Here is a 72,089-nt window from a genome sequence, read left to right as displayed (position 1 = left end):
AGCCCAATGGTAAAGCGCTCGCTCGATTCGCGGTCGGTTTAGGATCGATCCCCGTCGATGGCCCCATTTGGCTATTTCTCTTTCCATTTCCAGCCAGTGTAAACATTTCCTTCCTTCTTCCTAATTCTTAGTCGTGTTATACCAAATATAAGGAGTCACTTAGTGCTAGAAGTCTCACATTCTGTCACATCCATTTCAACGTTAAACATCAAAACCAGTCTACTAGTGAGTGGGGTTTTTTTCTGTTCGGTCTGGCTGAACTCGGCCTTGAACGCAGGTAAAAGGCACGTTAAGGAAGACTAGGTTTTTCTTGCGTCGAACGTCAGATAAATGTGATGTGATAGAAGACTACGGTACCAGTCAAATTGTTCGCGAGCGCTCGGCTTCCTGAACACGCTAATTTGTGATCTAATTGTTTCTCAGTGAAACGTAAAGAGTCAGTCTGAACTGTAGGGTTGGATTCCCAGGAAATGAGGAATCAGCATGGCGCGTTTCGGTGTCGGCAGGTGTGTGTATCTAAAACAGGTCTGTCACTTCCAATAACAACAGACACACTCACCAGCTACAACACCCAATACTGCTGGAATGCTCCATATTCTCTGTGTGTATGTATGTATGTATATGTGTATGTTTACATGTGTATGTGTATGTGTGTGTGTGTGTGTGTGTGTGTGTGTGTGTGTGTGTGTGTGTGTGTATATGTGCGTGATTGCGTGCGTGTGCATGTGCGTGTGTGTGTGCCTACGTGTGTGTGTATATGTGTGTATGTGTCTGTGTCTATGTGTATGCGTGCGTGCTTGCGTGTGTGTGCGTGCGTGTGTGCGTACGTGCGTGCGCGTGCGTGCGTGTGTGTTTGTGTGTGTGTGTGTGTGCCTTCTATATATGCAATTCTTTGGTAGGATATTTGAAATGGGGCTTTTAGAGGGGTGTAAATGAGCACGCTCCCTCCCTGGGGACCCACACCCCACCCCAACCGCATTGAAAGGTTATTTTTAGGATAGACTCGGATGCGATATCCTACCATTTGGAGAACAAAATGGTAATATTTTAGATGATAATCTTCGGCTTTTTCAAGGTTATATTTTTCAAGGTTATATTTTCCCGTTTTTATATATTAGTGTGAGGACAGGACGTAGCCCAGAGGTAAAGCGTTCGCTCGATACGCGGTCGGTCTGGGATCGATCCCCGTCGGTGGGCCCATTAGGCTATTTCTCGTTCCAGCCAGTGCACCACGACTGGTATATCAAAGGCCGTGGTATGTACTACCTTGTCTGTGGGATGGTGCATATATAAGATCCCTTGCTGCTAATCGAAAAGAGTAGCCCATGAAGTGGCGACAGCGGGTTTCCTTTCTCAGTATTTGTGTGGTCATTAACCATATGTCTGACGCCATATAACAGTAAATAAAATGTGTTGAGCGCGTCGTTAAATAAAACATTTCTTTCTTTATATATTAGTGCGACACAAAAGCAAATGATATGGTTTTCAGGTGGTGGACATAGATCTAGACCCATCGCTCAAGCCCCACCTCTGGTCGCTGCAAGTCTGTGGTAGCAGCATGTAGTTGCCTCAATTGTAATACTGACTTGAAAATCTGTAATAATTTATTACAATTCAGGATATGTTCATCTTGGTTGGTGTCGTCTGTCTGAATCAGAGATTACGTGTCAGAGACAATTAAGTAAAACCAGCTGCACCAGTCTGTTAGTAATAATGTGATTGTGGTTGATTGAAGACATATTTTATTGCATATAATGTATATAAGTATACAAAAGGACTGGGCACAAGTTAATCAATTTATGAGGCCCTGTCCTAAGTGGGCTATTTGTTAAAGTAATATTATTATTATCTTTACCCAATAATATCATGTGCATGTATTTTTATTTTGTCCTTGTGTACAAAATGTTAATATTCATGGTACATTGGTACACTACAGGTTTATTGATGGATGGACAGGGGACAATAATTCAAAATCTAAGGTAACCTGAATTTTACCTTGGTAAGCGACTGTTCGATATTTGCGTAACGTAATCAGTGGGATAAACTTGTATCGACCTTACGTTTTAGTCACAGTTGTTCCACACCATTCTTCTTTCTTTATATGTTAACTTGTGCAGACAAGTGTGGGCTGATACAAGTGTGGGCGTATATAACAGTTTCATAAGAGATGTTAACACTATTACTAATGCATGGGTGTGATACCTAATAAAAACAACAACTATGCAATGAGATTTTAAGTGCCGAAAAAAGGATTATATAGCACCATATTTAAAGTGACAGACCCTAGTTTTTAAACTCATTGGCGCATGTTTCACTAGCAGAGCATTTTTCACAATCAAAATCAATCATTACTTAAATTTTATTGCTTAGATTATCCATTTTCGTACATCCAAAGTGTTACTGGTCATCCTGGTTTTTCTAATACCACAAAATGCATCAATTGGGTTTTTAATGCACGTACATCTGAGAAGTAATGCTTATGGACACAGGGATTTAGACTTAATTTAAAGATTCAGCGTCATAGAATCGTGTTTTACTATATTATAACTTTATCCAGGTTTGTAGATTAACCAAAACTAGGGTCTGTGACTATAAATAAAGGTAATTTTCAGCATTTCAATAAAACAATATTTTAAGCAAAAGAAGTTGAAATAAGATTTTTTTTTTTTTAAACAAATCAAAGAAGAAAAAGCACACACTGCTAATGGCAACAGAATTGGTGCACTGCAACCTGCACACACGTGTTGGTGTCACGAATTTCTCCTCGTGCAAAAAAAAAAAAACACTCCCCGATGAAGAGATGTACAGATTACTAGAGCCAGACATGCAGAGAAACATGCGGACATGGCGTGACCGCCAATATCCTTAGTGTGCTTTTCTTATAGATGCACAACGTTCAAAGTATACACAGCCACGGTCTGTGGTGCGAGCGATGGCGTATCTCTTTTCTCCAGAAACAAAGACCAAAGCTTCCTGTGTAAACATCCCTGCGTTTAACGACCACGTGCTACTCCAGAGATATATAAAAGTATCTCCAGGTAATGTGAAAATATCAGCCCGTGATTTGTTATTTTATATATTATATATATTTAGTGATTTCCCTAGAAAGTAGGTAAGGCATGGTAGACCAAATACTTTTGGGGCATTTTCACCATTTTCTGGGCACTTGTTTTTCATTAAAAATACAAAAAAACTAATTGAAATAAACATTAATGTAATGTATGTTAATGCTTTAATAAATGAATGGCAAAAGATATAAATGGCATATTTTATTAATTAATAATACCTTTTTGGGTGTTTTATAAAGACAATTTTAGAATTAATTACTGAAAAAGGTTTTTTTAATCTTAGGGCAGCATGGGGCTGATTAAGGCAAGATGGTGCTAGACTACTGAGGAATGGTGCTGCACCATGCTAAAACAAGCTAGGGAAAACACTAATATTAAAACCTGCACCTGTATTACAAACACGAAAACCAGTCAGTATATGTCCAGCAAATGGCACATCTAACCGAGTACAGATGAAAGGCTGTGTTAATGAACCCTTTCCTTGTCATAAACTCCTCTTGCCCGTGATTTGTTATTTGATATATTATATACATATACTAGTATAGATAGATAGATGGATAGCTAGATAGATAGATAGATAGATGGGGCAGTTTGTGAGGCCAGAAAGGATTTAATTATTCCCTGCAACAGTGCGTTAATATCTATGTATGTAACAGTCAACCTCGACATACATACAATATATAGATATTCATACATCAATACATACATACATATATACATACACACACACACACACACACACACACACACACACACACACACACATATATATATATATATATATATATATATATAACCTTCACCTGTATTACAAACACGAAAACTTGTCTACAGTCGGTATCTATCTAGCAAATGACATATCTAACAGAGTACAGAAAAAAGGCTTTCTTAATTAACTCCTTCCCATGTCATAAACTCCTCTTGCTAAAACATCTTGTCAAAATCTCTCTTGGTCAACATATCTCCCTCCCTTCATACGTATTTACATAATAATATTACATTAATTAATTATTTATTGTCAGTTAATGACTGAACTATTTTTATAAGCACTCTTTACTTTCGACTAATTTAAATATACAAATAATTTAATATAATGAATTTCGTTGCAAGTTATAAAACAAAACACCAGAGGCTGGGTGATATCAAAGGTCATGCCCAGGAAAGATGTGACTGAACGTCCAGTGGACAGAGACGCGTTAATATACTTCTCCCCAAAACCTAAGCACCTTACTTTTAGTTGTTTTCATTAACATTTTGTTTTTGTAAATAATTTTTGCAACTCGACTTAATTTAAGAATATCAATAATGTATCATACACATATGTCTGTGCAGAAATGTTGGTTCCATAAACTGAAATAGAACGGACATATATTCCAATGTAACTTCAATAATATATACATATACATATGCATATGCATATGCATATGCATATGCATATGTATATATATATATATATATATATATATATATATATATGTATATATATATATATGTATATATATATATATATATGTATATGTATATAAATATGCACTAGTTATTTTGATATAAGTACGTCCAAAATTACGTCATTCGAGTTTGACGTCAGTTCCATCCACCGCGCCAGATATTCTTACGTCATTTGAATATCTAGTAATGGCGGACTTAAATAAAACATTGCGTGTACAGTTTACAAAAATACGTTGTAGAGGCTGGCATAATACAATTTTTATTCCTAATATATGAAAAACACTCTGATAAAAACCTCTATTTATATATATATATATATATGTATATATATATATATATATATATATATATGTATATATATATATATATATATATATATATATATATATATATATATATATATATATATATATATATATATATATATATATAAACAAATTAATGTTGGTGATGTTGATGGCTATTTTAAATGGTTAAATAATGCAAATATACCCGAGATGACAGCTTTAAATTTGGCGATGTGTTTTGGATTTTTTATTTACTGTTGAATTTGAATTGAATTGATGTTATAAGATGGCTAAACAAGCAGGCTGTATCAAGATCTGGTGAATTAGTACGGGGGGGGGGGGGGGGGGGGGGTCGAATCCTACCAGTGAAATTTCATTGAGACTTCTCTTTTTTGTGAAGATTCAACATCCAAAGAGAATTTTTCACAGTAATTGCTCGAAATTCACTCTTCGATATGTCGCAATATCGCATTATGTAGCATGGAAAACAGTCACCGATTAGGCATAGATTGTTTTCCTTTGAGAATTCGAATGAATGAATGAATGAATGAATGTTTAACGACACCCCAGCACAAAAAATACATCGGCTATTGGGTGTCAAGCTATGGTAATGGAAACAAACAAGGTGATGATCAACATCAACAAAAAAATTCAAGATATAAATAAAAACAGTATAAAGAACTGTGCAAAAATACAAATACAAATATCACAGATAGATACTGACTTTTACTCTAAACTTCAATTTGTGCTGTATTCGCCATTCTCAATGAGAATTCGAAGCCGTAACACTTTGAATGTAAAGCTAGTTCCGTATTCCTGTCGCAGTTTCGCACTAAAACTGGACCTGCGCCAATAGTCTTGTACTCTGTACCCTACAAAGTCTGGGTGGTTTTAGCGCGTGCGTGCGCGTGAATATGCGTGCTTGCATGAGTTGGTACATATAGGCGAAGCAATTTTTAGAATGTGTGGGTTTTTTTTTGTGTTGATCTTGGTTTGCTTTGGTTTGCTATGGTTTAGGGGTGGTGGTTTGGGTTGGGGGAGTGTTTCTTTGTGTATGGGGGGTGAGGGGAGGGTGTTTTTGTTTTGGGTTTGGGTTTGGGTTTGTTTGGGGGTGGAGGGGGGTTGCGGATTTGTTTTGTCTGTGGATTTTTTTCTTTTTCTTTTCTTTTCTTTTCTTATTATTTTAGTTTTTTTACATGTGCTTAAAATTATAGGCTGGCATGTTGGGTAGTTGTAGCATGATAGATAAAATGCGTGCAAAGTTTTCTTTAAAGCCGTTGACCCTAGTTATTAGGCATGGTAATTTAATATTGTTGGCTATTACAGTTTTTTATTGTTGTTTTTTACCGTCACCTGACACATTACTTGCAACCTTTTCGCTTAAATTATCAAGTTTAACAAATCTAACGTGTTTATAGTCGTCCTGATATTTGAAGTAACTCAAGATTAATTTTATGCAAAATAGAAAGATACGTATCTCTAAATCTATGTCAGCGGCTTTAAAAAATAGTAGTATGTAGCATGTAGTATAATTAATAATATGGTTTGTTTTAATATAATATATTATAATTATGTTTAGTATGTGTACTGTATACTGTATGGAGTTTTATGCGCTCCTATGTACCTGTCTTTAAAATATTGGTGACGCAATTTACTCCTTTTTTATTATTAAAGAGGCAGTATCAAAGTTGCATAAATTAATGTTTATTTATTACAACAACAAAAATCTTGTGAAATGTAAATATTATACCTTCAGTTACATGCCCACACAAACGTGCATCTCCATATTGAAGAAGAACGGACTTCTATTTTAATGGAGACCTTAAGTTTTTGTTAAGGATTCTCGAGAAAAACAAAACAGCGTTTAAACCGATTGGTAATAAATTACAATTTTTATACTTTGGAGTTAATTATGCAACAATTTTAATGTTGACTGGGATCGACTAATCTGTAGTTATTTTATTACAAATACATATTTTAAAATTGCGAAATATGATATTTACACGTTCTTTGAAAATGCGCCTTTAATTTATGTACCGTCACAGTAGACAGATTTTCTCCACCCTCTACACCACACACTTTATAACAAGTTTTAATCGTCAGAAATCTGTGTCATTGTTAGGGCTCTTTCAGAATTGATTACATGGGGGGGGGGGGGGGGGGGGCGGGGGTCTTTTTTCTTATTATTTTTTCTTGTTTTTGTTGCACCGACCACCCACAAAATGAAATTTTATTTAAAACCAAATACACATTATCAAATATTACACATAACTAACTTCGCCCTCGCCGTCGTCTGATCATTTCCAGAACAGCCCTTAGGCTTATCGCGATTTCACTGGAAAAAAACTGTTGCACTCAAACGATTGTTTAAATTGCTAGTGTACGAATCAAAATTGAGGCAAACACTTAATACTGTGTGTAGGCTGATATACTAGCATAATATGTCATGATTAGTGAATACAATTACAGCTGTTAACACGCCTACACATGATGTAGCTTTTAACATTTCAATACATAAATGTTATCATCAGCACTGTTTTTATATACATGTATATAATAATGTTATGTTATGGCTTTGACAATCTATACTGGCCTCTGTGGCGTCGTGTTAGGCCATCGGTCTACAGGCTGGTAGGGATACCGACTTCAAACCCTGAGTGAGTGCTCCGCAAGGCTCAATGGGTAGGTGTAAACCACTTGCACCGACCAGTGATCCATAACTGGTTCAACAAAGGCCATGGTTTGTGCTAGCCTGCCGTGGGAAGCGCAAATAAAAGATCCCTTGCTGCTAATCGGAAAGAGTAGCTCATGTAGTGGCGACAGCGGGTTTCCTCTCCAAATCTGTGTGGTCCTTAACCATATGTCTGACGCCATATAACCGTAAATAAAATGTGTTGAGTGCGTCGTTAAATAAAACATTTCTTTCTTTCTTTGCCACTTTGGTTAGTTGGACGGTGTTATCTATCATTCATTATTTACCGGCCTCGGTGGCGTCGTGGCAGGCCATCGGTCTACAGGCTGGTAGGTACTGGGTTCGGATCCCAGTCGAGGCATGGGATTTTTAATCCAGATACCGACTCCAAACCCTGAGTGAGTGCTCCGCAAGGCTCAATGGGTAGGTGTAAACTCACTTGCACCGACCAGTGATCCATAACTGGTTCAACAAAGGCCATGGTTTGTGCTATCCTGCCTGTGGGAAGCGCAAATAAAAGATCCCTTGCTGCCAATCGGAAGAGTAGCCCATGTAGTGGTGACAGCGGGTTTCCTCTCAAAATCTGTGTGGTCCTGAACCTAAGTCTGACGCCATATAACCGTAAATAAAATGTGTTGAGTGCGTCGTTAAATAAAACACTTCTTTCTTTTTTTCTATCATTCATTAATCCGTGTGTCTTGTTGGTATTCTTTTACTGAGTTATTAGGAATCATCCCATTCACATTACAGCAATGGTTAAAGAAATATATATACGTCCCGCTACTCAACCCACAAAAATATTTTTTATCACTGGTATATTTGTGTGATATCTCCCTTCCTCATTTCTTCCATCCTCGTTTTCATATACATGTACTTACCTTTTGTCACACCCAATAGCCGATGTGTATTTTTGTGCTGGGGTGTCGTTAAACATTCATTCATTCATTTATTCTTACATCCTCTCTCTCTCTCTCTCTCTCTCTCTCTCTCTCTCTCTCTCTCTCTCTCTCTCTCTCTCTCTCTCTCTCTCTCTCTCTCTGCATGTATGTATGTGTGTCTATATACATGTATGTATGTGTGTATATATATACATACACACACACACACACACATCAGACGCACATCAGACACACACACACACACACACACACATCAGACGGCTGATAACAATCGCACAAAATATGCAGTGTCCCCTGAAGCACATTATTTTGGTGTTAAAACTGTATGGCATACACACACCCAAGGTGATGAACCAAGCACTGACATGAGTCGGCTATACGTATTAACACAACACTAGTTAAAATCGATATTACGTCTTTATCTTTAAAAAAGCCACCCATTGCATTTGATATTTTCCAAGGAACACTTAGTGCATAACAATTAACACGATCGTTGAAAGACCAGACTGACTGTGCATGCTACAGGTGTTATTTTCAACAAAATAACATCAATATTGGGTCTTTCATTCAAGAGTATTATTAAAAAGGATGTTTAACTGAATTACTTTATTTTGAAAACATATTTTGTGGGGGAAAAGGCTTGTATTTATTTGATTCTAATTATTACATGTGTATTAAGTGTGTGTGTGTGTGTATATATATATATATATATATATATATATATATATATATATATATATATATATATATATAGCTTTATAGTTATTAGCAGCAAACCATGTATTCATTCAGTTGACAGATCTCATATTCACACGATCTATAATAATGAAATACTTTTGCATACGAAAGAACGGAACCCATAATAAACATTGAAAGTAAGAATATTTAAACCACTACGTACTGTATGCAATTAAAATTAAAGATCAATCATTAGTTATGAAAGCCGTTGAAGATTATTATAACATCAACTTTTAGTTATGAAAGCTGTTGAAGATTGTTATAACATCAACTTTTGATTATGAAAGCCATTGAAGATTGTTATAACATCAACTTTTGGTTATGAAAGCCATTGAAGATTGTTATAGCATCAAAGTTTGGTTATGAAAGCCATTGAAGATTGTTATAATATCAACTTTTGGTTATGAAAACCATTGAAGATTGTTATAGCATCAACTTTTGGTTATGAAAGCCATTGAAGATTGTTATAACATCAACTTTTAGTTATGAAAGTCATTGAAGATTGTTATAACATCAACGTTTGGTTATGAAAGCCATTGAAGATTGTTATAGCATCAACTTTTGGTTATGAAAGCCATTGAAGATTGTTATAACATTAACTTTTAGTTATGAAAGTCATTGAAGATTGTTATATCATCAACTTTTAGTTATGAAAGTCATTGAAGATTGTTATAGCATCAACTTTTAGTTATGAAAGCCATTGAAGATTGTTATAGCATGAATGTTTGGTTATGAAAGCCGTTGAAGATTGTTATGACATCAACTTTTGGTTATGAAAGCCATTGGAGATTGTTATAGCCTGAACGTTTGGTTATGAAAGCCATTGAAGATTGTTATAGATTTTTCTTCTGAATTTTTTGTTAAATGCACTGACACTAGTTATTAGACAGTGTAAAACATTTTCGGCTATTAGAGCTTTTTCTATATACCTTACAGTTGACAACTTCTTGCAAACATTATTAGTTTTGGCAACTCTGATGTGTCTCTGGCAGTCATTGTTTGTAGTAGATCAAAGCAACTTTCACGTGAAACAAAAAAGGAACGCACCTTGGAACTAGGGTCAGTGACTTTAATTTTTTTTTTTTTTTTTTTTTTTTGCTTTATTTTTAAAAATGTTTTATATTAAACAGCTACTAGTAAAGATGAACAGAACTTAAAAAACCTGAGAGAATAACAATAACAATATTTTTCCGTTAGCTGCCAAAAATCGTTTATGTATGTACTTTCCAACATGTAGAAGAGCACATCCTATACGGTATTTGGTATACAAAGTTTGTTTTGTTTAACGACACCACTAGAGTACATTGCTTTATTAGTCATCGGCTATTGAATGTCAAACATTTGATAATTATGACACAAAGGCTTCAGAAAAAACCCTCAAACAAATTTACCATTAGTTATAAGGGATATTTTATGTATACTTTTTGAACATACAAAAGAGCACATACCACGATATTTGGTACCAGTCGCTGTGCAAAATAGAGATAGATACAAGTCAGATACGAAAACAAAAGTACTTACTTCGTTTTATCCTGCCTCCCGCTCTGACGGTCCGCACGAGAAGTTCTATCAAGATTAGCTGGTATGTGACTAGACACCACCACTGCATGGTACATGTTACCCGGAGGGGCAGGCCCGGGGGTGGGGCGGACGGGGGTGGCAGAGGTAGTCAAGTCCCCAACGCCGTCCCACAGCTCTCTGCTGGGATGGAAGCGAAACTCATCGAAATAATAAAAACATAGTTTCCTCGTTCGTCTGTTCATTAACTGGAAACAGAAGATGATGATGATGATGATGATAAGAAAGCACTATGACATCACACACCACTATGACGCATCCTTATTCACAAAACTTTCCATGGTTTAGTTTCGAAAAATCAATTCAGCAATGTTGTCTTCCAATGATTATGATCCTTGAATATTTTTTTTTCTCACCTTTTTCTTCTTTTTTTTTCTTTCTGTAAGATTTCACATTATTACAAAGTTTGAAAAAAAGAGTACGTACTAATTGTCAGAGACAAAAGCACAGGTCGTAGATATACATCATCGAGATAACAAGAATACGTGGAAATAGTGCACTGTACTGAATGGTAAGTACCTTGATGTTTCTTTTAAGCAGCAGTCGGTTCCTGGCTGTAAGAATGTCTCCTATACTAAGTGATTGCGACAGGGCTTGGTAATCGAGACTATCCTATACGTCTTTTCACCTTGTCCTCGCTGAATGGATTTGCAGCCGACTTGCGGGTGTCACACGCAACAAATAAAATCGAGAAATCAAACGGCCCGCCACCGTATGTGGTAAAACTAGGGCTTTAATAGAGACATCACTAAACGGCAGGAAGACACCAACAACAAAAAAAAAAGTGAGAGAAGAGAAAAAGAAAACTTACGACTTACAAGAGGCTCTGGTGCGAAGGCATAGAGTAAATAAAATTGATTTTGTACAGTAGGCGTTGAGAGGTTTTGAAGCTTTGGTGTAGAAAGTACAGCATATGCCCGAACAGTGAAGTCACTAATCGTCTAATAAATATTGCCCTGTATTTGGCGATTATACCCACTTGCCAAGATGCTGTTTGTTTGAGAATTAATGCTCAAGTGTTCTGTGTTTTGCCCGGAGGTTTGAAATCGTCTGCTACGCTCGTCTGCTGCACATACAGGTTGGCGGGAACTCTACCCGCCTCTGGGTGGGACGCAAACATACGAAGACGAACCTCCAGCAGACAAGTAATATATTTAAGATAATTGCCCGTGTGTGTAGACCAGGCGAAGGGGAGGGGAAAGAAAAACATTACAAACTTGGCTTAAAAGAGGTTTTTGTTAAATTTGTCCACCTCCGGCAAAGAAATAATGTCACGATTGGGGGACTTTTCACAAAGCCTTGTGCATAAGCCAGTAAATTATATTCCGCGTGATTTCATGCCGGTAAAGTGCTTGACGAATACACTTTTGGGCTATCTGAATGATTTCAATCAGTTTCTAATTTATCTGTCTCAGACGTTGGTTTTCCTGCACGCCTCGCTGAAGGGGGCGTTGCCCTGGGCGAACCGTAGCCAGTCGGATGATGCGGTCATGTTCCGCTCCACTGTAACTGGCCCTGGTTGTGTGGTGGTTAAGCAACCAGCTTTATTGTTGGTAGTTACTGGGTTCGCATCCCGGTACTGTCTCGCACACAAGAGTGAGCTTTAATTGCCTCGGTGGTGTAGTGGTTAAGTCGCCAGCTTTATAGCTGGTAGTTACTGGGTTCATATCCCGGTACTGGCTCCCACCCAAGTGTGAGTTTTAAGACTGTGGGTACTAGGTTCGTATCGCGGTACTGGCTCTGAACAAGAGTCCGACGCCATATAACCGTAAAGAAAATGTGTTGAGTACGCCGTTAAATAAAACATTTCCTTCATTCCTGAACAAGAGTGAGTTCAACAACTGACTGGGTAGGTGTAAGGCCATTATGCCGATTTTTCTCTCATTAACAACTAACAACTAACCCACTGCCCTGGACAGACGGCCCAAAATAGCCGAGTGTGTGCCCAGGACAACGTACTTGGATAAAAATCATCAAAATAAGTATAAACAAACAACACAGAGTGGTTAAGCCCCCAGCTTCATGGTTGATAGTTATTGGGTTCACGTCCCGGTATCGGCTTCCACTCCAGAATGAGTTTTAACAGCTCAGTGGGGAGGTGTACGCCCACTATACCAGAGGCGTAGCATGGTCTGGATTGGGAGGGGGAGGTGTACGCCCACTATACCAGGGGCGTAGCATGGTCTGGATTGGGAAGGGGAGGTGTCGAATATGAATCTAGCGAACCCTTTTGTCTACATTTGTAAATAGACACCTGTATGAACTGCAAAAATTTGCTTTAGCCTCAGCGGACAACCCCGACCTCCCCCACCCCACCCCAGACTGCGCCCATGTATACTCACTAACCGCTAATAACTAAACATTAACCCATTAATCATCTACAGCAGCCCTGATACAGTTGTGTGTCCTGGAAAGCGTGCTCCAACCTTCAAGTGGAAATGAAATGCTTCACTTTCGAAAAGTGCAACGCTCGCGCGCACGCGCGCACATAAGTACACAATTCGTACTTTAATCCTACATTGCTTCTTATGTTCTCGTTTGATGTACAATAAAAGATGCCGAATGTTTGGTTAATTTTATGGTGCTTGAATAAATTAGCGTCATTTTATCGATTAGCTAGCTAATTCTGTCAGTGAAGGTTTTCTGAATTTGACTGGGAACCTCTACGAATGTAATTAGTAAACAAATAGAAACCATGAGCACAATTAAGAATAAATTTGTTTCACTTAGGTTTCAGTTTAGGGTGTGGGATTTAGCTCAGTCCGTTGAGTGCTCGCTTGAGGTGTTTGCGTCGCAGGATCGAACCCCCTCGGTGGTTACATTCTCGTTACAATCAGTGCACCACAACTGGACAAAGGCTTTCCTGTCTGTGGGAAAGTGCATATAAAAGATCCCTTTTTGTATAAGGAAAAATGAAGCGTGTTTCCTCTTATGACTACGAGTCAGAATTACCAAATGTTTGACATCCAATAGTCGATGATTAATTAATCATCAATGTGCTCAAGTGGTGTTATTAAACAAAACAAACTTTAACTTTCTCAGTTCAGGCTCGTGTGCGGGGGTGGGGTGTTGGGGTTGACCCCCTCCTCCGCTCCAATCGAATATTCAGTTCCTTCCTAACAAATGTTTATTAAAATTTTTATGTCAGGATTAGGTTCCGGTTAGGGGTTTGGGTTATGTAGTTTAATGACACCACTAGAGCACATTAATTTATTAATCATCGACTGTTGGATGTCAAGCATTTGGTAATTGTTTACTCGTAGTCTTAGATGAAACCTGCTAAAAACAATTCTATTAGCAGCAATGAATCTTTTATATGCATTTTCACACAGACAGGGCAGCACATATCGTGGGACACTGATTGGGACAGGAATTGACTGCGTGTATTGCCACTACAAAGGAGAGTTCTAGAAAACAACGATTTTAGTATTTTAATAGCTATGTTAATTTGAGTGGAATTTAAAAACTAATATTGTTTAATAAAATACTAAGTAATTATTGTCTAATTTAAAACTGAATTCAGGAAAGACGTGAAGGACGTTTCGACATGGTCGTGACTTTTTCTTCAAAGGAGTGGAACGTAGCTCGCAGGTGGTAAAGTGCTCGCCTGATGTGTGATCGATCTCAGATCGATCCCTGTCGGTGGGCACTTTGTTCTATTTTTCGTTCCAGCCAGTGCTCCACAACTGCTGAAACAAAGGCCGTGGTATGTACTATCCTGTCTGTGATATGGTACACACAAAATATCCCTTGCTGCCAATCAAAAAGAGTATCCCATAAATTGGCCTCTGAACTGGTTACCATGAACTGGTCGCTGTGAACTGGTTACTATGGACTGGTCGCTTCGAATTGGCCGCTGCCACTCATGGAGTGATGGTTCAGTAAGATTACGGGTCGCTCGTTTTACACGTATTCTTATGTTCTATCTCTATAATTTCACTATAAATACAGATTGCATTTATAAACAGTTAAAGAGTGAAGTTCAAAATTGAACTGTGATAGTGACGAAGAGGGATCTGATGTAATAGTAGGCTATTACTATGTTTCAAATGGCCGTTCTAAAAGTAATGCTGTACAAAGACTTCGTGTGAATCAGAGAGCGGTAGACACTTTGGCAACAGGCAACTGGCAACAGGCTTCAACGTTTAAGAGAAGCTATCACTCTCGCTCCCGATCACTCCCCTGAGACTAATTCAAGGAGAGTAAGTTTTAGCTCCCCTTAGCATGTGAATTTATATGGTGTAATTATGGTAATATATCTTAAATGGCTCCCCATAAACTATAGTTAGGGGTGCAATTAATCACTCCCTTATTTTATTTATTTTTTGTTCATGGTGACGTCTGTGGCAATGATCTTTGTCAAGGGATCAGAACAGATCAAGTTCGGAATTTGGAAAGATAATTATGCCGCTATGTCACTATGTCGTTTATCATGTCATCACGCCAACGCAATGTCCAAGACGTCTATGGGACAAACTGTAGACTGTCGTACAAAAACCCAAGTGAACAACTAAATCATCAGGAATCTATTAAGGGCCAACACTATGCACAGTCGTTTGACCATTGCTGTTACATTGTCCCCAAACAGCTCGTTACGACTGGCCAAGACGTGGGTGTCCAGTATCATTAGTAATCTAGCTCGTTGATGAATCTCAGTTCAATTTAAATTTAATGATGGTTAATACTCGTCTAGGCTCTTGTAAGCTCGCCTACGCTTGCATCAGAGAGAGAGAGAGGGTCTGTTAAAGACAGTCGCACTAAAGTTCAGGCTCGTAGAAACCGGGGAGAGGGGGGGGGGGGGGGGGGAGTCTGTGTCCCTTTACTTGAGAACGAAAAAAATGTACGAGTTTATATGTGTAAAGATAAATAAATATGTCTTGTGTCTCCACCACTCCAGATATCATTTCTACGGGCCTGAAGTTATACTTACTAAATAGTCATACAAAATATGGCCTGGAAATATACTCAATAAAAATTAGCCCAGTAGATATTTCCTGCATATTTCTTTATACATGTATTTGGTACAAAATACATTGTGTTTATGTAGTTTTACAACGTTTAGAAATCATCTGAGATCAAACCTTGATAACGTATTATAACACTGGCTAAAAAACTAACCAAAAAAGGTTTACTAGCATTTAATTAATTTTGTTATTCCACCAGCTGCATATTAGTTATTGATATTTTGGTATATAACTGAATTATGGCTACGCAGCGATAAATGAAAAATAATTCCGTTCATTTTTAGCTGAAAAGTTAAGTTTGTTTTGTTTAACGACACCACTATTACACATTGATTACTTACTCATCGGCTGTTGAATGTCAAACTTTGGTAAATCTGACACGTAGTCTTCAAAGAAAACCAGCTACATTCCCCCCCCCCCCCCCTATTTTATATGCGCTTTTCCGGAGATAGGACAACACATACTAGGGTCTTTGATATACCAGTCGTGTGGCACTAGTTGGGACGGGCAATGTATATGAATACGACTGTCAACCATTTGTTTTTCCGTGTCTGTTGCAGATTGGTGTATGTAGTCATTCACGTTAACGGGCTAAATCTCATTGTCTCATTCATAAAGCTTGCTTAATCTCTCTTAATCAACATCCAATCGTCCTTGTACGAGTGTTTGCAGTATACTGCAGGATCGCAAAGTTGCGAGAGTTTTAATAAATTAGGCCCCAGAACATTAGGAAGGAAGGAAGGAAATGGTTTATTTAACGACGCACTCAACACATTTTATTTACGGTTATATGGCGTCGGGCATATGGTTAAGGACCACACAGATATTGAGGGAGGAAACCCGCTGTCGCTACTTCATGGGCTACTCTTTTCGATTAGCAGCAAGGGGTCTTTTATATACAACATTCCACAGACAGGATAGCCTTTGATGTACCAATCGTGGTGCACTGGCTGGAGCAAAAAATCTGAACATTCGGAGACTTTTTCCGGCGCCCACATGCTGAACGAATAGATTGGCCTGCATATTCTCCTAATTTGTCACCGATAGTGGTTTATGAGGAATAAAACTGAAAATTTAAAGATAACTATATTTCATCTGGACATATTAATTGACTAATTCAATTGAATCTTTTTTTCATGGATGGATATAAAACAATAACTAAATGTCCAAGGGTATGGGTATATTTTAAATTTTTTATGGATAGCCAAAATGATGTTGAAAAACCTTCTTGACCACACATGATGTTTCGTCTTAAATGGGTATTCGATGATAGTCAAATGAAATCTATCAGTGTCGCATTGCAGGACATAGAGACCGCTACCCGCTCACACTGTGTGTTAATGTGTGTACAGCCCCGCCCACTCAGTGTACACATGTATATACAATCTTACAGATCCTCAGACAGACAACCAGTGCAGGTAACAATGTTTGCCCACACGTGCTTGTTTGCAGTTCATACTCCATAAATAAAGCATCGTATTTTCTTACCGTGGACTCGCAAATTCTTTCTTTTCAGAGCAAAATAAAGATTTAGATTTATTAATCATCCGTCTCATTGTATTCACACGGCGGTTTTCAAATAGGTTTTAGTTTTTAAGCTCCGTAAGCCATCTAAAAGCATATATTAGTATTCTAAAGTTTACTGTCAAAACACGAACGAAAAAATATATAAAAATAGAGTTTAGTTAATGACACCTCAGCATATTTTCAACTACAACTATATCGTTGTTTTAACATGGTTATTTCGACACTTGGGGGGGAGAGAGAGAGAGAGAGAGAGAGAGAGAGAGAGAGAGAGAGAGAGAGAGAGAGAGAGAGGGAGAGAGAGAGAGAGAGAGAGAGACAGAGACAGAGACAGAGACAGAGAGACAGACAGACAGAGACGGAGAGAGAGAGAGGGGGGGAGAGGGAGAGATGAGAGAGAGGGATGTGCCACAAGGTGATCAGCCTAGCGATAAAGCATAGCGCTGAGACAGAGAGAGAAACGGAGAAAGAAAGATGGAAAGAGAGAGAGAGAGAGAGAGAGAGACGGAGAGAGAGGGAGGGATACATTTTAAAACAACTCGTTATAAATGGTATCTAACGGCCACTCATTTTTTTTTTTTGGGGGGGGGGTCAATTTTATTTTTTAGCCGGACCGCACGCACGCACCGCATCCTGTCTATATGAGCCTTTAAGGGTACAGTCCTGAGTCTGTTTGGTACGGAAAGACATCCTGTTTAAATGTCATCCACAATAAAGTATTTGAGAGTAATTAGTTTAGTGGGAAGTACCTAGGGATTTGTTGCTGTTGCTTTTTTTTAATATCCATTCTTGTGGCTAGTAATCTGAGAGGTCGACACAGCATGCTGTTATGAGAAGACCAACAACGAATTCATTGATCACGGGACCACGTGTCATTCATCTGGGTACTACAGCTGGGATTCGCGATCTGTCTCCTCAAAACAACCTCGATAATCGTTGAAACCACCTGCAGATCCGGAAACTTCAAAATGCTTTCGGACATAATCATGTCTGCGTTCAGTACGAAAAAGATTTTTGCTAACGCCAGCCGATATTTGACTGGTACTCGGCCATCAACATTTCATTTAAAACAAGCGTCAAAACCAGTCTAGCAGCAATTCTATAAATGTTACCGAGCGCTCGCATTATTTGAACGCGTCAGAGTAGTGTTTGCGTTACAACAGACTCGACTAACAGTGAATCTCGTCTCACAACAATGGCGGCGAGGCACGTGCAGCGCTGGGGTGACGAGGTTATGTTCTTATTGACGGCAAAAAAAACGCAAGTACCTCTCGGTTTTTGTGTCGTCCCAGCGGCAATTGTTACATGTTGTGGCGGGAGAAAGGACCGCTGACTGCGGTAAGACGACACCGTAAGTGGCCAGGTTGTGTTTTGTTTGCTGTATACCTGCGAGGTAACAAAACATTTACTCCACGCCGATGATACCATAAATAACCCACAACTCCCGTATGGACACTTGGCGGATGTTAAGTAAATATATGTACTGGATTGATGTTTGTGGCGATACTGAGGTTTTTGCAGGTACCGTGCTTAAAGATTCATCGGGTTCAGGGGCCTAATTCACTAAATTCTCGCAACTTTGCGATCTCGCAGTGCAGTGCTAAAAGACTTGCAAAGAGGATGCTTTGTTGTCTAGCAGAGCCTAAGAGGCCTTTCTGAATTAGGCTCCAGATCTATTGTCTGGACTATAATGCCATAGTCTGGACTATAAAGTTACTGTTGATTATAAAGCTGTAATATGGACTATAAAGATATAGTTTGGACTCTTAACGCTATGGTCTGTACTGTAAAGCTATGGTTTGGACTATAAAGCTATGGTCTGGACTATAAAATTGTGGTCTGGACTATAAAACTGTGGTCTGGACCATAAAGCTATGGTCTGGACCATAATGCTATGATCTGGACTATAAAGCTATGGTCTGGACTATAAAACTGTGGTCTGGACTATAAAACTGTGGTCTGGACCATAAAGCTATGGTCTGGATCATAATGCTATGATCTGGACTTTAAAGCTATATTTTGACTTATAACGCTGTGGACTGGACTATTATTATATAGCGCTATAGAAATTCAAAACTGTTAATGTGGTAAATACGGCAAATTGTTATAAATGTTCATCGTCAACAAACATTTTTATTGGAGTCGGTACGTGTGTCCAAGCTTGACCGCTCGAATACTGGCATTACTCTCCCTGTAGTTCAGAGATATCATGGAAGAGTCACTCTGTTTTCACTTTTGAAAGAGCTTATAAAATTATTTGTAGAGACACATACACACATACACATAACATTAAAATATTGGCGCTTCTTTTGTTGTTCAGGATATATATGTCTATGGGGTTACGACGGCATTGTACCCAATGATTTGTTTTCCTTAATTCTCTAACACATTTTTTACATTTTAAACTGACTGAAATAAGATCTCCAAGCTCGTTCTGGATATGTCATTGAGTACATATACAAATATAACTGAATCGGTCTTTACTTCAGAAGTAAATTGACCAATACTTTTGGGAATATGAAAAACTATGTTTCTAAATAAATTCTAGGTTGTTATATTTTTCGGAGGGGTATTTTTTCTTCTTGTTGCTGAGGGTTTTTTTCCCTACAACGAATTTCTTATGTAAGTGACTAGGTCTATTACAATATTCTTAAATGAGCCATCGTCTGACATTATGGATCAAATATACGGGGGAATATACCAAGTAGAAAATAGATCTTCCCGAACAGGCGGTTCCGCCCAATTGAAAATGGTCTATTTTTAGAGCAGCCGACATCTCTAAATATTCTTTTTCTTGTTTTGTTGTGGAGTTCATCTAGTTTGAACGACACTGATTAACAGTAGCAGACTGGTGTTTAAATATACGCAAGTGCGTGCATTCGTGCGCGAGTGCGAAATTCATGTGCGTTTTCCCCTTTGACCAGCATTTTTAGACTAATATGAAAGTTGTCCTATGCATTGACAAGTATGAAGCACTGTTTTATTTACTTTGATAAGACAATTTACATGTAGTTTTTAAAAAGTTGGGAGGATATAACTGTTTAAATTGAACGTTTTTCAAATACTTCGTCTGTTAAATAATAATTTTAAAAATTAAAAGATTTTCATCACATCCAACCTGTTAGGTGAAAGTGAACTGCCAAGACGATAATTTACAATTCGAAGATCGAGAGAGAAGTAACAGGGTAGAGGGATGGAATAAAGAAAGTAAAGGACAGATGGGGAGAGAGAGAGAGAGAGAGAGAGAGAGAGAGAGAGAGAGAGAGAGAGAGAGAGAGAGAGAGAGACACAGACACAGAGAGAGACACAGACACAGAGACAGACAGACAGATTGTCTTAACTGTGTTACCATTGTAATACATATCCGGTTTACACATCCTTTGTAACGACTAAAATTATATGTTCTAATGTTCTGTTGTTTACAGTACGGTACCTCGGGCTGAGTAAAATGAAATTCTTGTGAATGTCAAACATGTTTCTAGTTTATTTGCGGGTAATTACAATCTTCTTTACTGGTAATTTTTAAACTTCTTCACTGACTTCCAAAGTTTTTGACTGATAATTTTCTCAGTAGTAATCTAGGTTACTTTTATTTATAATCCTTGGTAGACCTGGGGTTGAGAACAGATTTGTTAACTTGCCCTTGGGAATATGCCTTTAAGATTTGGAATCTTGTAATTTACTATTGGTTTGTCATCTTGTGTAAACCTGAATTACATTTTCAAATTGTAGGGAGAGGCCTTGATATAGACATTGTGCCTGTTGGCCAATCTCCAACCAGCATTATAATTGGGAATAAATATTGTTTAAACCATGATTTTCAACCTTCTTCACTGGCGATTGTCAAACTTCTTTACTGCTATTTTTCAAACCATCTAGGCAGATGACATATCCGAGATGTGGTCTTTCTGTCGTCATACATTACCCGAAAGAACGTGCAATTTGTCAAGCAAGGGTGATAGAAGAACATGGAACCATACATTCTACATTGTTAAAGTAATTTTTCGCGAGACATTTTCCTTCTGTTTGTTGACCCCTAAAGATTAACAGCAGTGTGTAGTCGACCCCTAATGGTAGTTTTTCCGTTCTTTATGTAACCAAATCCTAACATTAAGGATTGCGCCCTTTTTTGTTCACTGATTTTATCACCGACCATTTTGGTTAATCTTGAAAACAGCGACCTACAGAGATAAAAGTGAGCGATTGTCGGCGAAGTGTTTCGTCCAATCACTACAAAACGATGAAATCCGACTAACCCAACACGACATCTTAAACTTGGAGACGGTATCAAGCTAATCTCGGCAATCTTAACTTGTTTCGAGCTATGTCACTCCAATGTATTTTGACCGCGTATGATTAGCCTTCTCGTCAGAATCTAATGTGACACTTTTTCAGCCAATCAGATCAGAGTACGCCACCGATTCTTATTGCTAGTATTCCTACGAGCGAAAGGAGTAAAGGGTGGAAGGAGTTGCAGGGTCGGTAGTTAAAGGGGATGACGTGAATTCCACGTGTTCTTTTTAGAGCAGTCGAAATAAACATATGTTAAGACACCAGAATAGTCGTAATTTACAATATGTTGAGATGTCATTAAATAAATAATATTTTTCATTCGTGTTCTGCCCTCCCTTCCGAGTTATTTGAGACTAGGTGCATCCCGGATTTTTTGTAAAACACACACTACTTCAGTTTGGACAAACACACACACACACACACACACACACACACACACACAATCACTACACACACCAACACTAACACAAACGCACACATAATGCACATTTATGTCTTTATTAATAAAAAAGCATTCGTGTATAGAGTTTCCACGTCACAGGCACGCACAGGCTGCGTGCACGCACGCACGCGAGCGTCTAAAATATAGTAAAATTTAGCGTCCTTAATGCACCGCTGACTTTCTTAAATCATAAAAATAGTCCGTTAATACGTACGATGAAAATTTGTCACTGGGTATTGGGGGCGAGGGGAGGGGGAAGAGGGGCACGAAATACTAGTATTAAGCCATCCGCTATAACGTAGACTCAAATGGTTCGATATCCCCTTGCTTTCTCTAGCGTGTATCTTAACTAACACCTCCGCAACACTTTACATGACCAAGTGGCTTTGATTATCCTATCCTTTGGCAACAGTGTCCTGGCGTGAACACGATCTTGCTCTGTCGAATTCAATCTATTCTGTGTTTTTGTCGGAGCAAATTATAGTATCAAATGTGGCCAATTATGGCGCAATACACAGTATAAAACACGCGGGTGTTTATTTAACCTGGGTCGTGTATTTTACCTACCACATTCAACACAAAGAACTTTCACAAAGAACAGATGAGCAACTTAGCCTGAACAAAATTGGCAAGAAAAAATAAAGGCATTGAAAACATCAAAGTAACTCATTTAAAGTTACACTGTTGTGTTGGGAGGTGTAAGGACTGAATAGATGAAAGTAGCATGCGAGATTTAAAGGGACACTCCTGAGTTTGCTGCATTGTAAGATGTTTCCGACTAATAAAATATTTCTACGATTAAACTTACATATTAAATATATTTTCTTGTTTTGAATATCAATGTGTCTGGTCGTGAAACCCAAACTGGATTTTGCCTTCAAATAATTTTGTACGTACAAAAACATGGGTTTTTTTTAGGAAATAAAATGAAATTTAACCTAGTACAAATATTAGAACGACCAGAAACACGTTTACTATACAGCCACTAATATTTTATGCAGAAAAATATATTTGATATGTAATTACAATCGTTAAAAAGTCTGTTAGTCGATAACATCTTTAAAATTACAACAAACTCAGGAATATCCCTTTAAGGACTGGAACTGAATAAAACTAGGATACAAAAATTAATTAGAGCTTTTGGCCACGAAATATTCTGAAATATATCTGTCGACATTTTAATTAACAGTCAACAGAATTTTGTTTTGTTATTAGTTTATCAGACGATCTAACTAATGATCGACAAAAAGTGAGAGAGAAAAAGTATTTCTAGAAATAAAATTAATCATCGGCTATTAAATATCAAACGTTTGATAATTATGATACACAAATCTTCAGAAGAAATCCGCTACATTTTTTCCATTGGCAGCAATGAGTCTTTTATATTTACTTTCACACACACAGGACAGCACATACCACAGCCTTTGATATACCAGTCGTGGGGTGCTAGTTGGGACGAAAAACAACACAATGGGTTCGATCCAGATCCGGAAGGTTCCATCTTACGACACAAGTACCTCTACCGATTTAATTAAATTCCGTCCCATGCTCTGTGAATCTTCAAGCTCATTTTAATTAAATTCCGTCCCATGCTCTGTGAATCTTCAAGCTCATTTTAATTAAATTCCGTCCCATGCTCTGTGAATCTTCAAGCTCATTTTAATTAAATTCCGTCCCATGCTCTGTGAATCTTCAAGCTCATTTTAATTAAATTCCGTCCCATTCTCTGTGAATCTTCAAGCTCATTTTAATTAAATTCCGTCCCATGCTCTGTGAATCTTCAAGCTCATTTTAATTAAATTCCGTCCCATGCTCTGTGAATCTTCAAGCTCATTTTAATTAAATTCCGTCCCATGCTCTGTGAATCTTCAAGCTCATTTTAAAAATGACCACATTTGGGAAGATGGTGTGCTGAGAAACCTACGCACACTTTGTTTTCTTTATTATTGCAAGGATCCTATGGAATACACGTCATTTAACAATCATTAAACAATTTCGCGTCAGATGGAATACACAATAGCTGAAAATTACGAAACTGTTTAGTGTGATGGGATATACATCGACTGAAAATCATGAATCATTGTGGCGTGAGATGGGATACACATAAGCTGAAAATCACCAAACACTTTGATGTGAGATGGGATACACATAAGCTGAAAATCACTAAACGCTTTGGTGAGACATGGGATATACATGAGCTTAAAATCACAAAACGCTTTGGTGTGAGATGGGATACACATAAGCTGAAAATCACAAAACGCTTTGGTGTGAGATGGAATACACATAAGCTGAAAATCACAAAACGCTTCGGTGTGAGATGGGATATATATCAGCTGAAAATCATGAAAACGTTTGGTGTGAATCTAATATGAACATCTCTTTAGACTAATATGAACATGTCTTTAATAGTAGATGATGAATAAATCAATGTGTTTTATTCTATCGAAACCCACTGCTCCCAAAAAAAACCCACAAAAAAACCCCACTTCACTAGCCACAGTCTAAACCCACCCCTTGTATATGTTTCTGCACACGCGCCTAAGTTTACACTGACGGGTTTCGAACCTGCATCACCGACTGGCATGGCATTTGACTTAGAGTTGATACCAGTAACCTCAGATACAAATCTCATTCTCGTTTTTAATGTCCTTCGCCTCGCGATGGATTTACTTGTAGCAAGTAGTAAAAAGGATAAACGCCAGGCTATGAGCCCGATATCGTGGAATCCTGCCGAGATATGATGTGACCCCTGTCGAATTGGGAAGTGACCCTCAACAAATTCCGCATGTTGTTCTCTCCAATAAATTGCTTTTATAACAGCCTATCAAGTTTACAGACAACCATCTATATTTTGTTGCAATTCAGCGCCATATTACACAAACAACCATGACAGTGGGGGGTAAACCATTTTGAAATGCTCTCCCGTTCTTTAGCTAGACTCAGCAAACCGCAATACAATCAGTCACTTGAGGCATTTTAGACGGCAATCACTTTAGTTGTGGTATAATAAGTTATTACTTTTTACCCTTGGTTATGAAACACATTTTGAAAAAAAATAAATATATAATGCAGTTTTCAATCGCACACTGTAGACATTAGGAAATTCTGTGGATATGAGAGTAGGTCAAATGATTTATTTGACATAAAGTAAGAACTGTTCTTCTTATTTTTCATTTTGGAATTAAATGTACTTGTTTCACTTTTGTAGAAGGTTATGTCTTGGTCTCCAAACCACTTCTTTGCACTACCAGTCAGTTCATTATCCTCCTCAAATCCCATAACACACATACTCGAGCTCTAGGCGTGATATTAAAAAAATATCATAAATATTAAATACGTGTAACCCAATAAATACTAGTATATAGAATTGCTAACGTTTGTTTTGTGTAACGACACCACTAGAGCACATTGATTTATTAATCATCGGCTATTAGATGTCAAACATATGGTCATTTCGACACACTCATAGAGAAGAAACCCGCTACATTTTTTCCATTAGCAGCAAGGATCTTTTATATGCACCATCCCACAGACAGGATAGCACATACCACGGTCTTTGATATACCAGTCGTGGTGCACTGGCTGTGACGAGAAATAGCCCATTTGGCCCACCGATGGGGATCGATCCCAGACCGACCGCGCATCAAGCGAGCGGTTTACCACTGGGCTACGTCCGGCCCCAGAATTGCTATATAACGACAATGAAAGATTAGAAAGACTGATGGATTTGTATTCTTATAAAGCCTTGGGAAAAAAATGTATACAATTATGTATAATTAAGAAACCTACTCAGGAAAAAAAAATATTAATGCAAAATAACAAAAAAATGTGTGTGTGTGTGGGGGGGGGGGGGGGGGCTATTTAAAAAAATAAACAACTATAGTACATGGCTTGTATAGCTGCATGAATAAGGCTTATATTGATATATATAGATACTAATATTAATGCATTTTTTACAATGTATTTAATATTCATTTTAACCATTAAAAAGTCTTTATTAATCGAAAACCGGCCTCGATGGCGTCGTGGTTAGGCCATCGGTTTACAGGCTGGTAGGTACTGGGTTCGGATCCCAGTCGAGGCAAGGGATTTTTAATCCAAATACCGACTCCAAACCCTGAGTGAGGGCTCCGCAAGGCTCAATGGGTATGTGTAAACCACTTGCACCGACCAGTGATCCATAACTGGTTCAACAAAGGCCATGGTTTGTGCTATCCTGCCTGTGGGAAGCGCAAATAAAAGATCCCTTGCTGCTAATCGGAAATAGTAGCCCATGTAGTGGCGACAGCGGGTTTCCTCTCAAAAACTGTGTGGTCCTTAACCATATGTCTGACGCCATATAACCGTAAATAAAATGTGTTGAGTGCGTCGTTAAATAAAACATTTCTTTCTTTATTAATCGAAAACATCTTAACAATGCGGACTCTCTTTAAATTTTATATTGTTCACTAAATTTTATATTGTTCACTATCATAACATTTATTTTATTAACGTTTCTCTTTAGCGAGGGGGGCGGGACGTAGCCCAATGGTAAAGGACTCGCTTGATGCGCGGTCGATTTGGGATCGATCCCCATCGGTGGGCCCATTGGGCTATTTCTCGTTCCAGCCAGTCCACCATTGTGAGATGGTGCATATAAAAGATTTCTTGCTACCAATGAAAAAAATGTAGAGGGTTTCCCTCTATCACTGTGTCAAAATGGCCATATGTTTGACATACAATAGCCGATGATTAATAAATCAATGTGCTCTAGTGGTGTCGTTAAACAAAACAAACTTTTATTTATTTTTTCTTTAGCGAATATTGGAATATTTGAAAATTAGCAATGACCAAGTAACAGCACAAATTTAGATATATATATTTAACGCTGGGAGGTTATCAAGTTGATTTTGTTAAAAAGACAAACTGCCTATTTCACTTATTTGGCATCCGTTTCTACATACAAAAGATTTAAATTAGAAGCAACCCGCATTCCCTGTAGCTATCTATTATAGGGTTCCCATGTAATTTGATGGTGTGTTGTTCTGAACGTTTCTTTCATTACGGTGTTTCTATTAAAACGATCCTGGCTGACAACAAAAGATTAGAGGTATCGTCTTCCATGAAAACACCGTATCGCGTTAGCCAATAACTTAAAATAAACGGAAATTAAAAGGGGAGAATCTAGCGGGGAGTTGATAGGCATCGTGGGTATTATCGGCGTCGCGCGGTTTTGACAAGTAGATCGACACCTAATAGGGTCTACAATCTGATAGGCAAATAAATTACACACCTGATAAATGTTACCGTAAATATCATAAAAATGCACGGTTAGGTCTTCAATTAAATTTGGACCAAGCCCCTGGCCATGCTAGAAGCAGGGTCGAGGGGGAGTGGAAGGAGGGGTGGCATGCGTTAATCTTCATTGGAAATAGGCATCTAAAAGCTGTTTGGAGCTAGAATTTCAACACGCGAAAGGAAAACTGTGGTTGTGGAAATATGGTATGGGTACACAGAGGCCAACGTAGCAGCCGGATGGGGCAAGTGACCATCTTTTCCACTTCACAACAATAAAATTAACTTTATGGTTCTATTAATAATAATAAAATCATAATAATATTAATTTCAATGACAGTAGTCACAATAGCTGTAACAATGTAATTCTGTACATAAATTTAATGTTTATTTATTTAATTAATTAATTAATTGATGGTAAACAAATATAATGTTGGAGTTTTGTTACGTAATGTTTATTTCAATATAATTAAAAATCATTTACATGTATATAAAATAATTTTGAAATTGTTCTACCTTCTAGATTTAATCATTTGATACACGTGAGTATATCTGCGAAAGTTATAGGCCAGTATTATATAGGGCTATTTTATTTTTGTTTATGTAATATTACCAACTATTACAAATAATTAGCCTTACTACAATTATATTTATTCACTATATTGAAACAAATTCTGTTTCAGTCTAAGACTTTAAAGGGACATACCCTAGTTTTTAAACACTACAGCATATTTTTCACTACTAGAGCCGTTTATGATCACTGAAATCAAACAATACTTATATTTTATTGTTTAGATTATCCATTTCCGTACAACCGAAGTGTTTCTGGTTATTCTAGTGTTTCTGATAACACAAAATGCATTTTTCAAATTTTGAAAAACGCACGTGCGTCTGAGAAGTAACTGTTACGGAGTCGCGTGTTAGTTTATTTGGAAGTGTATTTCAACGTCACAGACTCTTGTTTCACTCTGATGTATCCAAATTTGTTACAGGTTTATAAATTAACCAAACTTAGTGTCCATTTTTACGGGTTGAAAGTAGAGTCTAGGTGAAAAATATGCCTTAGTGTTTAAAAACTAGGGTCTGTCCCTTTAAAACATTAAACCAGAAGAAAAAAAAACAGAAACATAACATACAAATACTTTTCTTTCTTTTTGATTCACAGAGGTTGGTTTTTTTTGGGTTTTTTGTAGGTTTTTTCCTGTATACAACCTGTTGCACTCATACTCAAAACATTAGCATTTGAAATTCAGAAGAAAACAATTATGACCTGTTTTATGGCTTTAACGCAAACTTTACAAATCTTTATTATGTTCAAACACATTCTATTTCAGTCTAGACTTTAAGTAACTAAAATAAAACGGAGAGATGGAGTAAAAAAAAAAAATCTCACAAAAAGATATTTGTTTTAATTCACTGAATATTGTATTGTACTGAATATTGTATTGTTATATATGACCCAAATACTAGAAGAATAAAAGTATAAGCAGAACGAATGTGTTCTCTGTTGAATCGACAGTCTATTCTGGACGGATTAAACCCTGTGGGATGGAGTTTCGGACGTCTGGCTACCGCTGTAGCTCGTGGTGCAATAAAAAGAGAGAAACTCACGCTGAACATAGATAACGTATAATGATCCTTGGCGTACGCTGAAAGGGGGACATATAAAAGTCGTTAAGAACCGCAAACCGTGTACAAAGCGCCTCTACTCGCCGGCTGACAATTGCAGCTCATAAAACACAACATCGGCACCTTCAGATGTTGCGCTTAAATCAAAGCCAGTTCATAGATCTGAGGGAAATGGCGGAAATCAGAAAATGATGTACTGTTCCTTGTATAAGCGAGTGCCAAACTAGAGTGAACGATTTTCAGACGAAAACCTAGTTATGCTGTGGGTGTTTGAGTTTATCTCTTTCTTTCCATTTTTTCCTCTTTCAAAAATCCGTAGCCCAGTAGTAAAGCGCTCGCTCGATGCGCGGTCGGTCTGGGATCGATCCCTGTTGGTGGGCCCATTGGGCTATTTCTCGTTCCAACCAGTGCACCACGACTGGCATATCAAAAGCCGTGGTATGTACTACCCTGTCTGTCGGATGGTGCATATAAAAGATCCCTTGCTGCTAATCGAAAAGAGTAGCTCATGAAGTGGCGACAACGGGTTTTCTCTCTCTCTTTCTCTCTCTCTCTCTCTCTCTCTCTCTCTCTCTCTCTCTCTCTCTCTCTCTCTCTCTCTCTCTCTCTCTCTCTCTCCCTATATATATGTATATGTATATGTATATATATATCTGTGTGGTCCATAACTATATGTCTGACGCCATATAACCTTAAATAAAATGTGTTGAGTGCGTCGTTAAATAAAACATTTCCTTTCCTTTCTTTCAAAAATCATTATTACGATTGAACTGTTACAAAGGCACAGTTGGCGTAGCAACCACAATCACACCTCTTTTCCCCCATCACGTTATATTCATGTCGCTCTATAACATGATTCATAAACAATGTCCCTGTGGGTCCCCCAATAATAAAAAATCCTAGCTACGCCAGTGTATCACGGCCACACTGTATACCTGTCTATAAAATGTATTTCTGATAACCCAAGTAAAGACAGTTTAAGCTTGTTAACGACACCACATTAATTTTCCAGTTGTGGGGTACTGGTTTAGGGTCTCCACGAGTACTCGAGTACTCGGGCACGGGCCGAGTTCAGCAAGAGTCGAGTCCGTTCACAGTGCAAGGAAGAGCACTCTCATTTAATTATATTTTTACGTCATTTTGCCATACCCTTGCCGCTGGTTACATTATAGGGCAATGAGACATGGAGGAAAAACAGAAGTTGAATATGTAGAATGCAATACAATGGTATGATCTGGCATCTATGTTCAGCGCTGGAATTAAGATGCATAATGCGGTCTCATTATCATCTAGTAAGTGGCGGGAATTCGGGTCCGGGTCGTGTTTGATCCTCCAGTACTAGAGTCCAATATTTTGACTCGTGGAGGCCCTATACTGGTTGTACCACTTAGGCTACTTAGTCCACTGAATAAAAAATATATAATGATAGAAGTATTCGATCTATTTACCACTAGGTACGTCCCGTCCCGTCCCTATATAAAACACACACACATACACATATATATATATATACTTTATTATTGCTTTTAAATCTTAACGTATACTAGTATATAATGATTATGATTGTTTTATTTAATTATCGATACACTGTATTTTAATTTCAATTCATAGGAAAAATGTAATAGTGTAGGCCTACTTATGACTTTCAAACTGCTATTTTCCCAGTCACCACCCAAAGTATACCCAAAATATTTACATATTTGTCAAACGAACATTCGGCAGAATTAAATGTTTCGCCTACCATAAAATATCTTCGGTGCAATGTGATGAACAACTACAAACCAAGTTTCATTGATCTAGAACTTAAAAACCATAAAACTTCAACGCCAAAGTTGACGCTCTCTGGCCTTTTTTACTTCGTAAAGACGAGACAAAAACTCAAGACTTTTTTTTAAATGTATCTCTTTATTTGCTTTACTTTACAGCTTGATGGAATGAAGCTTGGTGGAATGAAGCTTGATGGAATGAATCTGTATAGACACGAAAAAAAAATTCAAATCTGCGCTGTTTATGACAATCCATATCAAGAGCACTTACATTATTACATACAAGCTTTCATGAATCTATGTAACAGTATTTAACGATCTATTGGCCTACATGAAATATTGACCATTGGCTGAAATGTTATGACGATCTAAATACGTGCACTTACAACATACACACAAGCTTTCATAAATCTGTCCACTACTGGACAGTGTAAAATAAGAAATATCATCGACTGCTTCAAGTTTGACCAGCTTGCAACCATCAGAGAGAGAGACAGACAGACAGAGAGAGAGAGAAACAGACAGACAGATAGTGGTGGATCACTAGACTGTTTCTTGCGCCTAACGGTAGATGAATGTGATACGATAGAAGATGTATGGTGGTAACATTCACATTGTTCGCGAGCGCTCGGCCTTCTGAACGCGCCACCTTTGTGAAATGACATGGTCATTAAGGTGTAGCAAAAGCACTTAACCGTAATCCTCTCCTATTTTATTGTATTTTTTTAACATGCATGGTTATATAATATAATTGCGGGAGTCTGTAAAAGCGTGAAAAGAAAAGACATTTAGATAATATCATGCTGTAAACAAATTATAATTCCAGTTTTAACATAAATACTTAGTATTTTGCTTTAAGCCAAAACACCTGCGCAAAAGTTAAGCACCACCCACATCAATAGTAAATAAAAATATATTGACATGACCAGTCTGCCATATGCCTTTTGTTTATGCTAACCGGTTGTATTACAAGTGTGAAAGCACGTGCATACTAGCATACATGTCAGGTGAAATCCGTGCCATGCACAAACAGACGCAGGGAGTGACATGCTACGGAAATGCAGTTTGAGGCTTATACCATAACATAACAATTTAGGCGATTTGAACGGTTCTCTTTGTTTGTAAACACTATGGCAAGACGAAGGTTGGCTGCTGCCACAAAATGGCAGATTATTGGTATGCATAACACGGGTATGTCATGCAGAGAGATTGGCAGACAAATGAATATTAACCACACTGTCATCAGTCGTTTGATTCAAAAATACGCTCAAACTCATGATGTTAAAGATAAGGTAAGATCTGGACGACCGAGGAAGACTGATGCACGTGAAGACCGAGTCGTAGTACGACTTTCAAGACGATCCCCATTGACCAACAGCAGAGTGCTAAGAAGTCAATGGAGAACACACAACAGAGTGTCCACGTCCACTGTGAGGAGGAGGTTGAATGCTGCTGGGTTGAGAGCTCGGAGACCAGTCAGACGTCCTCTACTCACTCAACATCACAAACAAGAGCGTCTGAGGTGGTGCGCCGCAAGAGCCCACTGGAATCTAAGGACCTGGAGAAGAGTACATTGGTCAGATGAAAGTCGGTTCCTGCTCCACACAACGGATGGTCGAACTCGAATATGGATATCCAGAGGCACGGCCTACGACCAGCGGAACATTCTGGAAGAGGTTCCCTTTGGTGGAGGTTCAGTTATGGTCTGGGGGTGCATCTCCTTTGACTGTAAATTGGATATGGTGACTGTACCCGGAACACTCAATGGCCAGATATACCAGGATACCATCTTGGACAGAGTTGTCGTTCCTCATTTTGACAACCATGCACTTGTCTTTATGGTAAAGTGCTCGCTTGATGAAGTCGATCCCGTCAGTGGCCCCATTGGGCTATTTCTCATTCCTGCCAGTGCTCCACAGCTGGTGTAACAAAGGCCATGGTATGTACTATCCTGTTTGTGGGATGGTGCATATAAAAGATCCCTTGCTGCTAATCAAAAACAGTAGCCCATGAAGTGGCGACAGTGGGTTTCCCCTCTATATCTGTGTGGTCCTTAACCATATGTTTGACACCATATAACTGTAAATAAACTGTGTTCAGTGTGTCGTTAAATAAAACATTTCCTTCCTTCTTTCCTGTTTATCAACAAACAATAAACACATGAAAGGTATGTGTATATTTATTAAAATACACAGGATCATCGTCTCATTTCCTAGATGTCGAGGGAAGAGAGAGTGTAAAAAGCTTCTATAGTTCTTTGATGTACTGATCACAAAATGCAGCACAATTTTTTTTGTTTAAATGTCACTTTCAATGAAATGTTCAATAGATTAACAGATTAAAACTGGTTTGATTACTCTTGTATTCCCCACTGGTTCTGAAAAAGAGAAATATATTTTGTGAACATTAAAAACAAATTGACTATTAAAATCAAATGGATGAGAATGAAAATAATGTACATAGAATAAAGTTTTACAGTTCTCAGTTCGCTTCCATTGTTAAAGTTTCCATCTAACAAAGCCTTTATCGCCAAACAAATAATATTGAAAATGAGAACATCCAAATAACAAAAGACATTACTAGACCACTAAACTGACGTGTGAACAAAGCTTTGGGAAATTATCTTGAATAATTTGGGAGTTATGCTTTGGAAACAGTGAATGAAAACTGAATTTGGTTATTCTGTCTATTAATTCAATTTTGACCAAATTATCAGGCATAATCCTGTTTTTCTCAAGTCATGATACTATGATAATTAAGCATTCTGAGAGTAAAGCAATACATAACCCCTACCCGACCCAACACATTTCTGCTTTAACTAAGTTCAAGGTCCATACTTCTGTAAAAATAATGGGTAAATCATTATGAAAATCAAACTGGATCTGTAACTGTACATACTAAGCCTATACGCAAAATGTCAGCTCAATATCTTGAGAAATTGTAAAACAACAATTCTGAAAAACTGTGACAGACGGACAGGACGATGGAGGCAAAACTTATAGTCACCTTCGGTGGGACCAGTAACGGACAATCTAATTAAAATTAGCTCCACTATTACATGTGGATCTAACACCAGCCAGTTGAAGCTCATGTCCAACAATCAAAACCTTACTTGAAGAATCCTGCCAGTGATTTAAAAATAATTTGAAAACATTCCGAATTATCCTGAGGGTATACGGTATGTTTCATGTGAATTACGAATGCCTTATTTAGACCAGTAGAACTAATTTTAATCGGATTGCTAACAACACTGCGTAGTCCCCAATGTCCAGGTAACATTTCGTCTGTAAATAATAATTTAAATATTGACCAATCACACTTCGCCTTTTATAATGTTATTTGGGAGCATACAAATTCTAAAAATATCGGGCGAGTCTATTTTAGTGGCAGTACAGCGAACCATACCAATACGTACGGGGTGGGTTATCAGTCTTCAATTTTACATTAAAAATTATTTATTTATTTATAAAAAATTTTTTTTTAAATCGGTCTTCAGTTTTACATTACAAATTATTTATTTTATAAAATAAAACATGTTTTAAGGCATTCGTAATTCACACGAAACATGTCGTATACCCTCAGGATAATTCGGAATGTTTTCAAATTATTTTTAAATCACTGGCAGGATTCTGCAAGTAAGGTTTTGATTGGTGGACATGAGCTTCAACTGGATGGTGTTAGATCCACATGTAATAGTGGAGCTAATTTTAATTAGATTGAGTAACGGACTAAAAATATTCACAAATCATTACTATAATGTTAAGCATAAATACTTACATCTTGGTGCTTAATGCCTAGTTTCTTCTCTATATTTCCTGCTAAAATCTGTGAGCGAAAAGCGAGGTTTTTTGTCTTCTCTATAACTTGCTGATACGGAGACACAGCCTGGGCTCCCATCACAACATGACCCTGAAAGAAAAATATTAATCATAATCAAGAGGGAAAATAACTTGATCTTGAAGGGTAAATATTAATCACCAAAGCTGGGTGGTGGGTGGTGGAATAACAGACCATGAAGCTGGAGAAAAATAATGACCTAGAAGGGCAGATTGTAATCACTTAAAGCTGTGGGAAATAACATGACATTTTGCTGAGATTGATGAACAGTATTTAATTACAGATTTGTAGCAAACATCATTATAAGGGAGATAACTCTCTAAACAAAATACAGGTGTATATATGTACTAGTTATTGAAATTGTCTCCCTCTAGATCAAATTCACTCTAAATGCAACTCAAAAGCTGGAAAGCAAACAAGACATAATCTTTCTGGGGGTTTTTCATTGAAATATTGTATTATAACACTGTTTATGTGACTGGAAGGAAGGAAGGAAATGTTTTATTTAACGATGCACTCAAAACATTTTATTTATGGTTATAAGGCGTCGGACATATGGTCAGACCACACAGATATTAAGAGAGGAAACCCACTGTCGCCACTTCATGGGCTACTCTTTTCGATTAGCAGCAAGGGATCTTTTGAATGCACCATCCCACAGACAGGATAGCACATACCACGGCCTTTGATATACCAGTCATGGTGCACTGGGTGGAACGAGAAATAGTCATTTATGTGACTGATGATTGAAATTAATTAATTTATTAACTCTTAAAAATGTTAGAGAATAAAATACAAACCAGCTTCGAGTCGATTTTTGCGTCAAGACGAGCATTCCTAATAAGATTAACAATCCACCGCTCCGCTTCGTCCGGGGTCATGTTCAGTTTCTCAGCCAACATACTGTTGTAAAATATTACAAACACACATAAAACTAACAATTCTCTACTTGCCTATTATAAACTGATTTGCTGTCATTCATAGTTGACCTATGGATGTTCATCTTGGTGCATGATAAAAAAAATATACAAATTAACATATTAATTTTCTAAAACAAAATTCTTGATTAATCTACTTGCATCTAAAGAAAAAAAATAATAATAATGTGAACGTTTTGTTTATCGACACCACTAGAACACATTGATCTATCAATCATCCGCTACTGAATGTCAAACATGATAATTTCCACATATAGTTTTAGAAAGGACACCCGCCACATTTTTCCATTAGTGGCAAGGGATTTTTTATACGCACCATCACACAGATATCATAGCACATACCACGGTCTTTGATATACCAGTCGTGGTGTTTAACATGGACGAAGATGAAAATTCATGGATGCAACTTTAAACAAAATTTTATAGATCAAGGACTTACATTTGAGGAGAAATGAAGGTAAATCTTCATTAGACTAATAGTAACATATCTTCATTAGACTAATAGTAACATGAAAAACTTAACATAAAGATAAACCCAAAAGCAGCCCAAATTCACTTATACACTAAAATACTGATAACAAGAGGAATGTTACAAAAATATAGCTGTGATAAATCAGCGCCCTCAAAAGTACCCGGTCTCCGGCGGCAAATCGCCGCCTGAAACAGCTTTTGCTGCCGCCTACTTTTCGTTGATGGTAAAAAAAAAGTGCTTTCTCTTCTTTAATAAAGTCTCCTACAAAAGTGATCCAAACAAGGCCCCCCGCTTTGCCCCTTGCTATCATCACTGTTGTAGCCTGCTACTTCTTAAACTATTGAGGGCGCTGATAAATAAAGTACTTTATGCGAACAACTTTTAAAAAAGTAAAAAATTCAGTTACTTTTTTTATATTATTTAGCAGGACAACTGTCATTTTGCTGCCTCTAAGTTCAAGGCATAAGAAATAACATAATACTGTAATGCTAATATTTCACTGTTTATATTCTGAATAGCTACCGAGGTTTGTTACAACAATACTTACTTTATGCTAATACACTCGTGTATTCTGCAGAACGTCTCAAAGATCAACAGTCGAGCATTTTCAATGAAGTCATCCAAACAAGCTGTCAGGAAGAAGTCATTGACCAGAACCTGAAAAACAAGATTATTTATTCAAAAAGTTTGAACCTTTTAAGAAAAACAATCCAACCAAGTACAGTTTATATGGACTTCTTGAAACATCCCAACAGTAACTCCTACAATTGACCACAGCAATCAGCAATGTCATAGAGATTGCTGTGGAGTCTTTAATTATCCAAAGCACGTTTTCTGCCTTGGACTATATTAAATTTTTGCCATTAACATTTTCTTAATTACAGGGGTTGCAGCAGCTATAAAATGACCATTATATCACTCACCCATTCACTTACATACCTACCTACTCACTCACTCTCCATTTACTCACATATCCACCCACTCTCCATTTACTCACATAACCACTAACTCACCCGTTTATTCACATACCCACCAACTCACTCATTTACACACATACCCAACCACCCATTTACTCATACCCACCCATTTACTTACATACCCACTCACTCACCTACTTATCCACACACACTCACATTTACTCACATACCTACCCACCATTTACTCGCATACCCATCCACTCACTCATTTACTCACACACCTACCTACTCCAGAACTGCCAACCCCTAGCCACAAGTGAGAGTAGCATTCATGACAAGCTGAGCATAGCAAATGTCATTTGAGCGTAGCATGACCGAATGTCATAAACAGCAGCAAAAGAAAACACCAATTATAACTTTGAACACAAAGATGCATTATTTATTCTGTTAGCATCACATTAGTTCTCTTGTATTTCAAGTTACAGCAGTTCTCTGTACCTTTGTGATGACTTTCTTCTTTTATCGGAGTGATCTCCACTATCATCAGCTTTTCTTTTCAACATGGTATTATTTTTAATGGAAGGAGTTGAAAGAAACTGCTATAAAAACTTTCAAAAACAGATCCCGTTACAAATGAGTCTTTCTGTTTTTCAAACGCAAATGGTCATTGGTTAATAATGCAGACTACATCATAGTAACTGCAAAAGACTGGGACATGCTATTTTTAGCACAGATAACGCTTGTCGTCGGTTGAGGGATACGGACATACCCGAAATGTAACGAATGTTGTCAAGTAAGTCAGGCAATTTGAACAAGATTATGAATGACCAGAATTATTTTTTTTAAACAGCATCAAAATGCAATAAACTCAGAATTAACTGTTAAATTGTGCAATGATGTGATCAATACTAAATTTGAATGCTTATATTCTTATTTCAAGTTAAAATTAAAATTACTCTATTCCTAACTGGCACACGTTCACATGCAATTTTCTATATTCACGGCATGCAAGTGTAACATAACTAAAGAACAGTTATTTGAAGGTTTTATAGTATGCGACACTGGGGTCGGCCTACAGTAAAACTATATATCTGTTATTGAATACATCCTACTATAACTGTTTTACAATGGTTCTTAATCCACAAATTATACTTTTATATGTTGGGATAAAAAAAATAAAAAATAAAAAAAGCCACAGAAATGAGGAATTAAGTTTTTAGTTACGTCCAATTTTTAGTATAACTGCCAGAAATGGCCCGCTTTTCAACTGTACTCTGTAGACCTATAATTTGCGATAAAAATGAAACGTATACGCTTGGCAAATAAAACATAATAGAAACGTTGGCCAATTACACTAATCATCCAGTTATGTTTATCTGTTGCAAAAGTTATTACTGATTTTCATTAGCGTATCATACTGGATTTTTTTCAACTGGGCGTAGCAATTTGGACATGAACATAGCAAACGTCAACTAAGCATAGCAAACTACGCCCAAAGCGTAGCAGTTGGCAGCTCTGCTAATCACTCATTTATTCACATACCCACTCGCCTACTCACTCTCTCACATACCTATCCTCTTACTCACATACATACTCACTCACTTACTAATACTATCTCAGTGAAAGACTTACCGTTTCACATTCCCGCAGTTTTTTCTGTGCTCCATCAAAGTCAAAGTTGACGTACAAACATTCCACAAACTCTGTGATAGGGTCTCGGTATGTGTAGCTTTCCTAAGGAAGTATGAAAACAATCAATATCTTTGAAGCATGTTATAGGTATTTATATCAGGTCATAGTCATAATATTACAAAACTAAGCAATTTCCTAAACAAAACATAAAATTAAAAAGCTTAAATGTTAATAAATTGGAAGGCTGATATAGTATAAACACAAAAATTTTGTAATGTTTGCTATGTAATGAATACTTATATATAACTAGTTGGCAAAAATGAATGGATGAATAACTTAATGTGTAACAACACCCTTTCACAAAAATATCTCAGGTTATTGGCTGACAAACAAAGATAAATGCATGGAAAATGGATGACAAACAAAACATTTTTTAATAATTATTAACCAAAATTCAGATCTGTGTTACCAAAATCATGGTTAATCTACACCATAAAACTATAACCTTTAATGATAAGGATATCACTATATTTTATTCCTGACCTGCTGAATGACTTTGACGAGATCTTTTAGCACGGCCTTCCTGCGACCCTTGTTGGTGATCACGGCTGTCGTCAGGTATCTCAGAATGTGAGGACACATCGTCTGAATAGCATTCAAATACCTGAAAGATAAACAAATGTCAAAAAATTAATTTGAACACCATTTAATTATATTCAAGAATAATCTACATTCTAAAATGAATCATACGAGTCATTAGGAGCAGGATGTAGCCCAGTGGTGAAGTGTTCGCCTGATGCGCGGTCAGTCTAGGATTGCTCCCCATTCCAGCCAGTGCACCACGACTCGTATATCAAAGGCTGTGGTATGTGCTATCCTGTCTGTGGGATGGTGCATATAAAAGATTCCTTGCTACTAATGGAAAAATGTAACATGTTTTCTCTTTATGATTGTGTCAAAATTACCATATGTTTGACATCCAATAGCCAATGATTAATAAATCAATGTGCTCTAGGTGGTGTCACTAAACAAAACAAACTTCTTTTTTTATGTCATCAGAGCCCTCTTTTTTATTTTACTTCATCTAAAACTTTTACTGAATTTAGATGACCAAGGTTCAGACGGGATGTATGAATAAAGAAAGAAAGAAGTGTTTTATTTAACGATGCACTCAACACATTTTATTTACGGTTATATGGCATCAGACATATGGTTAAGGACCACACAGATTTTTAGACGAAACCCGCTGTCGCCACATAAGCTACTCTTTTACGACAGGCAGCAAGGGATCTTTTATTTGCGCTTCCCAAAGGCAGGATAGCACAAACCATGGCCTTTGTTGAACCAGTTATGGATCACTGGTCGGTGCAAGTGGTTTACACCTACCCACTGAGCCTTGTGGAGCACTCACTCAGGGTTTGGAGTCGGTATCTGGATTAAAAATCCCATGCCTCGACTGGGATCCGAATCCAGTACTTACCAGCCTGTAGACCGATGGCCTAACCACTACGCCACCGAGGCCGGTGGATGTATGGATAAAAAATATGCCCAAAATTTGGATATAAGACTGACAACTCCAACACCATAATCAGAGCGAGTGCAAATGAGACAGATAGACACATTATTATAAGAAGGTCTTTGGACCAAGATCTAATTATATACATGCAATCAAATTGCCATACATTTATAAATTTGATACTGGGTCTAGTGTTGGAAAAGAAATCTTCTTTTTTAATTAGCAACAAGAGACTAAAGCACTTTTCAAGACACAAAAGAACATACCACAACTTTACATTGAAGAACATTTTTATCACTTTTTTTTTTCTCATTTTATTTATAAAACTTAATCGAAACTCTGAACATAATTCATTTTCGCCCATAACTCACATGTGGACTGATCTCAATATCACAATACCCAAAGAAATGAAAATACTAGACATGGAACACAGGTTGGAATGGGAAAATAAGTGAGCAGGATTAGCTCTAGACCATTTCATTGTTATGTAATTACTCCAGCATTAGCCATTGATTAAAAAGGTTTACTCACAGCGGCTGGTAGAGAAACATGTCGATGATGAGATCACGACCCTTCTGGTGGTTGAAGAACACAAACAAGCTCCAGTGAATCAGCCACGTCCTCTGTTGTAGAGACTGCAGTGCCGACGCAAATGTCTATGGAAAACAAACACAAAACAAAATATTATCAATTAACAGTTAATGAAGCGCAAAGTTTCACACATAATCATTATCATGTTGTTCTAACATTATATGATGATAATTATGTATTACTCTTGTTAATTTATACATTTAGACCCTGGTTACAAATATTTATGATAAATTTATGATGAAGTTACTTGGATCTACATCTTTAACAAAAGGAAAGTTTACTTAAAGACATCGTAGCTCATTTTTAAACCATGGATGTATAATGTTTAACTTATGGTTATTGTGAATGTGACATAAATTTGCTTTAGATAGTAAGAGGAGATTAACCATTGTTGCAACTAGATCATTCCTACAAAACAGGAGCAAGAGATTATTAATATGCACAGTGATGACAGCACATACCAAAGCCTGTGGCATATGAGTCGTGGGGCACTGACAGGAATAGGAAAAACCTAAAGCTGCCACAAATGGGTATCAAACACAAGATATTCTGGGGAAGACGTACACCCGTGGATGACATCCCGATTTATGGCATCAGCAGAACTACAACTGTGATGCAACCGTTGAATCCAGAAGAAGAAAATTCAAGATGTATCATCAAAGTATTACATAATCCAAGATTACTCAGTGATTAATACAAAATGCAGTGGTATGTCTATTGTTGATGGAAGGCTTTCAACTCCTTAATTGCAGTGAATGTCGAACCACTCACATTTGAATCAATGATATCTTTCAATCTCTGAAGATCTTCCAAGGCCACGTCCCAGTTCTGCATGAGAATCTCAGAGGCCAGCTTGCCCCATAGTGCATTCAGAAAGTTCTTGTCCGTCGGTGGCAGCTGAAATTAACCAAATTATACATAAGCAAAAAAATATAATTCAGATCAAAACCATCTATTAATCTGACGCCATATAACCGTAAATAAAATGTGTTGAGTGCGTCATTAAATAAAACATTTCTTTCCTTCCTTCCATCTATTAAAGACAAAGGGAACTGTTTCAGAAAGTCCTTGGCAGTCAGTGGGAAGTGATATTAACCAAACTGTACATATTAAGCAAACAAAATATGATTTAATTAAAACCATCTACTAAAGACAAAGGGCACAGTGAATTCAGAAAGTTTTTGTGTAGCTGATATTAACCAAATTATACATAAGCAAAAAATATAATTCTGATCAAAAACATCTATTAAAGACAGAGGGAAGAGTTTCATAAAGTCCTTGGCAGTCAGTGGGAAGCGATAGTAACCAAATTATACATCATAAACAAACAAAATATGATTTAGATCAAAACCAAGGAAAAATAAATAGATCAAACCATCTATTAAAAACAAAGGATTTTGGTTATTAATTTTTATTAATTATTGTGTTTATACTCTGTTTAAGGTCTACAATTAGTAGTACAAATTTCTTTTAGTTGAAAAAAGATTTTCAAACACAAAAACCAGGGTACATTATCTTCTGTATTATAAAGATTCAAGTGTAAATGGAGGAAACTTGGAGTGAGCCAAACCAGCGAAGGAGAATGATGACTCATTGGAAAATTTAAGCTACCCCATTGGATGTTGGGATGTTTCGGACCAGACTAATATCCCATGGGGAATGTGCCTTTGTTTGAGGTCAGGTTAAGTAGAAAAGAAACAGAACCTTAAAATGCACACTGACCAACACACGGACAAAGTAGAGATATTCGGCCGCTCCTGAGTAGTTTCCACATTCATACTGGAACTTGGCGTAGTTGTATAAGGTGTCGACCATATCAGACCGGAACTGTTAAAACAAAATCACAACAATTAATTGGAATAAAAAATATTTTTATTTTTATACCAGAACCCTTTGTTACCAAACGTATATTCATGTGCTGTTGACAAAATTTAATTGTCTACTTGTCATACCACTTACTAAATGCAGTGTTGGGAATCGGTTGGAATTTCATCGTTGGTCATCTTTATAATCAGTTTGCACCAACCGATCAACTTTCGGTTAGAATTATAACTATGTGTGACAAGACTTCAATTATTAGGATCCTGACCTATTGACTTGTTCATTGGAATAGACCTTACATATTGCTAATTTTACGTTTAAGACCTATTTAATATTTGTTTTCTTTTCATACACATGAAAACAATCTAAACTATGGGATATTTACATCAAATCCACCATTTAAACTGAAGCAAAAATTTCCATTAACATGTTCCATAACAATTTTTAATTAATCATTAGATTGGTAGGGTCTAACCGATAAATTTTCAGTTATAATTGATCACTGGAACATCACTAAGTAAATGTATAATTACGTTGTAAGAAATTCACTTTACTAATTGTCTCAACACCATGTGATATAAACACTAATATTTCTTTTCTTAGATCCAAAAATCATTTTAATCCATCCGGTCCTGCTTTTAAACAAATGTTTTGCTAGTGAACTAATATGAAATTTAAATAAATTTTAGTTTTGTTTAACGACACCTCTAAAGCACATTGATTTCTTAATCACTGGCTACTGAATGTCAAATATTTGATAACTCTGACTTTAAAGTCTTACTTCTGATTTGCATAAAAACTAAATTCATTAGTAGCAAGGAATCTTTATTATATGCACAATCCCAGTCAGGATAGCACATACCAAGGCCTTAGATATATCAGACGTGATGCACTGCCTGGAACCAGATGTTTCAATTGCATAAAATCTTAAAATACTATTACTTGCAGACTTGTAATATTCAATAGACCAAGTATGATTTTCAACAGGTTTTTTTTCACTTCCTCCCTCTAACCTTCATATAACAAAATCAGTCTATCAACCCCAAAAGGTTGGTATGACCTAACTATAGGTACATACATAACCAAAAGTAATTTGTAATGGTCTAAAAAAATAAACATACACAATACATTTAGCCTTAACAACTGTAAGGGACATATACATCATTTAAAAAAACAAAAGAGTTTATATCAGCTTCTAGTTTACAAAAGTCAATAGGAATTGATGTTTATGTATTAACTAAATATACTTACACCATGTTCTTTGTGGAGAAAGTCAAACAACTGTCGTCCATCTCTGAAAATTACAACAAAAAGCTTAGACTTATAATACAGTTTTACATGTCCCAGGGCTAACTCTGGGTCAACAGAAAATTTCGCCAAATTATCTATTAAACTTACAGAAAACAAAATATCAATTAATACTTAAAATTATTTCGCCAAATTAAAATAAAATTCACCAATTGTGATGTCCTGTAACTTCATCATTATTCAAACAAGGTTTACATTTATTTGTTTAAAGAATATTTATTATCGAACAGAACTTGAAAGTAAAAGGTGTAAAACAGTTTTGAGAAGTAACTCAAAAGCCTGAAGTGGTAAGTAAATATATTTGGTAGAAAATGTACCTTTCATGAAACTAAAAACAATGTAACAAATAATAAATACACTTTGAAAATAGTTCAATGAATATTTTGAAACAGATTTATGAAGAAAGTAAAATATATATTGATATCTATACATCAATTCTGCTTAATAACTTAACATAACATTTGGAAAGTATTTTAAAATCACAGTGAAACATCTATTGTGTAGTTTAATATTCAACGTACCGTGAGCTCTGAATTTGTCGTGCAACCTCTGAATCTTCAAAAATAGTGGTGATAATTTCTGTATCTGCCTGGAGTTTCTTTAATTGAGAAACAACCTGTTGCCTCTTTTCTTTCAATGCTACAAACATAAAGACATATTTTTTTATTGAAATATCCAGAGGATGAGTGACTGATTAAACGTGCGATTTTGTACATGTTAAGTTATTTGTAGGCAATTAATAATGAAATGGATGTGAAAGTCCCTAGTAGAAGGAAATGAAAACCACCATTGGTTTAGCCAGAAATCAGGAAGTAGATTTTCCTGTGCTCTTTCTATTTTTACTCTCTTTTTTATTTTGAGAAATAACTGTTTAACTTGGAAGCTAATTACAACTGTGATATGCTCAAATTATATGCAAAAACTATGCATAGAATCAATTAATTTATAGTTATTTATTTATTGGTACCGACTGGTAGGTTACATAATTTATAAGGGATGTTACCACTGCATGACATTATGTAACCCATTATGAAAATGTCAAAACAAATGTTCAATGCCCACCCACCTACCCCAAATGACATTCACAATTAAGTAGCCTAAAGTCCAAACTACATTGTTAACAAATTATTCTCCTACTATTAATTACTTTTCGATTTCCTCCACATTTTGTACAAACAAATGTGAAAAAAACATTACATTGAAATAGATGGCACATACTACGTTGTAACAGTGTTATCTATATCCACTTCATCAAGATCTCCCAGGACAAAAAGCATGTAATTTTTTGCCATCTGCCATTTTGCTTTTTTTTATTATGGAATATTCTTCAAGAGAGGTGGAAGCCTTAAGGTGTGTGATGTAATTAATATGACATCATAATGACTGCTTTATACCTCAATGCATGTCATGACCGTGTTAGATTACATCACATCCTTACACCCTTCTTGGAGAGTATTCCACAAAATAGCAAAATGGCAGCCTACATGCTTTTTGTCCTAGGAGATTTCAGCGAAGTCGATATTGGTGACATGGTTACTATCTAGTATGTGGAATCTATGTCACTGTAATGTTTTTTTCTGGACAAAATGTAGGGGAAATCTAACAGTAATTAAAGGTAGGAGAATAATCTATTGTAGTTGTTAACAATGTGGTTCAGACTTTAGCTACATTCTGTACACACACACACACATACTTTCAGGTACACTTGAATCTGGGTACAGCGTCTTGTGCACATCCATGGCAAAGTCCACCATGTTGGTGTTGCTGAGGAGTTCCAACTTTCCACATAACATTTCCTTTTCATCATGGAGCTGAAATAAAGATTCAATATCAATATACAAAGTAATACAAATATTAAAATAAGAAGAAACCAACATAAGCAAATACTTATTTCTATGAAAACATTAAAACTTAGTTTAAAAAACTAATTAAATGTTATAGCTTTTAATGTATACATCCCTAAAAGAGGTAAGTAAAAGTTCACGTTCATCCAAAATGTTCCATAATGATCAGTTTACAACCAATGAACTTCTTTTTTATTACCTTTTTGTACACCAATGATTTTGAGTACTTACAACTACAATTGGCCTGTAAACCATCATCCTTGCAGAATAAAATGAAAACAGTCGAGGACTTCTAATTTTGTAGACAACACTTTTTGAATTCTGTGCCCATTGAGCACTGGAACTCCTCAGAAACTGTTGTTGTGTTTTTGTAATCATATCAATGGTGGATTGTTACATGATATTATGATAATGCACAAGCCAACTTCAGCTCCATGATTTTGCTGACATGCAAACAATCATTCCCATGTAATCATGTTTATAATCATGTGATCGGTCCGCAATTAAGGGAGTGAAATTGGCACAATAATAACATGTGAAGGCATTGCATCTGGGTGCATTTTCAGTATTTATTACCATTTTAGTAAATTTTTTGAAAGCAAAACCAATATGTCGAATAATTCAACCTCATTTAAAGATTGTAGATTCACATCAAAATTGGTGGAAGTGTATTAATCATTAAAAACGTAAATAATAAAGCATGTATATAGCCCATACAAGCGAATATAAAAGCATAACGAATAATTTAAACTTATGCAAGCAAATATAATTTCCCTGGACACTTATTTAGCCCAATGTATTGAACATTAAAACAATATTTTAGCCTCTGTGGACGAGGATATAAGATGACACCCCTCCTCCCCCCACCTGTTTTGTTTGTACTTGCCTTGGTCATCACCAGCAAGTGTCAAAGGGGTTCGTTTTGTAATTAACTAGTATATAGAAAATTTTATGACTAACCAGATGCGCATTTTCGGGGTAATTTAGTGTTGTATATTGTGTCTGATTAATTTAATTTAATTTTTTTCCCAAGAAATGAAAGATAATTTTAAAAATATGTATTATAATTTTAAATAATAACAAATAAATAAATAAATTAATTAATTGTTTATTTTATTTATTATTATTTATTAATTAATTAATAATAAAAATAAATAAATAAAATAAAAAAGAATTATTAAAAACATTTCGATGAAATGGGTGGGGTGTGATTTTCGGTGTGGCATGCATGCGTGTTACGTCAGTAAATTATTAATCATGTTATCACACACATTTAACACCATAATAACTCGTATGTATATATAAAAATTTTTTAAAATAAAATAAAAATAAATAAGAGAAAAATATTTGGCAGTGTTAACTGCACCCCACTTCAACCCCATGTGATCACATCTGGAATATCCCAGAGCTAATAATAGTAAAAGCTAAATGTTGACATCTACTCTAGATCTAAGGTCAGCAGTGTTCTCGCTGCTCCATTTAAGCGGGGCGGCCCGCCCTACTATTGCATTTTGCCGCCCTCCTTTCACGTTCTCCGCCCTCCTTTCACGTTCTCCGCCCTCCTTTATTTTGCTGCGCCCCTCTTTATTTTCCAGCACCATACTATATTTTCCAGCACCTATTTCCGCTATTTCCAAATGCACACTTTTTTCCACATAAAAAAAAAAACAACGATCAGTCTGCACACTGGACATCAAAGGAAACGAGCAACGTTGTGTACAAAAAAGCAACTGACGAAACATTTACGAGTTACCGTAACATAATTTAATAGTATTTTTAACAGCCTCTATTTTGTCCCATACCTGTATCCATTTGTATGTTTAATAAAAACAATAAAAGTTATATTTTATTTGAGCAATGAAAACATTTTTATTTTTTATGGATTCGGCAATCTCCGACTGAAAACCCCCACTTATTTGGCATGTGATCAGAACGCTCACTCTATCTTTTGTTTCCACTAACCGTCGTCTGATATTTTGTCCTCAGTTACAGATATAATTGATTGTAACTGACGATTTTTACTTTCTGTCATTTCTGTCATTCTGTTTATTCAGCAGTTCTTGTAACATATTGTAAACTTTTCATTTTGGGGGGATATCACCGCTTATAAAATCAACGGAAGTGGTAGTGTTTAGCATTAAAATCATTCATCTTGGGTGCCAAATAATATATACAACGCCACTACAAAAACGATCAATTCATTTGTGGAAGATGGGAATAACCAAAAAACATTTCGACAGCAGGGGGATCACACAAACGTCTTTTTTGTTTTTCGTATATCTTCAAATCTTTATTAAAATAATATTAAAACTTAGATCGGTTCAGCAAAATCGGTACTGCCAGTGAATATTAGACCGATAACATCTTCGGTTTAATTAAAAGACGAGTCTGCTTGTATTTCGTATAAACTTTTTGCAATCAAAATAAGGAGTATGTCTTTCCACAAAGTCTATCAACACACAACAACATGGTAACCACTAAGCCCCCCCCCCCCCCCCCCCGTTTTTTTGAAGGGTGTGGTGCTGCGCGGCCACCCTCCTTTAATTTTCACCCAGCAAGAACAATGGGTCAGTCTATCTTTTTTCAAAATGGTACACCATGTTTTATACAAACGTACATAATTGAAATACTTTTCAATATTTTAGGATGCATTCAGTAAAGTTTCACTTAATAACCATCAAAATTATTCACACTTGCGTGTGTTTTAATTTATTCGCTATGCTTTTGTATTGGCGTGTATAGGTGCTTTATTATATGTTTTTAATCATTCACAGATTTCCACTGATATTGATATGAATATACAATCTTTAAATGAGGTTGAATTATCAAGAGTCATAACACCTGAAATTGCACCCAGCTGCAATGCCATCACATGTTATTGTTGCGTGAATTTCACTCCCTTAATGGCTGCCGTACAGTTACGCCATCTATCGACAACGTCATAAACTGCTGGGTGATAATAGAAAAACCTGTCTATATACGTGTGTTCTCGCTGCTCCATTTATCCACTCTGCTATTGCATTTAGCCACCGCTTTTATTTTTCTGCACCTCTTTATTTTCCCACATCCTGCTACATTTTACAGCACCCAGCTCCACTATAGCCTATTTCAAAATGCACACTTTTTTCACACACTGGAAATCAAAGGAAACGAGCTGTGGTGTGTAAGAAAACACAACTGACGAAAACCTTCAGTAGCTGCTTACGACAGTTACTGTAATGCAATTTAACAATATTTTAAACAGCCTCTATTGTGTGCCATACCAGTATCCATTTGTATGTTTGACACACACAATAAAAGTTATATTTTATTTGAGCTATGAAAACATTTGTTTCGGCAATCTGAGACTGAAAAAAAAAAACCCACTTATTTAATGCCAAATTTGTCATTCTTTCTTTTGTGTCCACTAACTCGTCTGATATTGTCCTCAATTGCAGATATAATTGATCGCAACTAATTATTTTTACTTACTGTCATTTGTTTATTAAGAAATTCTTAATAAAATATTAGAAACTTTTCATTTTTTAGGAGATATCACCGCTTATAAAACAGGGTATGCACTTGGGATTTTTTTTGACTAGCCAATAGGGCAACTCACAGCAACACTTTGACTCAACCTGTACAACTTTTGAATGGTCCGCGACCGAATTTCGTTTAAAAGAAAACTTACTTATATTGCACTTTAAAAACATGTTATCATATCATACAAACAATAATAACAACACAAAAGAAGGAAACAGAACTTGTTTAAATTATTACAAACTGTTGTAATTAAATTATAATTATTATGTTGTCACGGGACCCACACAATCAAACATCTGGAATGTTTTACCAATGCTCAGTCTTGGAATGAATAAGGTGCTTTTATGGCTGTATGATGAGGAATAAAAAAAATACTCAGCTGACAGCAATCTATACAAACAATAATCACATCCACTAGAGAAATAAAGACAACAACATCATGAGTGACCTGTCAAGAGTTCAGTTAATTTGAAGTTCCCACAACACTTGCATGTGCACAGGCAATGATAGCTGTTGTTGACATCATTGATTGGGTGTTTGGTATAGTAGACTCGGTATATTCCGTAAGAAACGAAACCATTCCAACACAATTTAACTTCAGAAAACCTTATGCTCGTAAAAAAAAAATCTTTCTGCAAAACACAGCATAGCAGAATGTGACGAGTTGTTCTGATGGTAACTAAATGGAAAGTAAAGACTGACATGGCCGAGGCATTCCGATTTTACCTACGAATACATTTACATGGCTGAGATTTTCCGAATACATTATCAAAACCGGCCGAGGCATTCCTAATGGTTTTAGACTGTTCAATAGACTGGGGAAGTGGTGGCTATTATGTCCTATATGAGTTTGGTTGTGCAGATACTAATAGGAAACCAGTTGAAAACAATAAATAAAAAATACTTTCCAATCTCTTACAAACATTAGTTATTTGCATTTTGATACATAATACAGTATGCAGAAATTTTCGGTAACCAGGCAGGCAACACGTGATAAGTTTTTGACTTTTGACGCTATTTTGACTCGCCATGGGCAATCGGGCAACCATGAAGTGCACACCCTGATAAAATCATTTATTTTGGGTCCAAATAATATATACACTGCTTTACCAAAACGAAAGTACTTTTTATCAGCTGGCGATATCAATATGATTGATTCATTTGATGAAGATGGAAATAAAAAGAACTAAAAAATGTTATCCCACATTAGGGAATCACTTTACAGGGACATACCCTAGTTTTTAAACACTAAGGCATATTTTTCACTATTAGAGCCATTTATGATCACTAAAATCAAAAATTATGTAAATTTTATTGTCTAGATTATCCATTTCCGTACAACCGAAGTGCTTCCGGTCATCCTGGTGCTTCTAATACCACAAAATGCATTTTTCATATTTTTTAAAAACACATGTGTAAGGCATTTTAGTCTATTTTTAAAGGTATTTCAATGTCACACTCTTGTTTCATTCCGTTGTATACAAATTTGTTACTGGTTTGTAAATTAATCAAACTTAGTGTCCATTTTTACCGGTTAAATCTAGGCTCTAGGTGGAAAATATGCCTTTGTGTTTAAAAACTAGGGTCTGTCCCTTTAAAAAAAATCTTTATTGTTTTTCAGATATCTTGAATTTAAAATAAATTAAAACTTTGATCAGTTCAGCAAAATGAATGCCCATGAATGTCAGACTGACAATATCTCCAGTTCCACTAATCATACAGAAAACTTAAAAGATAAGTCAGCTTCTTTGTACATACCAAATACTGAGGGCCAAAATAAGGTGTAGGTTTTTCGACAAAGTTTACCAACACAACAATATATGGTAATCAAGATTTCATTTTCATTTTGCTTTTCAGGGGTTGGGTTTTTTGGGGGGAGGGGGAGGTCATGCAGCCGCCTCCTTTAATTTTCACCCAGCAAGAACACTGTGTACTTAACTAAAATATTGTAGTGTATGTATTAATGATTAATATGTAAAATATTTGACATCAATAAACTTGAAAATTATCATTGAGAAGGTATTTAACTCGCTTACTCACTGTAACTCAGTGTTTGAGACAATCACTAGCCCTCAAAGAAACTTTGGCTAGTCATATTTATTATATACATAGCAATGAAATATATAGATCTACGGAAACCATAAAAGTCATATCCGGTGAAAAGTCATATTTTCACTGTATTTTAGCTACAGTGAAAATATAGAAGTCGTATTTACTTTTTTGTAAAAGTGCATGATTAAATTATCTCCCTTTGTCTCGGTTCTTCGTATTTAAATTTGATGATTACCAATGCATATGATCGTATATGAAAAATAAAAAACGTAATTTAAACAACTGTACCTATAAAAACGGGATACGAAGTGCAATTACGATAAAATATATAAAACAAATTGAATACGAAGCTAAATAATGATGACACATTGTAGTGTCATCGAGTGTAAGTGTAAGAATTTAACGGCGTTCGACTCGTTTTGTTTTTGTGGGAGTTTCTAGAAGATCGCTTTGTCAGGTATGTTTGCACCGCAGTATAGGAGAAGCCACGGTGACGTCACATGTTTTGATCACGTGGTACCGTGTGAGCGCTGGTAGGCAAGAAACCAGTTGACAATACTGGCATTAGTTGTAATGAACAATCGAATGTTTTTCCGTCAATTAAATCAGTGTAGACTACTGTATATCTTCGCCTGTAAGTCGATCTCGGCTATAAGTCGAGTCCCTAATTTCAAGCCCTGAAAACTTATGTTTTTTATTGACCCGTTTATAAGTCGACCCATGAAAAACAACGTATAAATAGTGAAGTATTTCTTATTTTCAGCACATGAGAACAATAATGTACAATATCTGAACAAAAGAAAATTATTTTACAAACTTCGTTTTTCATGTTTTGTACATCGCAATAATATTCCAATCAAACTACATAGCATCAAAACGAAATATTCCCTTAGTAGAGAGTGAAAGCTGTTTAACTGCTGTTACTGTATGGCACTGTACAGCATGGTTTTGTGCAAAGACAACAACTTTATTTGTAAACACCGACAACAGATCACTACGATAAAACTGAAAGTACATGTATCATCGGTTAATCACGTTTTGCCGCCATATTAATACATGTAAGGAGGATAACTCTGGAAAGTACACTGGTTTTTGTACCAAATGATGTGTGTCCCTATTGCTCTAGTGAACTGCAGAGATCAGTCTATTTTAAGGGAAAGCGCAGTAACATTCATGAAGTTAATCACTGACAAAACATTGTTTGAACAACCATTAATGCCAGTGACCAGATTTCAAAATAAACTCAGGCAACAGGTAGTTAGTACTGTTTACATTTTTGATATTAGTGATGACTGTTATTTTAACTAAGTGGACTGTTGTCTTGACATGTGAGTGAGATCGCACGCCTTTTCAAATAACCAAAACCATTATAATGCCAAAAAAAAAAGGTTATAAAAAAATAAATGTGTCAAATTAACATATTTGAGTATAAATACAGGGCATACTTCAAAAAAAAAAAAAACGTTTGTTTTATTTAACGACGCCGCTAGAGCACATTGATTTTTTATCTTATCATCGGCTATTGGACGTCAAACATATGGTCATTCTGACACTGTTTTTAGAGGAAACCCGCTGTCGCCACATAGGCTACTCTTTTTACGACAGGCAGCAAGGGATCTTTTATTTGCGCTTCCCACAGGCAGGATAGCACAAACCATGGCCTTTGTTGAACCAGTTATGGATCACTGGTCGGTGCAAGTGGTTTACACCTACCCATTGAGCCTTGCGGAGCACTCACTCCGGGTTTGGAGTCGGTATATCGATTAAAAATCCCATGCCTCGACTGGGATCCGAACCCAGTACCTACCAGCCTGTAGACCGATGGCCTGCCACGACGCCACCAAGGCCGGTAGCATACTTCAACAATAAAACTTGTAAAATAATCCCCAAAACGGTAATATTTTTGGGTGAAATTTTTTACCCTCTTATAAGTCGACCCCCCCAAGTTATAAAATAATTTTTGGGTGAAAAAAATTCGACTTATAGGCGAAGATATACGGTAGTTTTGATGAATGGTATACTGATGAAAGAGTACATGTATCTCCTCCATACAGGAGCCATGTAGAATAGCGTTCTCGTGCTACAAGCGGTAATTTAAGCACATTTTGGCCATTCTTTGCTATTCACGCTACGCTAGTTCGCTTTGTTACTAATGGCCATTATGATAGACTTCTGCCTACCAGATGCGCGCACATGCTGATACGTGACGTCACTTCCCTAAACACATGGCTTCTCCTATTGTTAAATAAATGTTAATAAAGATAAATTTTAATCAAATTTCTTTTTAAAAGTCTATGGTAAAGTAAATTTTCTGGCAAAGTTCCATAGGAAGAAATATATAATGACGTTACGTGTTTTCGATAAGATAAGTTAAAGATATTACCAAAGAGCGAAAGATATTGTCAAAAATTAGGAAATATGTATATAATAAATAAACCATTTCATGGTGTTTTTCTGAATACGATTTTTATGTCAACTCGTGATGTGTGAAAACCATATTTTCACTCATTGCTTCGCAATTCGTGAAAATATGGTTTTCACACATCACAGATGATCACTCATTGACATAAAAATCGTATTCGAAAAAACCCATGAAATAGCCTCTATGTATTACGTTTTTGTTAAAGAGATTATAAATGTTGAAATGTTTGTTCAGCTCTCCAACGAACGAGTACTCGGGCTACTTTAATGAACCAAGAACGAACCGGAAGTGACAAGCATGCCGATAATGGCGATATGGATGTATGCTTTAACACATTGAGGACATTTTAGATGTTTTATAAAAGCCACATTTTAACCCAAGCACATCATAGATGTATTACCTGTCTCACAGATAAAAATTCAAGCAAAGGGAACACTAAATGGCGGTCTAAATATTGACCCATACGCGTGGTCAAATCAAACTCCGCCATCGTTGGTTGGTTAGTGCAAACGACTTCCACTTCATCTTCGGAGCACCGGTGAACCTTATTTAATACGATAGAGAAAGTTTCTTGTGTTTAACGAAACCCCTAGAGCACATTGATTTATTAAACATTTGGTAATTCTGACAAATAGTCTTAAAGAGGAAACCCGCTATATGTTTCCATTAGTAGGAAGAGATCTTTATATGCACCATACAGGATAGCACATACCACGGTCTTTAATGTACCAGCTAGTCGTGGTGCATTGGCTGAAACCAGAAATAGCCCAATGGACCCACTGACGGAGATCCCGCCCCGGAGTTGATTACTGGCTATGTCAGAGGCCAAATCAGGGGTGGGCGTGCCCGAACCTAAGTTGAATAGGGGCACGTCAAAAAGTTCCCGCATTCCCGCATCAGTCCTAGAACAATTGCGCATCAGACGAGCACTTTACACCACCACCCCCACCCCCAACCTCACCCCCACTCCCACCCGCACCCCGAAGAACATTTCAACATTCAACATTTTTTGTGGGTTATATTTGTTGTATGTCTTCACGTAGAGTCTGGCAACTTCGAGCCGTAACACTTTTTTTTTCTTTCTTCTGTTTTTTTTTTACACTGCCTCCCCTGGAGACATTTGTTTTAATCGTGAGGAAGGGATATAATAGCTCACATTAGGTATTCGAAAATACAAGACCGACTTCGGTGGCGCCGTGGCAGGCCATCGGTCAATAGGCTGGTAGGTACTGGGTTCGGATCCCAGTCGAGGCATGGTTTTTTTAAATCCAGATACCGACTCCAAACCCTGAGTGAGTGCTCCGCAAGGCTCAATGGGTAGGTGTAAACCACTTGTACCGACCAGTGATCCATAACTGGTTCAACAAAGGCCATGGTTTGTGTTATCCTGCCTATGGGAAGCGCAAATAAAAGATCCCTTGCTACTAATCGGAAGAGTAGCCCATGCAGAGGCGACAGCGGGTTTCCTCTCAAAATCTGTGTGGTCCTTAACCATATGTTTGACGCCATATAACCGTAAATAAAATGTGCTGAGTGCGTCGTTAAATTTTTTTTTTTTTTTTTTTTTTTTTCAAAAATACAAATTCACAAACAAAAGTGGAGAAATTAATTAACATTTTGACTATTTCTTATTTGAATTGATAATACAAAAATAAATAAATAAATAAATTGGCAAACATTCTAATGGTTATACAAAGAGGTTTTTTTTTACTACACATGATTATAATATTTAGAATAAAGGCTGAATAAAGTAGTTTCAAAGACCGCAAAAATTAATTCGTGCTAACTTGGGTTTTAACAACACGGTCAATGATGTTGTACCGCTGAGGTGTGATCATATAAATTTACCACGCTTATGGCACCATTTATGTTGACACATTCGATACATTTTACCATTGAAACATTTGTTAGTCCATATCGAAAGTGGGGATTGAAATACTATATATATATATATATATATATATATATATATATATATATATATATATATATATATATATATATATAGTCAAACCTGTCCTAGCGGCCACCTGTATTCAGCGGTCACCTGCCTTAAGCGGCCACGTTTTCCCTCCCAAACAATTTATAACGTAAATGCACCTGTAATAAGCGGTCACCCAAATCGCTAAAATTCCTGTATTAAGCCGCCACAGTAAAAAAATTATATTATATATAAGGGATATTTAACAACAGGTATAAGGCGCGGCAAATAACCGATCTTCACATCTTCAGGAATACTAGTACCCATTCAGTTCCGACATCTGTACTGTGTATCAATTAACAAAGTATGACTATGAAAAGCATCTAATTGCCTCTGGGCAAGCTACGCTTGACATTTGTAGATTCACTTACTATGACAATACATTGTCAGGAAAGTAGAAATTAAATAATTAAATGGAAAGAGAAAACAAACTTGTTGAGAACGGTTAATTTAATACATTCCAGTTGCAGCTTTTCCTGAAGGAGGCGACATGTCAAAAGTTTATTTATAGTAAACTGTGAAGCACACATCCATTAATTAGCAGTAACGACGCTAAAAACAAGAAACAACAACATATGTTTTAAAGACTATATGTAGCAACCTGTAATCGGCGGCCACCTGCTTTAAGCGGCCATTTTATCTACTCCCTTGTGTGACCGCTTAAGACAGGTTTGACTATATATTATATATGTAGTATATAAAATAACCTTTATTGTAACACGTCCACACTTTACAATATGGGGGCGGGACGTAGCCCAGTAGCAAAGCGTTCGCTTGATGCGCGGTCGGTCTGGGATCGATCCCCGTCGCTGGACCCATTAGGCTATTTCTCGTTCCAGCCAGTGCACCTTGAGTGGCATATCAAAGGTCGTGGTATGTACTACCCTGTCTGTGGGATGGTGCATATAAAAGATCCCTTGCTGCTAATCGAAAAAGAGTAGCCCATGAAGTGGCGACAGCGGGTTTCCTCTCTCAATACCTGTGTGGTCCTTAACCATATGTCTGACGCCATATAACCGAAAATAAAATGTGTTGAGTGCGTCGTTAAATAAAACATTTCCTTCCTTCCTTCTATAAAATATGGTTTATTAAGTATACTTCTAAGAAAATAGAAGAGGAAAGCAACATGTTTAGTCAAATGGTTCCGACTAAAAATATATAATGGCAAAATTTTCGACATTTTAAGGTAGTGGAAACATAATGCCTTGTAAATCTAAATGTTTTAATGGTAGGGATGACTACCTTGGTTCAAATAGGTTTCTCATTATAAGGTTTCTGTAAGATAGGGTTTCTTTCACTGATAGAGATGGGAAAGCTAGGGGAAAGAATCCATTGCATTATCCACGTTGATGGTAAAACATCCAATTCCATGTGCATCTAAGTCACCCAAAAAACCACGCTTATGTTTATTCTAACAGACAATAAAACTTGTAAATTCACGGCTTGTATGTGAATGCGAATAAATAAAGCATTTGGTGCTTTAAACATTTGTGGAAATATTAACAGAGGAAGAAAAAGAATGGCTGCCTGACAGTCGTTCTTAAAATAGAGATCTTGTTTTCTCTATCAACTAGTTTAGAAGACATGGAACCTAGTGACAAAGGTAGTGCTAAACCTAACAGTGTAGTACCTAAATTAAAGTTAAATGAAGAAGACGAGTCCGATCGAAAGGATGATGACCACAAACTGTCAAAAACTCGAGATGGTAAGCGACAGAATGTCCAAAAAAAAAAAAAATTGCAATTACGTGGTGCCTGCATTGTGTTGCAGCCCAACAACTGCTTGAATAGTTTGTATGATCCCAGTTGTGTGTTTTGTATCAACAAAATATAATTTATAAGCTTTTTAAAACGGTATCACCAGAGAACATTAATTTATTAATCATCAGCTACTGAATGTCAAATGTTTGATAATTCTGACGTCACATAGTCTTCGAGCAAACATACTACATTTTTCCATTACTGGCATTAGCAGCAAGGGATCTTTTATATGCAATTTTCCAGACAGGACAGGACACATCATTGTCTTTGATTATACTAATCGTGGGGCAGCTCTTGGTTGAAAGTTGTTACAAATTACTTCCTGGTATTTCCCCAGGAAGTTTCATTCTAATTTGTTAATTTTTTTAACAGTACTCATGCACAAGCACACACACACTCACACAAATAAAGTGGGGACATGCATGTATATTGCTTTTAATTTAGCAGTACTTTCAGAATGTTTGTTGAAATCTCAAAATTTATGATATTCAGCACGTTAATAATAATAGTATCATAAATAGATAGTAAATACTGGAATTTACTGTAATGTTTGCACTTAGAAACAGTCACAAATCGGTGTAATTTACAGAACTTTGTGTCAGTTACCAAGTTATGCCTTTAATCAGTCAACCTTCCATCAATATGTAGTGATGTACCTCTGCTACTGTAGATTGGGAAATGTTATTGAGCATAAAATTTTAGTGAATTTAGTGAGGCCTTACACAGTGCTAATATTTCATGACGTTAAATTTAACGATACCTATATAGGAGAAGCCATGTGTTTAGGGAAGTGACGTCACGTATCAGCATGCGCGCGCATCTGGTAGGCAGAAGTCTATCATAATGGCCATTAGTAACAAAGCGAACTAGCGTAGCGTGAATAGCAAAGAATGGCCAACACGTGCTTAAATTACCGCTTGTAGCACGGGAACGCTATTCTACATAGCTCCTGTATGGAGGAGACACATGTACTCTTTCCACCCATAAAATTTGACGATTGACCGAGTTCAAAACTATAGCAAACTTCCTTTTTTTTCTTTTTCTTTTCACCTGAATAAATATTTTTAGTCCATGTATTTTTAAAGCGTCTGGTCCATATTTCAAGTAAAGCATTACAAACGAGCGTGCGCACACACAAATAAAAATAATAAAATAAAACGAGTAGGTCTATATTTTTATTTAAAACTGTTTAAAAGAAATAATTGGCCTACACTTTGTTAAAGGAAATTATTTCTTTAAACAATTTTAAATAACCCATATATATATATATATATATATATATATATATGAATGAACATTTGTTACAAATGAACAACCAGTAGACAATATATAGACAGTAGTTATATATATATAACACATCAGACTTGTCTACTGGTTCATTTGTAAGGCAACAACAATAAATTTAAACAAGTATCTTATTAGAAAACTTTACAAAAACTTTAAAACTATTAATTTTATCAAGTCCTTTTTTATTCCTTAAACTTGCTGATATCGGATACATATTAACACATTGTATTAAAATGGAGGAACCTAAATTTAGTTTCCATACATGTTCCATGACCACACATACATTGCTCCCTCTAGCTACAGCGTCCCTTTTTAAATATTAGTACAGAACTTAGCCTTTTAAACCGGATACATCTCAAATTTACTTGGTCCCTCACCTTTGTGGTTCCATCTTCAGAACATTTTGTAGCATTATTTTTTATATATATATATATATATATATATACATAAAAATTGCCATTAATATTTTAATCGCCTAATCCCATGCAGGCCAGGACATAGTTTAATACGCAGTCGATCTAGGATTGATTCCTGTTGGTGGTCCTATAGGGCTATTTCTCATTCCAGCCAGTGCTCTACAACTGGTGTAACAAAGGCTACACTATTTATTATCCTGTCTGTGGGCTGATGCATATAAAAGATCCCTTATTGTTAATCGGAAAGAGTAATCCATTGTGTGACAGCAGCAGGTTTCCTCCCTAATATTATCTGTGTGATCCCTAAACATGTCCGACTCTATATATCCGTAATTAAAATGACTTGAGTGCATTGTTAAATAAAAGATTCCTTCCTTTCAAATCTAAAACAGTGTCAGTTACCTTTGACAAGAGGCACAGTTTCAAAGGCTATCACTTTCAACCTGATTAATAAACCAGTTAAAACAACAAATTACTGTAAATGGTAACAATACAATGTTTTAATGTAAGACACACATTAACACAATGCAAATATCATTTGATCATTGGTTTATAATGATAATAGAAAAAGAAAATAATAAATATGTGTCGTCTATTGTTTCTCGATATAATTTTATTGATTTTGTAAAGTCTGTTTTTATTAGAAAATAGAGATCCTGGTAAAAAAAGATTAAATCCAAGTGTTATCAATGTCATCATCACATACTGAATAGCCCCAATAATATTGCACATGGTAGTTTGGAAAGTCAGTGAAAAAGGTTCTGGTATCCTTCTTATGCACAGAAACATGAGATACTGTAGAAAAGAATCGCTGAATCTGATACCAGTGTTCTCCTTAGCATCCCTTAATTCACCCTAAAACTTAAACGCCCTTAATTCATCGTGAAAGGCCCATTTTTCATCCAAGAGTTGCCGGTTCTCTTTTTGTCCATAAACAGGGATCACTGATACCTAGAAAAAAATATGAAAATTGGTAAATTTATATGATATATAAGTATGAAAGTTTTATATTGTGTATATTGAATATTATTGAAATATTTGAATACACGTAAATGTATTTGTGAAGACATATTGACATCTGTCACTGATGACAATAATACTTATAAATACAATCAGCTCCCCTTTTCTTTCTTTATTTGCTGCAAACAAATTCAGATAACTTATATAATAAATGCATGTAACATAATTTATGTTTTTAATAAAATATGGTGGCTATCACCAACTTGTGGATCAATATCCAGTTTTATTATTAGTATTTATTTATTTTTAATCCCAAACAAATGATTTAATACATCTGATATCCCACCCTGAAATGTTTATACCTTTTATTTTATTATTAAAAAATCAACTTACACATTACAAATACACCTGTGGATCACTTCTTCAATAAAAAAAGTAAAACATTATAGTTAACATATAATATAATTAATAAATGGAAATATTTCAGAACCATTTTCATATGAAACAATATATACTCTTCAAAAGAAGAAACGCAAAACCACATTGTAGTAACATTTGGAGAATTGATTTAATTATTGAATGGTGAGTCCGATAATTACCAAATGTTGCAGGATTGTTCACAATTCACTCTAGTCCATTGTGAGTAAGTGATAGGACACACCACCAAGGTCAAGGTCATCTGGAGTCAATACCGGGTGTGGCCTCCGCGTGTGTTGACAACTGCCTGGCACCGCCTGCCCATTGAAGCAACCAGAGTACGGATGACGTCCCGGGGGATGGTGGCCCACTCGGCCTGCAAGGCTGCTGCCAGCTCGGGCAGGGTCTGGGGCTGTGGTTGTCGCTGTCGGAGGCGTCGGTCCAACTCGTCCCATAGATGCTCAATTGGGTTCAAATCCGGTGATATCGATGGCCAAGGAAGGACATTAATGTTGTTGTTCTGTAGGAAAGCCGTTGTGAGACGTGCTGTGTGAGGCCTGGCGTTGTCATGTTGGAACACTGCGTTGGCGTTGGCCATAACTGGAACGATGTGTGGCCGGAGGATCTGGTCAATGTAGCCCTGTGCATTCAGGTTGCCCTGCACGTGGACCAGGTCAGTTCTGCCAGTGTGTGAGATGGCTGCCCACACCATGACACTACCCCCGCCGAATCTGTCCACTTCCTGCACGCAGTTTGCCGCATAACGTTCACCACGACGCCTATACACGCGACATCTTCCATCATGACGTCGGAGCAGAAATCGGGACTCGTCACTGAACCACACCTGTCTCCATCGCAGTTGAGGCCATTGTCGATGAATCTGGCACCACTGCAGTCGGAGTCGACGGTGTTGTGGTGTTAAGATGACACCTCGAACTGGACGTCTGGCACGAATTCCTACCTCACGTAGGCGGTTCCGTACGGTCTGGTCGGATATCCTGCGCAAACCTGGTATTGCTGCGGCTGTGGAGGTGGCAGTAGTCAATCGTTCCCGAAGGTGGCGTACCCGGATGAAGCGGTCCTGCCCGGGGGTAGTGACCCGTGGTCGACCGGATCTAGGGAGGTCACGTGTTGATCCATGTTGCTGGTAACGGTCCCACAGTCTGGAGATGGTGCTTGGGGACACATGGAATGCCCTGGCAACGACCGTTCTGGATTCGCCTGCGTCTAGTCGGCCGATGGCATTGTTTCTCTGCGGTTCACTGAGACGTGGCATGTCCTGGATTGTCAACTGTCGGCCAGATACAGAGGCCAGGCAAGCGAACACCCTGCACTTTTATACTGTTGGTGTTCATGTTGCACGTGCAGACAACGCAAGTGCAGTGGTGACATGGTTTGCACGTGGCTGCGTTTTTGCGAATATTCACATTTTGGAACTTTATTGTACAGTAGCTGCGTTTTATCGAATGTAACCGTGGGAATGTGTTTGGGACATGCAATGACCTTATATTCACAAAGCATGAACCGGTAGGAAACATAAAATCGGAGTTATAACCCATTTGTACCCTTTTGCGTTTCTTTTTTTGAAGAGTATATATATGTTTGATTGCACACACACACACATGCACACACACACACACACACAGCTCCCTGTTATTTAATTAAAAATATAAATACTCCAGCCACCTACATATTTTATGGCATAATACAATATAAAATATATTCAGATTTTTGTTTTACCCACTATAATGGATCTGTCAATACAAACAAAAAGTTACATAAAACGTTGTTTGTCGATTGACAGGCCTACTGTTCACAGGGTATCTTTGTTTCCATGTCAGTTTGGTGGGGGCTTTTATTATTATTATTTTTTATTTTATTATCTTTTCAATTTTCATTTCAATAAATACTGACGTGTATTAGTATTACGAATGAATAACATACAACAAACCTTGTATAAAATGACGATCTCCGTTGTGGGATGGGCAAAGTTGATTGTTGTCAGCTTTAACTGTTCAACGTTTCGCTTTCACTGTATTTGATGAAACTAATTTCATAATCCTTACTACAGTGACTTGTGCATCTAACAACAATGTATGAAATTACCATGACAAAATACCATTCATCAAAACTAGTCTACACTGATTTAATTGACGGAAAAACATTCGATTGTTCATTACTACTAATGCCAGTATTGTCAACTGGTTTCTTGCCTACCAGCGCTCACGCGGTACCACGTGATCAAAACATGTGACGTCACCGTGGCTTCTCCTATACAATAAGACTGGTTCTAAAAACTATTGATTAAACCAAACAATACATTATAGTTACATCCTCCTTTTACGAGAGATTTGTCTAGTTAAACCACAGTTATTGCGGCCGTTGAGTGATGGGTTTAATGATCAAGAGCGTAGAACATTTTGAATTTCAGGTGTTAAAATACACCGTTACAAGTCTTCTGAACAGAGTAACAGAAAAAAAGTGGGTGGTGTGCTATGACCTGTGTGGCCCCCAGCTCTGCAGTCCTTGCTATAAGCATCCTTTTTAACCTGCTAACTCCCTCAATACTGGAGGTGCCCTTTTTTAAATATTGCAGCTGATTAGTAATGTAATGGATAAAGAAACAAAACTATTTAATGATATTTAATTTTAGTTTGTTTGGGGGTTTTTTGGAAGAAAATAATTATTTTATTTTTACAGATTTATATTGTAACTTTATTAACAATGATGGTGAAAGTTACTTTTTAAAACAATGTTTTAATTTACTTCCTTCTGAACTATATGTGACCTATAGGCATAATTTTCTTCAGCCATTCAGCAATCGCTAAAATTTTGAAGCATAACATCAAAAGATAAAATTAGGCCAAAACTTTTTTTTAAAGATTTTGATATGATGAACATGCTAAAGTTTATGTTGTCATCATATCACTTATCTAGATTTTGCCAAATTGTCAAATCGCTAATACATGTATTTGATCAATTTAAAGTATTATTCACTTAATACAGAAGGTCAAAATTTTAACTCTAATATGGCAAGTGTACAAAATATATTTTGAATTCTATGAAAATTTTATTTACACTTAAAATATATAGATTTTTTGTTTTTGTTTTTCCAGATGAAACAGTCCAACCTGATTGTCCTGTATGTCTTCAGGCTGCTATATATCCAGTTGTGTTGCCATGCAAACACATCTTTTGTTTTTTGTGTGTGAAAGGTGTGGCCAACAGGAATAAGAAATGTGCTCTTTGCCGTCAAGAAATACCAGCAGATTACTTCAGGCATCCAAATCTAATGCGCAAGGAGGACTTGCATGAATCGTTGACTTTTGACAATGGTTTTCAGTGGTTTTACGAAGGTGTGAATGGCTGGTGGCAGTATGACGACCGCACAAGTATCGATTTAGAGACTCATTACAAGAAAGGCGATAAAGCATTTGAGATGTTAATAGCAGGATTCTTATATATAATCGACCTGGACAACATGGTCCAGTGCAGGCGAAACGACCGGACGAAGAAGAGGAAAATAAAGCGGGATCTTTCCAACAATATTCCGACCAAGAAAGGCATCGCAGGACTCAGTCTGAGAAATCGAAATGCTGAACCACATTCGGATCGTCCTGTAGCAGATGGGGATGAAGTTGATCGGTCCGCATCCATTGGAAATCAACAGATTATGGTCCCAATTCCATTCACCCAACAGGTGGATAGAGACGGTGGCTACACAAACTCTCTGTCACCCCCTACACCATATAACACCCCCCAGACCCCACAAACTCCAGCAGAAAGCCCTCCCAACAGTGCTGCTGTGGAGCAAGAGTTGTCGGCCAATCTCGACCAGTTGCGTCTTGGCGACGGCAACCACAATTCAGTGACACCTCCGGAGTATCTGAGCCAGGACGATACAGCGGCTAGTTCGCCGCGGTCGGCTAACAATAATAACAGCAGTTCACAGACACGACAACTGGAAGATGTTCGTGCAAGCTTGCAGGAGATTGAATCAAATATTTATGATCAGATGGATGATGGAATTGCTTCAGCGGAACAGGATTCAGCTGATGAAGAATGTGTAGTGGTCTAATGGTGCTGAAGTTAATGGTGGGGGAGCAACCCCCCCACCCCCCACCCCAAAAAAAATATCCTCTTCATTAGTGTTATGTATGCTGCTGCTGCTGGGTATTGTAAAAAAATTAGTTTCTCTTAAATATTGTTTACCAGACAAGGCTTTAGATTTCACTGTGTATTTTGTTTGTTGACGCAGTGAAGCATTTATTTGACTCAGTGATGTAATCAACAGTTGGGATTATGGCTCCCATTTGGTGAAGAATTGTACTTACATAATCATTGAATTAGGCTTGTTTGGGTTTTTTTTTTTTTTATGTAGCAGGTTTTCCAAGACTATATGGCAGAATTACCAAATGTTTGACATCCAACAGCCTTTGATGAATAAATCAATGACATTGAATGTTCTCTAGTTGTGTTGTTAATGTTAAACAAAACAAACTGACTTTTTGGTGTGGTCTATAGCCTTAACAGGGTTAACAGGGTTGAATGAACTAGTGCTTCACCAAAGGCAACAGTTGTTATTTTATACTCACGGAAAAAAGTTCATGTGCACCAAATAATTGCATATAGATTATAATTTAATTGAAATCTGGTCATAAATATTTTAGTAAATAAACGTGTAACCACTTCCTTCCATATCCCAGCAGTGCCCAATCAATTGCATGAGCTTTTCATGCTTTGTTATCATAAGTTGCATTACTAGCATTCTTGGTCACATGTTCCTCTTTGATGTCATTTTTCTTATCATTGGACTCTAAAACTATTGTATGGATTCTCATCACTCAGAAAAATACTTTTGTTGGCATCTGATCATCATCAGTGTGATGTCACGCTTGCAAGAAAATTAACTTCTTCGAAAAATGGGCATGATTGCAGTTAGAATGCCACAAACGTTGTTGCTAGTTATTTTGGTTTTATTGGTGTTCATCAGAAAACTATGCAGTGTCTGCGGAGATGTTCTCGACAGTTTAGGAATACTAGGGATCTTCCATGTTTAGTGAGTCGACACGTGACGTCATGTTAACCAATCGTCAATATCAAGTAGGTACACGTAGAATCATTTGGAAATGACAAGTTTAACATCCCAATACATCCCTGTGTTAAGGCCAATCAGTGGAAGAACTTTACGCAACCGATTAGGTGATCACAAAGTATGACCATGACATGACGTCAGTACGTTGTTCTGTTATATCGTCAGTGATGGCGCACCAAGCATTGTGTAGACCATATTTCAGGTTCAGAAGACAGGAGGGGATCACTACTTTTGACAGATAAATAGTACATCTATGTAAAACAATATTTAATTTTTTTTATAAATATACGTCTCACTGAAATTTTAATGATGCACAGGAACTTTTTTCTGTAAGTATATTTTGAATTTATGTATGTCAACAATCACTTTGTACTTGATGTTAAGCACCATCACAATTATCAACACTTTTAAAAGCATACAAAGTGTATACTAGTGGAGGAGGGTTACCGCTATCACATTTTTTAAAAGTATAAAATGTTACTTACAAAATCGAAATTTTTGACATATTTCTTTAAAAAAAAAAAAAAAAAAAGTCCACATGGAAATGCTAATAATTGTGGATCAAGTTTAATTTTCAACATTGTGGAATTCATGAACAAAGAAATATGGGGATATGGTCAGTGTTTCTGCCAGAATGGCTCCCCCAAAAAGAAAATGGGTTACGTTTAGGGTTTGAGTTAAGAAAACCATATGGTAATGATGAGTAATTAATTTTCTCAAAAAGTTAACGAACAAAAAAGTCTGCAAAAAAATATGGGTATGGCGCCATACCCGTTTTGCCCGCCGACAGAAACCCTGATGCTTATTCAGCATTAATTTAGGCTAGATTGTGAGTAGTGATAGTGTCTTAAAATAGTATTAGTAAGGGGTTAAGAATCCAAAAGGACTTAGCCATGGATTTATGGCACACCTAGTATAAATAGGAACCTGTGGTATATAATATATACAAACCAGTATGTAACAGTATGATAATGCTAGTAATAATTTGGATATGCCTTATGATTTTGTCTGTTACAGACCTGGGGCCTAATTCACAAAGGTCTCTTAGGCTCTGCTAGACAACAAAGCATCCTCTTTGCAAGTCTTTTAGCATTGCACTGCGAGATCGCAAAGTTGCAAGAGTTTAGTGAATTAGGCCCCTGGAATTCTATCATAAGTTAGGCCATTTATTTATTGTACCATGCTTTGCTTGGGTGTATTATGATCAATGAATAAAGAACAAAAGAGCATGTTTCAGTATTCATATTGGGGGCCATTCATAATTACCAACCTTCCACTAGGGATGTTTTTGTGTGTATTGGGGGGGGGGAGTAATGCTAGTGAACACTTTTATTACAAATGTTTCCATAATATTTTATTATATAGGACTGTCAGGAGAATCAGTCAGAGTATGGTTTGTATGTTTTTGAAAATATTGAATGGTCCCTTACTTTATAATTATGTGTTGTTTAGATGTTCACAAGTCAAGTAAATGACATTTTAAAATTTAATCATTAATTTCATATAGCCAGCCAAAATAAATCTGTAACAGAATACCACCTTTTTCCTTTTCTAAGCAAATCAAATATGATGGTCATATGAGTGGACTGGATAAATTATCATTATCACTTACCAGGTGAACAAATCTGTTTGATAAAATAAGACTACCGGTAGATATTTTATTAAATTTTTAAAAACCCCATCTTTATTTTTATTATTTAGGTGTGTGTGGTTTTTTCTTTTTGGTTTTTTCTTTTCTGTTTTTTCTTTTTGTGGAGGAAGTGTTTTAGGTGTGTGGTTTTTTTAAAATCTTTATTAACATGGTGCAGTTAACTTTATAACATGATGTTTATTGCAGTGCTTCACCATTATACTAGACATGACAAATTATGAAATCAAAATACCAATTTTGTAGTCAAAATGGTTAGGTTAAAAAAAAATTGGCAGTTTCTCCTCATGTCACATGTGTTCGATGGAATGGAAAATTGACTAACATTAAAAGGACTTAACCCTGAAAAGGAAGTTTCTCCCCCTCCCCCAAAGAAAATGTACGATAATTTGCATTAATCTATTTCACTTCATGATTACAAAATTTGCATTAGCATAATTAGTAACATATTTATGAACAAGACTGATAAAAGCTACGAGTGTATGAGGTCTATTTCACAAACCTCTCTTAGATACGCTTAAGCAAAATCAACATCGTTGGTGCAAGCATTTATGTATAGCACTGCATATGTACCAAGACTGGTATATCGAAGGCCATCGTGTGTGTCTGTGGGATGGTGCATGTAAAAGAATCCTCGTTATTAATGGAAAAAAATGTAGCATATTTCTGCACCAAGACTATGGCAGAATTACCAAATGTCTAACATCTGATAGCCAATGATTGATAAATCAATGTTTTCTAGTGGTGTTGTTAAACACAACAAAGTTTAACTTTTTTTCTTGCGAGATCACAAAGTTTAGTCAATTAGACCCCCAATCTTTACCATGATATGTGGTTTTAACTCCCATCTGTAGGAAGACTGTCATTTAATAGTCCCACAGACAGGACAATACATACCACGGCCTTTGTTAGGATTGATCCCCGTCAGTGGACCCATTGCGCCATTTCTCGTTCCAGCCAGTGCTCCACAACTGGTGTAACAAAGGTTGTGGTATGTAGTACAGTACTATCCTGTCTGTGGGATGGTGCATATAAAAGATCCCTTGCTGCTAATCGAAAAAAGTAGCCAATGAAGTGGCAACAGCAGGTTTCCTCTCTCAATATCTGTGGTCCTTAACCATGTTTGACGCCATATAATCATAAATAAAATGTGTAGAGTGCGTCGATAAATAAAACATTTCCAGCTATTTTTCACTGCCTTTTTAACAAATTGTTGCCAGGTATAGAATTACAAAAAATAAATGCTTCCTGACCAAATGTTGGTAGTTTACAATCTAATTTGTGCATGTTGACAATTCTATTATAAATGCATTTGTAAGCTTGTTCCTGATTGGTTAATATTAGCTTATTATTAATGTATATTGTGAATATTTAAAATAATCCAATAAAATCGGATCATTATTTGGCTTTGGTATCTGAATATGATTATAACATGACATCAGCTGGATGTAATTTAATTTTCACCCGTTATTAGTCACCTACCAGTCCAACTGGAGGTTTCGTCTACATCCTTTTTTCACAATACAAAGCTAAAATCTAGTGTATATAGCTTTATCATGTACTGTTACAGATCAGGTTTGACTTTCATGCTGATTTACCCATTTTTGACAAGGAGTCATGGCCCTTGAATTTGTCTTTCCCAGATGTGTTGTTTTGAAAATGCCTAAAGATATTGTGATGAAATTTTGTATACTGTATAGCTTCATCATGTTATGTTACAGATCAAGTTTAAAAAGCATGGTGATTTACTTATTATTTGCAGAGTTATGGCCCTTGAACGTAGGAGATATGAAAATTTGTTGGGCCCAGTAGAGGACATGTATTGCTTTAGCAGTACTCTCAGAAGGCTTGTTTCTATTCTCAATAACATCACTGTATAATTATCATTAATATCAACATAAGACGTAAAAGGAAAATGTTTCACTCTTAAATTATTCAGGTTGATTCATTGAGTACAAAGACCCATTAAGTTTACATGTACTAAGACAAATTAATAAAAGAATAAAAAGTGCACAGCATTTAAAAACATTAATTTTTTAGTCAAACGATTTAGGTTGGTACATTGAGAATTAAGACAAATTTCAAAACCATGTCAAATGTCATATGTTTAATGATAACATTTTTAGTTAAACAACAAAGTTAGGGTAATTGTCCTCGTTTAAGAAAAAAAAATGATTGTCGATGACAAATTTATCAGCAAAACTAATGAATTTCAAAACCATGTCTTAAATTAATGTTAACAATGTTGTTTTAATTGTTATTTGCAGTCGTGTTGAAAATGATTTTGTATATATCTGTAAATACATAATTCTCAAAAGATTGAGGATTTGCATGGAATGAGTCGTGCTTCATTCAGAATACATATTAAAAAGTTATGGGAGATAGGGGGTTATAAAAATCCTCCGATTTTGCATCGCATAATTGTTGAAAGCTATTCTTCTTATTTTGTTTCATTCATTCATTTATTTTTAGTTAAAACTTATGAAAGTTGGCTACTTGTGTTGTTTGTCAATAATTGGTTCATTATTGTACATTTGAGGTGACCATTCTTTGTTGTTCAGTAAAAACATTATTATCCAATTATTGACTTTTTGATTGGTTTTTAAAAAAAATTGTATTTCCTTATTGTATTGTACTCTGGCACATATAGCTAATACTCAAGTTGACTTTAATATGTTGCATATTAGGGGTGGGTGCACTGTTGACAAAAAAAAAACCCACCCTGAAAGACAGGTGTTCCAAGGCAAAAATCTTTTGTTTGGGGTTCATGTAGATCGCTGAAGATTCAAACAAAAATGTGTATTCTAAGCATTGTAGCAATTTGAAAGTTTCTCCTGGAAAAGTGACTATAAGTTTTGCTATGTTTAAGGACACTACTAGAGCATATTGATTTATTAATCATCGGCTATTGGATGTCAAACTTTTGATATTTTTTACATATAGTCATCGAGAAGAAACCCGCTACATTTTTCCATTAATAGCAAGGGATCTTTTATATGCACCATCCCACAGACAGGATAGCACATACCACAGCCTTTGATATACCAGTCGTAGTGCACTGGCTGGAATGAGAAATAACCCAATGGGCCCACCGACAGGGATTGATCCCAAACCGACCGTGCATCAAGCGAGCACTTTACCACTGGGCTACATCCCGTCCCTGACTATAAGTATTCAGACTGGATGCCGCTGTATTAAAATTGCTAAAAAAAAATTGATGGGATGTCATGGTTAGAATTTGTTTTTTTATGGCCTTTACAAGCTGTAGAAAATTATTGTTGTCAGTTAAGTACTTCTTTTTTCATTGAAAACCAATTCAGGAAATTGTGGCTTTTACTTCACAATCAAAGAGCACAAAAAAAATTAATACATACTTACAATTTGCAATACAAGATCTACTAGTAGATGAATTAGGTCAACATTTATTATGAACCATATGAATTATAAACACACATATTGTACATGTACAAATAGGTTGGCCACTGTTAATATTGCTGCTACAATGTCATGCTAATATTAAGGATGAAAAGATACAATGTATATGCAATCTGAAATTTAAAAGCAATCTGAAATTTACAAAGAATTCATATGATTTCTTTTATGGAATCAAAGTGGCACAAAAATTAATCTGATAAATACATTTTATTTTACACCCTATACGCACACAGGTAAGTTTCTTAATGCAACTGTGACAAGACTTCAATGCAGATTTTTAAAAAATTATTATTTATATATTATACAAGTGATGGTAATCAAAATGCCCCATAGAAAAATAATACAAAAGATTTTTCTGAATGATCATTGTCCTACTGAATGAAGCTATAGCTGAAGTGCGTACAATTCAGTAATACACAACATACAAGTAATGGGAAAATTTGCTTAACGACAGCAGCACATTTTAAACTAAGGTTATTTGGTGTTAAGAATACAATTGTTTCAATTCATGCTTTATAGTTGGAGGGGGGGGGGGGTGGAAGGAAGAAAATGTTTTATTTAACGACCCACTCAACACATTTTATATATGGTTATATGGTTAAGGACCACACAGATATTGAGAGAGGCTACACTTTTCGATAAGCAGCAAGGGATTTTTTAATAATAATATGCACCATTCCACAGACAGGATAGTACATATCATGGCCTTTGTCAAACCAGTTGTGGACCACTGGCTGGAACGATAAATAGCCCAATGGGCCCACCAACAAGAATCGATCCTAGATCGATCACGCATCAGGTGAGCGTTGTACCACTGAGCTATGTCCTTCCCCTGGAGTGGGGGGAGGGACCACTTTTTGCCTCACAGGCTACTCCTACTGAAAAAGCATCATGAGATCTTTTATACACACATTCCCATAGACATTACAGTACATACCATGGTACTTTTGATGTACATATTATGGGACACTGGATAGGATGCAGGGAAAACAAGTCCATCAAGGGCTAACAACCCTATGATCCACTGCACCTCGGAAAGTCAAAGCATTAATAGTCTGGTTGCCAGATGCCAAAATTTGACCTAACCTTGAACTAGGGTACATACAATGTTTTATGATGGTTTTAAGTCATTTAGGGTGTCCTGATTCAGAAACTGCATGATGACACTTTGTCATCACTGAGCACTTTTTTTTTTACGGCCATTTTAAAAACATCTCCCCCAGGTTAAAAAAACTACTTTTTTTTAGTTAGGCCTACTGTGTCATGCTATAATATCTTATAGGTACAAAGTTATTAAAATACCTCTACCTATTTAGATACCTTATATAAACATTAAAGAATAAAAAAAAAATATATAGCAACATGTAAGTGGAGTTTACTTGTGGCCATCTTGGTTTTCAAAATGGCCACCATTGTAAATTTAGTTTTTTCAATACCACTTCCAGGCAAAACTACACTTTGTTTTAAAGTGGTATAAAGGTAGTTAGACATGATTCCATGATCACTACATATACACGAATATTTGTAACTTGTATGTTATATATTAAAACTATAGTAATATAACAATTTTATTTATTGAGTATATGTCAACGAATCACTTGAAACAGCATCTTTC

At 36.5% G+C, this 72,089-nt stretch overlaps 3 protein-coding genes across 4 annotated transcripts in view; 1 reads left to right on the top strand and 2 right to left on the bottom strand.

Moving 5' to 3' along the window:
* Positions 1-11,510, bottom strand: part of LOC121375861 (R-spondin-2-like) — a 59,668-nt gene extending 48,158 nt beyond the window's left edge. For both annotated transcript variants that reach the window (XM_041503534.1, XM_041503535.1), the window contains exon 1: positions 10,655-11,510. In XM_041503534.1, coding sequence (XP_041359468.1) covers positions 10,655-10,742 — 88 coding nt within the window. In that variant the 5' untranslated portion in view covers positions 10,743-11,510. The remainder of the gene's footprint in view (positions 1-10,654) is intronic.
* Positions 11,511-32,768: 21,258 nt separating this feature from the next.
* On the bottom strand, positions 32,769-53,999 carry LOC121375195 (eukaryotic translation initiation factor 3 subunit E-A-like). The gene is made up of 13 exons (XM_041502490.1): positions 53,876-53,999; positions 45,329-45,446; positions 44,157-44,274; positions 43,579-43,621; positions 42,229-42,333; positions 41,278-41,403; positions 40,447-40,571; positions 38,943-39,063; positions 38,400-38,501; positions 36,398-36,507; positions 35,241-35,343; positions 34,381-34,512; positions 32,769-32,980 (listed from the first exon to the last, which is right to left on the bottom strand). Exons 1-13 carry the CDS (start codon positions 53,963-53,965, stop codon positions 32,957-32,959), a joined length of 1,317 nt encoding a protein of 438 aa, XP_041358424.1. The 5' UTR covers positions 53,966-53,999; the 3' UTR covers positions 32,769-32,956.
* A 2,975-nt stretch (positions 54,000-56,974) lies between these two features.
* LOC121375312 (E3 ubiquitin-protein ligase rnf146-like) lies at positions 56,975-64,758 on the top strand. Its single transcript, XM_041502705.1, has 2 exons — positions 56,975-57,161; positions 63,413-64,758. Exons 1-2 carry the CDS (start codon positions 57,041-57,043, stop codon positions 64,372-64,374), a joined length of 1,083 nt encoding a protein of 360 aa, XP_041358639.1. The 5' UTR covers positions 56,975-57,040; the 3' UTR covers positions 64,375-64,758.
* The last annotated feature ends 7,331 nt before the right edge of the window (positions 64,759-72,089 follow it).

This window comes from Gigantopelta aegis, chromosome 6 (genome assembly GCF_016097555.1).
Source record: "Gigantopelta aegis isolate Gae_Host chromosome 6, Gae_host_genome, whole genome shotgun sequence".
NCBI classification, from domain to species: Eukaryota; Metazoa; Mollusca; class Gastropoda; order Neomphalida; family Peltospiridae; genus Gigantopelta; species Gigantopelta aegis.
Note: the sequence above shows the minus strand (reverse complement) of the source record. Positions and strands in the feature narration are given on the sequence as shown.

Coding starts and splice junctions, on each gene's coding strand:
- LOC121375195 (XM_041502490.1), bottom strand. CDS start 53,965: ATGGCGGAGTTTGATTTGACCACGCGTATGGGTCAATATTTAGACCGC. Junction 41,404..42,228: donor TCTACTTTGTCCGTGTGTTG/GTCAGTGTGCAT, acceptor GGTTAATTTCAG/CTGCCACCGACGGACAAGAA. Junction 38,502..38,942: donor TCGTCAAAGTCATTCAGCAG/GTCAGGAATAAA, acceptor ATACTTCCTTAG/GAAAGCTACACATACCGAGA.
- LOC121375312 (XM_041502705.1), top strand. CDS start 57,041: ATGGAACCTAGTGACAAAGGTAGTGCTAAACCTAACAGTGTAGTACCT. Junction 57,162..63,412: donor ACTGTCAAAAACTCGAGATG/GTAAGCGACAGA, acceptor TTGTTTTTCCAG/ATGAAACAGTCCAACCTGAT.